We start from the raw sequence: 72,089 nt of genomic DNA on the forward strand, positions 1-72,089 counted from the left end.
CTTCCACAAGCTCATCCAATTTCATTTGTGCAAGTTCTATGCCAAAAAAAAAAAAAGTATTAGTAGTTCTAGGGTTTGTAAAGTTTCAATTTCCATTTATATCCATTGTAAATTTTTGTAATTACTCACTTTTCTTTTTAAATTTAAAATATATGTTGGATATAAAAGGTATTTGACAAATCTAAAATAAAATAAATATTTATTTGTTATACGAGTTAAACGGGTTGTGTTAAGTGAGTCATTTGGAGTTGACACAAATAAATTGACGTGTCAAACGTGTCTATTGCGGGTTACGTGGGTCGACCTGCTTATGACACGTTTCTTATCGTGTCACTTTCGGGTCAACCCATTTATGACCCAAACCCATTAAGGTCCAACCCTAATTTGAAAAAGCTCGTGTCGTGTTCGCGAGTTGGATTGAACATTGACACCCCTAGGCATTACCACCTTCTTCGACTAGTAGTTTAGACATTGCCATTGTTCCTAACCTGCAAGTCTGCTCTACATCCTGAGACTCATGTCAGTGCACCTAGTGTTCAAGCTCCTCACCCTGAGACTCATGTCATCATTACTCTTCAGCTTGTAGAGGAGTAATAAGGCATTAGTTGTTTCCTCTACGTCACAACTTTTATATTTTTCAATAAAAGTTGTGTTAAATTTTTTCTAAAATAGTTTATTAACAATTGTATTAATGGCACTTACGTCATATTAATAGAACCCAACAACTAAAATGAACAATGCATGAAAAATTAATGGAGTTCTTAATGGTCAACTACAAATTAAATTGTAAGTCAAGGAAGCTTCTTAAGCTATCATTTTCGTTCAAATCTCACCACACCACTATAGATTCAAATCAACGAAAAACAAGTAAGAGCCATATGCTCTCATTTTATACTACTCTAGTATTTATTAATCTTCATGATATGGACTCAAGCCAAGTCTTAGCTAGAAATTTTCAATGCACTAAAAAAAATATTTATCTACATCTAAAGTCATGTCCAATTGTGGGTTCTAGTTAGCTTAATTGATAAAAATTTCTGATGGTTAAATAAGAGATCTAGAGTTCAATGTGAACATCATAAGTTAAAACTCTCTTTAAAAAAATCCATGTCCAATTTAAAATCAAGCATGATTGAACAACAAACTCAAGTCAATTATATTGCAGTAGAGATATATTTCAGACTCCTGATACATACAAACTACTATCTCAAAATTGAGATAGTGACTTAAGATAAATCATAAATACATTAAAATATTCACTTTTTTTTTTAATGCAAAATAATCATGTTTAAATGGTGTGATAGGTTAAGTAATACTAAAAAAAAAAAATAACAAAGCTCTAATTATAGCTCCTAAAAGGATTAATATCTTGCTCAAAAAACTAAATACTACAACTATAATTAATACTACCCGTTACAGCTTTGATTATCTATTTATAGTTTATTTTGTGCAAAGGTAGTTGTGGGATTATATTTAATATTTGAAAAAAAAAACAGTAATTTTTTGTGCTGGCACATTTCACTCAGCTGATTTCTTTTGGTACACTTTAAAATTCAATTACCATGCATGTTGATGCAATTTTTTGGGGTTTATAACTCTCTTGCTTTTTAGGGACATTTTTTGTTGGGTTTGATTTTTGGTGGATACTAGTGGAAAGAAGAAAATGCTAATAGATAAAGAGAAAATTAGTTTTGTACTTAGAAATACAGGGTATGAGTGTGTAATTTCCAAGAGACTGAAAAAAAAAAAAAAAAATGGAAAAAGAAAGAAGAAGAAGAAGAAGAGAGAGAGGGTAGCATATTGAGATTTTTTTTAAATAATTTTTCTTCTTTTTCTTTGAAATTAAGGAATAAAGACTTATTTTGTTTCAAAATTTTATTTTATGATGTGATTTTCTTTTTCGTATCATGGTTCTATGATTTTTTTTTTTTAATTATTTTATTAGCCACATGTGTGCCAGGTGAGTATTCCATTAACTATGTCAACAACTTCTATCATTGAGATAATGACACTAACCGAGATAAATTGTTGTTGAAAAACTCCAGGATCAAAACAACATTTTTATAACAAATTTTAAGTAGTTAGTTGTTATTGGTTCAAATTTGAACCTAACACTAAAATTACTTGTAGGGACACAATTTCAGTGGCCCAATCCTTGTCGGTTAAGTCTTGACCCAAGAAGTCCCACACAATGAATTTTTTGTAGAGTATGGGCTAAAGAACTTGGCTTTAGTTAACTTAAATGGTTTATTGCATGGGCTAAGGGAATATAGAAACAAGAATGAAAAAGATAGACATGAAGAAAGATTCTTCTCAAATGATCAGGCTCGAAATTTGATTCATGGGCATATATTCATGTAGTAAGATTTCTCTCCTCCACCCCTCCTCCTTTCTTTTTCGTCCCCCCTCTTGGGGGAGTTTTTACATATTATATAGGCCCTTTCATATCATCTGGGTTTTATACTTGTTGATCATCCAAACCCCTACTTGAGCACCTATCCCATTAGACACCCCTATCAATTCTTTGTGAGTTGCGGTAGCCAAGATAGCACTATTCAAGGGTCTTCTCTTCATTAATGCGGTCAGGAGAGTAGTTGTAAGACATTTAATGTGGTGGTGGCAACCTTTGTTGAGAAATCTCGGGTTTCCTTCCCTTTTACGTATTTGGAAGATGGACTGTAGTGGCTTGGACGCGCATTTGATCTGGATTTTGCAGTGTCCGAGGAGAAATTACTCCTCGGACATATTCTCTTTGCCCCAATGGGCCTAAATAAGTATTGCTTGGGCCACGATGTCTCCTCGGACGAGCTTCGTTCTCGGACGGGCTTAGGGCCCAGTTAGCCTATTATTTTGAGCCAATCCCCACATTACTTTTTTGTCCCAACAATAACAACCAATAACAATTTGCCACTTAGAATTTGTTGTAAAAATATTGCAAAAATGTTGTGGACATATCATTTTTCCCATGCAAAAGTACTCCCAAAATATATGGCCAAAAAGGCTTTTTGCTATTAATTATAAATATCCTTTCCATCTAAAATTATGTTCATTTTGTTAATTTTATGGTTTATATATATATATATATATATATATATATATAATATATTTGTGTGTGAATTTAACAGCATTTAGATTGCCACATCATTCCTATCAATTTCACTTGAAATGAAAAGACTTCATTTTATGATTGATATTTTATTTCCAATATTTGACAATTCACAAACTATCACATTTAAAATTTTGTTAAGATGTGGCAAAAGATTCACCTTAATATTTGTAACTAGTTGGAAACCCATGTAGTACACAAGAAATTTAACATAATATGATTTTTCCTCCCTTTTTATTATTTTTTAAGTACTTAAATTTGATCATTGTGGTATTTAATAAGACATTTATTATGACTGTATTTGTATTTATAACTATATATTCTATTGTTTTAAGAAAGAGATTAAATTCTATAAGGATGTGGTGTAAAACCCATGTTTTACACCATTCAATAAGTGATTGCCATATCAGCATTTTACGTAAAATTCAATACATTCTATTACACCTAATAACATTTCAATAAATTCCTAATTAGTTGGATTTATATATGGGTATTAGAATTGATTGAGTGTGATTGTGTTTATTCTTAAATATATGATAAGATAATGTGGCGTGTTGGGATTTGAGGGATAAAATATAAGTTTTACATCACGTCCTTACAGAATTTAATCTCTTAAAGAAAATATCACATGTCACTATTTCTTTTTCTCTTTACAAGAATTAACTTCAATAATGTTTAAAATTGTAAAATCCCAAAATTTTATTTGACATAATATTATGATATGGACCAAAAAATCAAATTTCTTCCATTCTATATAATTATAGACTCGGGATTATAGATATTATTATAATCCAAGCCCCAATAAAATTAAAGTGGACAAATTTTACTTGACCCATGAGAATATGGGATGGAGAACCAAGTTTTACAGGCTTTTGATTAGTTAACAAGCTGGTCTAATAGATGTTCATGGGCAGAAAATCAGCCCACGACCCAATGTACCGGGTTAGTGGACTATTCGCAGACCTTAATAGTATTGAATTGGGCCCATGTGAACAAGTAGGCTAATATGTCAGGCCTTGACTTGGGGCTTTGTACTTACACTTGTGTAAGGTCACAAAAGATGCCTCCACAAACTAAGTATGCGTTTTAAGATTTCGCTTTCAGGATTCTTTGCAGTTCCAAATTTCAAATACTAACCTCCTCCTAAGTTTTGTTTAGCTGTGGGGATTGTGGTAGGTTATACCGTTAAAGCAATAGAAAATGATATTTTGACTTAATTTGTAAATATGAGTATTTCAGCCTATGCTGCTAAGCGTCTCTAAATTGCTTGGAACTCACCTCGGTTGATACTAAAATGGTTAAATACTAGTTAAAGGCTTGTGTGTTGCATGATTTTATCATAAAATTATAGAATATATTCAATATATATTTTTATCAAATAAACAATAACAAAATAAATAATTATTATAATAATAAAATGAATAAATTGTATTGGTATAATAACTATCAAATATAAAATAATAACACCTTTTATCGTATACTTATAAAATATATATTTTATCTAATAAAAAATAATGAAATAAATAATTATTATAATAATAAAAGGAATAAATTGTATTTTTGTAATAACTATCAAATATAAAATGATGACACCTACATAAAAATTTATTGTTTTGTAACATACCAATTGTGCTTTAATGAGAATTTTGTATCCTTGAGAGATTGTTGAATACCTCTTTGTACACAATATTTTTATTGTATCCTTGTTCTTATTTGTTATTGTTCTTCATTAGAAAATTTAATGATTGAGAAAAATCATGTCAAACCATATTTAATGATTGATAAAAGAAATTAAAAAAAAAAAAAAAAACACTAAATGAACTGGCTGCCTTCTTTTATAGGTCAAAGTTTACAACTCTTAATAGTTAGCCAAAACTATTTCAATCGAAAAAAAAAAAAAAAAAAAAAAAAAAAAAAAAAAAAAAACTAATTGTTATGAACAATTTATCATCAAATTTATAACAAGACATACTTAATAATAAGCAAGAAAGAAGATTGTTCTCTAACACTCTGTTTTTTTTTTATGTAAAATATTTTTAAGAAAATATTTTCTCATTTTACTGTGTTTGTTTTGCAGTAAAATATTTAGTTAAAAGTATAATATTTTCAGTCAACCAAATCAACTAGACAAATTTATGTAAAATATTTTACACTTAAAATTTTGGTAAAACATTTTACATTTGCTCTCTAGCTCTCACCCGGATGCTTTCACTCCTTCAATCCAAAGTCTCTACACTATCTCTCCCTCAGTACCTCTCACACTATTTCCCATGACTCTCTCCCTTCCCACTCTTAGCTCTCCCTTCCCACAAACCAGAGCCACCAAACCATTCTTAAGTTCATGGCAACACTCATCTCTGACGACTATTATCGTCAGCTCCACCTTTGCCATCGTCAGCTCGACCTCTGCCCACACAAACCAGAGACACTAAACCACTCAGGACACAAACCAGAGACACTAAACCACTCAGGTTCACGGCACCACCCATCTCTGATTTCTCTCATCGTTAGCTCCACTTTTGCCATCGTCGACTCTACACCTCTGCCTACTGATTCTTGGTTTGACCACTCAAATCCATCAGTTCTTTTTTCAGTCCGACCATACACTGTCTCTGACTCCACCGCCGATTCATTTATCCTCGATCACACCAATTCTACCTCCATCATCGTCAACTCATCCATTGGTTCTCAAATTTGGGTTTTTCTAACCACTGTGGGTTTTTTGGCTGGTTTATGAGTTATGGGGGGTGGTTGGGTTTTCGAGTTGCAGTGGGTGGCTGGGATGGTTTGTGGGTCACGGTGATGGCTAAGTTTTTTGGTGGCTAAAATGGTTTGTGGGTTATGGTGGGTGGTTGGTCATCTTTGGCTTGTTTTTTTCCTTCTCCAATTTGTGGATTTGAGTTGTTGGTCAGTCAATGGAGTGTTAGGGTAGTGGTAGGTGGGTTTGTGTAGATATGGTGGTGGTTTGGGTGGTTGGTGGTGTGGTGGTGGGTTAGTTTTTGCCGGATTAGGTAGTGGTTGTGAGATTGTTAAATTTTTTTCATTTTGTTGAAACATGCATTTTTTTTTTTTTTTTTTGCATTTTCAAGAATGCAAAACAAACATGGTAAAATGAAAATATTTTCCGTAAAATATTTTACTTTTACAAATATTTTATGTCAAAACAAACGGAGCGTAAATCAAATTGAGAGGATGAAAGCAACATGTCACCAATGGAACCCATGTAAATCATCTAAGCATATTTAATGTGATTCATTATCAAACCATAATCATATAAATTGGATAAAACTCAAGCATTAGATTAAACAAAAGACAAAAAATACACAAACCTATTCAATTTAATGGAAAAAAAAAATTAGAATAAACAAATACATATTTGCAAGGTTGTAGGTAGAAGAGAAAAAGAATAGAGAAAAAGAATTATAATGGTAGGTATTCATTATGAATTATTTAATATATATACACTCCAAATTAAAGAAGTTGATATAAACAAAAAATCTAATGTTAGTCTAATTTGTGGAAGTGTGAAGCTAAAGTCTAAATCTTAAAAAAAGTGGCGGGTAAATAGGATTAGTGTTTTATTTTAACACAAAAGTAGTTTGTTTGTTTGTTTTTTTTAATGTGTAGTAATATAATTAAAAAAAAAAAAAAGAGGATTAGTTGAAGATTTTAGATTGTAATCAAATTGATATTATTTATCAACTTATAAATTATAATAAGAAAAAGGATTAGATGAAGAATTTGGATTGTAATCAAGTTAAAATTTTTATCAACTTGAAGAAGATAAGAACTGTAAGGACTCAATTAGTATCGATCCCAAACTTGTATTGGGTTCGAACACTAAAGGCCCAAACAATAAATTTGTAAAGCGTGGATATAAAAGAACTAGATTAGTTTCAAAAGAAAAACGATTAAACCTAATGTTTCTAGATGGATTAATACAAATATTACTATCAATTTACCCTTGATACAAGCCAAGTTCTTTATTTCGTAAGATTTTCTTCTAACTATCAATTGTTTAAAAGTTCTGATCCCCTTTCTTAATGCATTCTTCCATGTTATATACTGCCCTCTTGATGTCATCTTCACCATACACGTGTAGGTTGGATTCGAGGGATCCCTTCCTGTCCCATCCGACACTTCCTGGAACCTTCAACCAGCAGCTGTAAGGCTGCTTCATCACTATTCAGACATCACCTCCACATTAATGTGGCCAGAGAGTTGGTTGTGAGGCAATCAATGCAGAGGCAACAGTTGTTAAAGATATTTGTTTATCTTTTTTTTCTTACCCTTGGCCCCATGTCCCACCTTTAGTGGTAATGCAACTTCGAAGTGTGTTTGTGACAATACGATGTTCAGGTCGTCCTCGTACACATATTGCCGAGAAGGATTTTGTTCTCGGATGAATATTGAACCCATCTCATGCGATATTTACTCCTTTTTTCATTTGGTTCCCCTTATAACCTTATGTGGGCCTCCTCGGATAGTTTAACGTCATCGGATGGGCCACAAGCCCAGTTAACACATTATTGATTAATTGGCCCCCACAAGAACAAAAAGATTTATATCTCTTAAAAAAAATCTAAAACAAATTATGCAATTTGGTGAAGTCACTTGGCGTAACCCCGACTTCAAAACCTAACTTTTATTGTATAATATATGATTTATTAATTTAAAAAAAAAAAAACAGCAATCTTTTTCAAAACTTAAAAGAATAATAATAATAAAATTCAGCAAAGAGAAAACTAAATACATGCAAAAAGGATGCCCTAAGGGCATTGATTTTTTTTCGAAGATGGCAGTAAAGACCCACGTTAGAGATGGCCCGTAAGCTACGGTTTAATTCTTGGTTTTTTATTTTTTATTTTTGGTATATTTTTTTTTAACATACAAAAGCTTGGCCAATTAAGCTTAAACAGAGAGAGGAGATCAGTGAATTCGAAAGAGATTTGTGCGAGCAATTAGCAAATCTACTCTACCTTGCACAACGTCAGTAGGAAGAAGGTAATGGAGGGCGAGGGCAGAGGTTGTAATTTTAGTAGATTTATTGAGTTGGAGTTTGAGTTGGCTGTGTAATTTTTTTAATAATAAAAACACTGCCGCATAATTAAATAAAAATATCATGTCATTATTCTGTTATACACATAAGTAAGAAAACTAACATAAGTTAACTGAATGACTAATAAAGCTTATTTTTTAAACTCCAGGGGCCAATGGCTTTCATTTAAAACTTCAGAGACTAAAAACGCTTAGTAGGTAAACTTTAAAGATCAACAATGTAGTTTTGCCTAAAAATTATGTCAATTTTGTTAATTTCAAGGTTTAGATTTTTTTTTTTTTATATAACAGCTTTTATATTGCCACATCATTCCTCTCAATTTCACTTGAAATGAAAAGAGTTCATCTTATGATTGAGATTTTATTTTCAAGATTTGACAATTTATAGACTATCACATTTAAAATTTTTTTTAAGATGTGAGGCAAGATTCACCTTTTTATTTGTAACTGGTTGGAAACCCATGTAATGCACAAGAAATTTAACATAATATGATTTTTCATTATTTTAATTATAATGTTTTGTTTGTTTCAGTAATGATATTTTTTTTTAAAATGAGTTATTTTCCAAAAAACATTTTTCATAAAATTATTTCATTTTCCTATATTTGGTAGCAACCTTAAATGAATTAAAAAAAAAAAAAAAAAAAAAATCTCATAACTTCCATTGTTTAACTTGCTGTGAGATAAAGTTCAATTACCATGTTGATGCAATTTTTTGGGGTTTATAACTCTCTTGCTTTTCAGAGACATTTTTTGTTGGGTTTGATTTTTGGTGGATACTAGTGGAAAGAAGAAAATGCTAATAGATAAAGAGAAAATTAGTTTTGTACTGAGAAATATAGAGTATGAGTGTGTAATTTCCAAGAGACTGAAAAAAAGAAAAAAAGAAAAAAAGAAAAGAGAGAGAGAGAGAGAGAGTAGCATATTGAGATTTTTTTAAAATAATTTTTTTTCTTTTTCTTTGAAATTGAGGAATAAAGATTTATTTTGTTTTAAAATTTTATTTTATGATGTGATTTTTTTCGTATCATGGTTATATGACTTATTTATTTATTATTTTATTAGCCACATGTGTGCTAGGTGAGTATTCCATTAACTATGTCAACAACTTCTATCATTGAGATAATGACACTAACCAAGATAAAATGTTGTTGAAAAACACTAGGACCAAAACATCATTTTTATAACAAATTATAGGTGGTTAGTTGTTATTGGTTCAAATTTGAACCTAATACGAAAATTACTTTTTCGTCCCAACAATAACAACCAATAACATGTAAAAATATTGTGGATATATAATTTTTCCCAAACAAAAGTACTCCCAAAATATAGGGCCAAAAAGACTTTTTGCCTATTAATTATAAATATCCTCTCCATCTAAAATTATGTTCATTTTGTTAATTTTATGGTTTATCTTCTTCTTCTTCTTCTTCTTCTTCTTCTTCTTCTTTTGTGTGAATCTAACAGCATTTAGATTGCCACATCATTCCTCTCAATTTTACTTGAAATGAAAAGACTTCATTTTATGATTGAGATTTTATTTCCAACATTTGACAATTCACAAACTATCACATTTAATTTTTTTTAAGATGTGGCAAAAGATTCACCTTAATATTTGTAACTAGTTGGAAACCCATGTAATACACAAGAAATTTAACATAATATGATTTTTCCTCCTTTTTTATTTTTATTTTTTAAAATACTTAAATTTGATCATTGTGGTATTTAATAAGACATTTATTATGATCGTATTTGTATTTATAACTATATATTCTATTGTTTAAAGAAAGAGATTAAATTCTACAAGGATGTGGTGTAAAACTCATGTTTTACACCATCCAATAAGTGATTGTCATATCAACATTTTACGTAAAATTCAATACATCTTACCACACCTAATAACATTTTAATAAATTCTCAATTTGGTTGGATTTATATATGGGTATTAGAATTAATTGAGTGAGATTGTGTTTATTCTTAAATATGTGATAAGATGATATAGCATGTTGGGATTTGAGGGATAAAACATGAGTTTTACATCACGTCCTTACAGAATTTAATCTCTTAAAGAAAATATCATATGTCAATATTTCTTTTTCTCTTTACAAGAATTAACTTCAATAATGTTTAAAATTGTAAAATCCCAAAATTTTATTTGACATAATATTATGATATGGACCAAAAAATCAAATTGCTTCCATTCTATATAATTATAGATTCGGGATTATAGATATTATTATAATCCAAGCCCCAATAAAATTAAAGTTGGACAAATTTTACTTGACCCATGAGAATATGGGATGGAGAACCAAGTTTTGCGGGCTGTTGATTAGTTAAGGAGCTGGTCTAATAGATGTTCATGGGCAGAAAATCAGCCCATGACCCAATGTACCGGGTTAGTGGACTATTCGCAGACCTTAATAGTATTGAATTGGGCCCATGTGAACAAGTAGGCTAATATGCTAGGCCTTGACTTTGGGCTTTGTACTTACACTTGTGTAAGGTCACAAAAGATGCCTCCACAAACTAAGTATGCGTTTTAAGATTTCACTTTCAGGATTCTTTGCAGTTCAAAATTTCAAATACTAACCTCCTCCCAAGTACCGGGTTAGCTATGGGGGTTGTGGTAGGTTATACCGTTAAAGCAATAGAAAATGATATTTTGACTTAATTTGTAAATATGAGTATTTCAGCCTATGCTGCTAAGCATCTCTAAATTGCATGGAACTCACCTCGGTTGATACTAAAATAGTTAAATACTAGTTAAAGGCTTGTGTGTTGCATGATTTTATCATAAAATTATAGAATATATTCAATATATATTTTATCTAATAAACAATAATAAAATAAATAATTATTGTAATAATAAAATGAATAAATTGTATTGGTATAATAACTATCAAATATAAAATAATAACACCTTTTATCATATACTTATAAAATATATATTTTATCTAATAAAAAATAATGAAATAAATAATTATTATAATAATAAAAGGAATAAATTGTATTTTTGTAATAACTATCAAATATAAGCAGCAGCAGGCAAACTCTTGGACAAATTTGAAAGGGAAGCACGCGCAAGGCCCAAGCACCACCAGTCTGTACCCAGCCAATATAGGACATGGTAGGGCCATGGGCCAGAGGTAAGAGGTAAAGGGGGTATGGTTTGGTGGTGGGGAGAGGGGAAAAGGTCTATTTTGCGATTCCTGCCTAAGCCCTTTTGGGAGGTACGTCCTGCTGGGATGATAGACTACCTAAAAGAGGCAAGTTTGAGGGGGAACCGTTGGATGCATGCCTTGAGGGTAGAGAGAGAAAGCATTTATACCGTGGCAGGAAGAAATGTTACGGTATATAGAGGAACAAAACAAACTTGCCTCTGTCTGGCAAGGTTGGACGTCGCACAGACCTGGTGGTCGGCAAGTACTCCCAGACCAGACAAAGGTGGTTAAGGGATAAAACGGTAAAACATTGGTCATGGTAGGCACTATAAAAAGGGCCCTTGTCGTGCCTTGAAGGAGGATCGAAAAACAGAGTACTTTGCGGAGTGAAAAGAAAAACAGAGGAAGAAGAAAAGAAAAAAGATAAGAAAGAAAACAGAGAAGAAAAGAAAGGAAACTAAGGAAAAAGGAGAGTTAATTCAATGGGCATGCACCAATAGATCGGTTTCCTTCTCTCCCCCTTCAAATCTTGCTTTCTTCCAAAACGTAAACAAGGACTCTTTCTCTTTGGGCAATAACCATTCAGGTCCGACTCCCTCAAAGTCATTGATCCCCACGACATGATCTTTTTCCTGGGAGACTATTTGCATTAAGAAGAGGCGTTCTCTTCTCTTTGGCTTTGTTTCGGCAGACTAAACTAAAAAAAACTTGATTTATGCCCATTTGATTAGTTCGTATTATTTTTTTTTACTTTTTCTGTGATTGACATTATTATGACTGTAATCATGCTTTATTAGTAAGGAGTGCATAGCCATTTATTTAAATAGTCAGAATACTCTGTTTTGGTTATTATTATATCTGCCTGCCGTAACTCGTCTGCAACAGTTCTACTTGCCGTAAGTTTACTCCTGGCAAACAAGGCATAAGTTTGTACACAAACCGGCCCAAGTTGAGTTACAATTGGACTGACCCCAGCTCCCTTACTTAGAAACATTCGAGCCCATCACCACAGAAGGCAGCCCAGCCCATTACCGCAGGAGGCAGCCCAATACACCATACACAAAAAATGCCCCTACAGACACCTACATAAAAATTTATTGTTTTGTGACATACGTACCAATTATGCTCTAATGAGAATTTTGTATCCTTGAGAGATTGTTGAATACCTCTTTGTACACAATATTTTTAGTGTATCCTTGTTCTTATTTGTTATTGTTCTTCATTAGAAAATTTAATGATTGAGAAAAATCATGTCAAACCATATTTAATGATTGATAAAAGAAATTAAAAAAAAAAAAAAACACTAAATGAACTGACTGCCTTCTTTTATAGGTCAAAATTTACAACTCTTAATAGTTAGCCAAAACTATTTCAATCGGGAAAAAAAAAAAATCTAATTGTTATGAACAATTTATCATCAAATTTATAACAAGACATACTTAATAATAAGCAAGAAAGAAGATTTTTCTCTAACGCTCTGTCTGTTTTGATGTAAAATATTTTCAGGAAAATATTTTCTCATTTTACTGTGTTTGTTTTGCAGTAAAATATTTAGTCAAAAGTAAAATATTTTCAGTCAACCAAATCAACTAGACAAATATATGTAAAATATTTTACACTTAAAATTTGGGTAAAACATTTTACATTTGCTCTCTAGCTCTCACCCCGATGCTTTCACTCCTTCAATCCAAAGTCTCTACACTATCTTTCCCTTAGTACCTCTCACACTATTTCCCATGGCTCTCTCCCTTCCCACTTTCAGCTCTCCCTTCCCACAAACCAGAGCCACCAAACCATTCTTAAGTTCGCGACAATACTCATCTCCAGCAACTCTTATCGTCAGCTCCACCTTTGCCATTGTCAGCTCCACCTCTACCCACACAAACCAGAGACACTAAACCACTCAAGTTCGCGGCGCCACCCATCTCCGATTTCTCTCATCATCAGCTCCGCTTTTGCCATCGTCGGCTCTACACCTCTGCCCACCGATTCTTGGTTTGACCACTCAAATCCATAAGTTCTTTTATTAGTCCGACCATACACCATCTCTGACTCCACTGCCAATTCATTTATCCTCCATCACACCGATTCTACCTCCATCATTGTCAACTCATCCATTGGTTCTCAAATCTGGGTTTTTTTTAACCACTGTGGGCTTTTTGGCTAGTTTATGAGTTGTGGTGGGTGGCTGGGTTTTTGAGTTGCAATGGGTGACTGGGAAGGTTTGTGGGTCACGGTGATGGCTGAGTTTTTTGGTGGCTAAAATGGTTTGTGGGTTATTGTGGGTGGTTGGCCGGCTTTGGCTTATTTTTTTCCTTCTCCAATTTGTGGATTTGAGTTGTCGGTCAGTCAGTGGAGTGTTAGGGTGGTGGTAGGTGGGTTTGTGTAGATATGGTGGCAGTTTGGGTGGTTGGTGGTGTGGTGGTGGGTTGGTTTTTGCCGAATTAGGTGGTGGTTGTGAGATTGTTAAATTTTTTTCATTTTGTTGAAACATACATTTTTTTTTTTTTTTTTTTTTTTTGCATTTTCAAGAATGCAAAACAAACATGGTAAAATGAAAATAATATGGTAAAATGAAAATATTTTTAGTAAAATATTTTACATGTAAAATATTTTACTTTTGCAAATATTTTACGTCAAAACAAACGGAGCGTAAATCAAATTGAGAGGATGAAAGCAACATGTCACCATTGGACCCCATGTAAATCAAGTCTAAGCATATTTAATGTGATTCATTATCAAACCATAATCATATAAATTGGATAAAACTTAAGCATTAGATTAAACAAAAGACAAAAAATACACAAACCTATTCAATTTAATGGAAAAAAAAATAGAATAAACAAATACATATCTGCAAGGTTGTAGGTAGAAGAGAAGAAGAACAGAGAAAAAGAATCATAATGGTAGGTATTCATTATGAATTATTTAATATATATACACTCCACATTAAAGAAGTTGATATAAACAAAAAATCTAATGTTAGTCTAATTTGTGGAAGTGTGAAGCTAAAGTCTAAATCTTAAAAAGAAGTGGCCGGTAAATAGGATTAGTGTTTTATTTAAATACAAAAGTAGTTTGTTTGTTTGTTTTTTTTTTTTTGTTTTTTTTATTTACGTGTAGTAATATAATTAAAAAAAAAGGATTAGTTGAAGATTTTAGATTGTAATCAAATTGATATTATTTATCAACTTATAAATTATAATAAGAAAAAGGATTAGATGAAGAATTTGGATTGTAATCAAGTTAAAATTTTTATCAACTTGAAGAAGATAAGAACAAAAAAATTTATATCTTTTAAAAAAAAATCTAAAACAATTTATGCAATTTGGTGAAGTCACTTGGCGTAACCCCAGCTTCTAAGCTTAACTTTTATTATATAATATATGATTTATTAAAAAAAAAAACAGCAATCTTTTTCAAAACTTAAAAGAATAATAATAATAAAATTCAGCAAAGAGAAAACTAAATACATGCAAAAAAGATGCCCTAAGGGCATTGATATAAAAGTATTTTTACGAAATTTTTATGAGGAAAAAAAAAAAAGAATTAAATGTTTTGACTTTTTATATTTTTAATAAAAGTGGTCTGAACTTTTTTAAAATAATTTATTAAAATTGCCCTAAGCACACTCAAGACCCAACAAAATGAACAGTGCATGAAAAGTTAGAGGAGTTCAATGGTCAACTTCAACTTAAATTATAAGCAATCATTTTCATTCAAATCTCACCACTGTTTATTCAAACCCATGAATAGCAAGTATAAGCCATATGTTCTCATTTTATGCTACTCTAGCATTTATTAATCTTCCTGATATGGACTCAAGCCAAATTTTAGCAAGAAATTTTTAACGTATTAAAAAAAATATTTAAAGAAATGATATGTCTACAATATTTTTACAATATTTTTACAACAAATTCTAAGTGATAGGTTGTTACTAGTTGTTATTGTTAGGACAAAAAAGAAATCTTAGTGTTAGTTTCAAATTTGAACCAATAACAACTAACCACCTGTGATTTGTTGTAAAAATGTTGTAGACGTAGCATCTTTCATATATTTATCTACAAATAAAGTCAAATCCAATTTAAAATCAAGCATGATTGAACAATAAATTCAAGTCGATCAATTATATTGCCGTATATATATATATATATATATATATATATATTTCAGACTCTTGATGCATACAAACTACTGAGATAGTGACTTAAAATAAATTAGAAAAACATTGAAATATTCTTGTTTAAGTGGTGCGATGCAGCCATAGGTTAGTAATACTTTTTTCCTTTTTATTTCTTTTTTTTTTTTTTCTTTTTTTGAGAAGCCAAACTCATCGGCAATTTTATTGAATGGTTGGAAAATCAAAAGAAACAAAACGATAAATGTCTGGTGGAACATCCTCCATCTAGACTAATATAGGAAAAGAAAACCTTGTTCTCTAAGTTAAGGCATGGGCCACTAAATTGTCCTATCTCCTTACATAAGAGAAGGACTTGGTTTGTAATAAACCTAACATAGACCAAATGTCTTTTACAATGTGTCCAACACTCACCAACGAAAAATCTTCATTATCAAGGGCCTTAATGATAACCTCCGAGTCACCTTTAAACATAGATTGTTTAAAGCCCAACTCAAGGATAAATTGGACTGCTTTCCGCGCTGTCAAGGCCTCTAGTATATCAACTGTGGCGGTTTTTTTTTTTTTTTTTTTTTTTTCGATAATGCTGCCATGACCTGCCCTGCATGATTCCTAACCACCACCCCTATACCGGCCTGATTAGATTCCGAAAACATAACCCCATCAAAATTTGTTTTCCACATCATAGCTGCTGTAGGTGGATGCCGTTTGACGTCTCGTTGCCTTGGCACACTAACTCTATGACTGGAATGTTTTTGAAATTCAATCAGGAGTGAGACAGCTGATTCCATAATCTTCCCAAGTGGCAAACACTGTTCATTGCACCTCATTTTATTCCTCCGGGACTAGATTGACCATGCAACAGTAGCAAAAAGTTCCAATTGCTTCGACTGCCTTCCAACTAATGAGACCAGATCTGAAAATGATGCCAACATTGGGTAATCCTTCCTCAACCACCCAACCCGACTCCCAGACCGTGTGAACATTTTGGCAAAGCTCTAATTAGAGCTCCCAAAAGGATAAATATCTTGCTCAAAAAACTAAATACTACAACTATAATTAATACCACCCTTTGCAGCTTTGATGATCAATTTATAGTTTATTTTTGCAAAGGTAGTTGTGGGATTATATTTCATATTTGAAGCTAAATAGTAATTTTTTGTGGATTATTAAAAAAATAGTAATTTTTGGTGGAACATTTCACTCCTCTGTTTTCTTTTGGGATCACTTTAAAATTCAATTACCATGTTGATGCAATTTTTGGGGGTTTATAACCCTCTTGCTTTTCAGGGACAATTTTGGTTGGGTTTGATTTTTGGTGGATGCTATTGGAAAGAAGAAAATGCTAATAGATACAAAGAAAATTAGTTTTGTACTGAGAAATATATAGTGTGAGTGTGTGGTTTCCAAGAGACGGGAAGAAAGGAAAAAAAAAAAGTTGCGGCAGATTTTTTTAAAAGAACTAAAAATTCTTTTTTGTTCTATTTTTTAAAATTGAGGAATACAGATTTTTTTTTTTTGTTTTCTATATTTATTTTATGGTGTGATATGATTTTTGTTTGGTGCTAATATAACTTTTTTATAACAATTAGATTTTTTATTTATTATTTTATTAGCTACATGTGTGCCAATGAACATTCTATCAATTATGTCAACAACTTTCATTATTGAGATGATGACACTATCCAAGAAGAAATGTTGTCGAAAAGCTCAAGGAGCAAAAAATACTCCCAAAATATAGGCCAAAGAGATGTTTTGCCTATTAATTATAAATGTCCTCTCCATTTTAAATTAGGCAAAATTACGAGAAATTATTATTTATATCGAGAGGGCCGTTGACGTGGTCCTTCTTAATCAATGAGATGATATCATCTATATAAATGTATGTGTGAGATTCCTAATTGGCACAAGGAATTTAAAAAAAAAAAAGTTGTGGTAGATTTTTTTAAAAGAACTAAAAATTCTTTTTTTGTTCTATTTTTTTAAATTGAGGAATACATAATTTTTTTTTGTTTTATGTATTTATTTTATGGTGTGATATGATTTTTGTTTGACACTGATATGACTTTTTTTTTATAGCAATTAGATTTTTTATTTATTAATTTATTAGCTACATGTGTGCCAATGAGCATTCCATCAATCATGTCAACAACTTTCGTTATTGCAATGATGACACTGTCCAAGATGAAATGTTGTCAAAAAGCTCAAGGAACAAAAAATACTCCCAAAATATAGGCCAAAAAGATGTTTTGCCTATTAATTATAAATATTCTCTCCATTTAAAATTAGGCGAAACTACGAGAAATTATTATTTATATCAGGAGGACTATTGATGTGGTCCTTCTTGATTAATGAGATGATGCTATCTATATAAATGTATGTATGAGATTCCTAATCAGCAAAAGGAATTAAAAAAAAAAAAATTGCGGCAGATTTTTTTAAAAGAACTAAAAATTCTTTTTTGTTCTATTTTTTAAAATTGAGGAATACATATTTTTTTATGTATTTATTTTATGGTGTGATATGATTTTTGTTTGACGCTGATATGACTTTTTTTTTATAGCAATTAGATTTTTTATTTATTATTTTATTAGCTACATGTGTGCCAGTGAGTATTTCATTAATCATGTCAACAACTTTCATTATTGAGATGATGACACTGTCCAAGATTAAATGTTGTCAAAAAGCTCAAGGAACAAAAAATACTCCCAAAATATAGGGCCAAAAAGATGTTTTGCCTATTAATTATAAATATCCTCTCCATTTAAAATTAGGCGAAACTACAAGAAATTATTATTTATATCAAGAGGATTGTTGATGTGTTCCTTATTAATCAATGAGATGATACCATCTATATAAATGTATGTGTGAGATTCCTAATCAGCACAAGAAATAATTAAAAAAAAAAGTGCGGCAGATTTTTTTAAAAGAACTAAAAATTCTTTTTTTGTTCTATTTTTTAAAATTGAGGAATACATTTATTTTTTTGTTTTATGTATTTATTTTATGGTGTGATATGATTTTTGTTTGATGCTGATATGACTTTTTTATAGCAATTAGATTTTTTATTTATTATTTTATTAGCTACATGCGTGCCAGTGAGCATTCCATCAATCATGTCAACAACTTCCATTATTGAGATGATGACACTATCCAAGATGAAATGTTGTCAAAAAGCTCAAGGAACAACAAATACTTCCAAAATATAGGGCCAAAAAGATGTTTTGCCTATTAATTATAAATATCCTCTCCATTTAAATTTAGGCGAAACTACGAGATATTATTATTTATATCAGGAGGACTGCTGATGTGGTCCTTCTTGATCAATGAGATGATGCCATCTATATAAATGTACGTGTAAGATTTCTAATTAGCATAAGAAATAAAAAATAAAAATTACTAAATAATGTCACATTTGCATAAATAATAGCATTTTATTGGTTAGGACTTAGGAGGTCCATGAAGATCACATCAGCAGTCAACCTGGTAGACCTAATAATTTCTCATTATTGGTCCCTAAAGTTTACCTGTCGAGCGCTTTGGGTTCTTGAAGTTTGAAATGAGCACTATTGGTCCCTTGAATTTAAAAAATAAGCTTTATTGGTCTCTCATTTTGACTTCTGTTAGTTTTCTTTCTTATGTATGATGTATCTAACAAAACAGTGACATGGCATTGAAAAATTACACATAAAGCCAACTCAACTTTTAAAACTCCAACTCAACAAATCTACCAATATTACAATTTTTGCCTCTGCCCTCCATTACTCCTTCCTAGTTCCTATACACTGTCCAAGGCCCGAACGACCAGGTCTGTGATCTTGGATTTCCCCAACGCCATTGACCTATTTTAAAGCAAAGCATTTTATTTTTACCCTTTTACGAAACACTTAGCCATAAGTGTGAAGTCTAAGCGTTAGATACCATGCTCAAAACTAAAAGTAGAATGCAAATCTTTAAAATAATTTACCAAAGTATGCAATCTGATGGTGATTGTTTATACTATTATATACTAACAATTATGAAATTAATGGTGAAAGGATGAAGTAAATAAGGGGGGTTTTGGAGGGTGAATTTGGAGATGGGAAACTGCTGGGGAAAGACCCACGTTAGAGATGGCTCGTAAGCTACGGTTTAATTCTAGGTTTTTTTTTTTTTTTGGTAGATTTTTTTTTAACATCCAAAAGCCTTGGCCAATTAAGCTTAAACAGAGAGAGGAGATCAATGAATTCGAAAGAGATTTGTGCGAGCAATTAGCAAATCTACTCTACCTTGCACAACGTCAGTAGGAAGAAGGTAATGGAGGGCGAGGGCAGAGGTTGAAATTTTGGTAGATTTATTGAGTTGGAGTTTGAGTTGGCTGTGTAATTTTTTTAATAATAAAAACACTGCCACATAATTAAATAAAAATATCATGTCATTATTCTATTAAACACATAAGCAAGAAAACTAACATAAGTTAACTGAATGACTAATAAAGCTTATTTTTTAAACTTCAGGGGCGGTTTCAAAAAAAAAAAAAAAAACTCCAAGGACTAATAGCTTTCATTTCAAACTTTAGAGACCAAAAACGCTTAGTAGGTAAACTTTAAAATCCAACAATATAGTTTTGCTTTAAAATTATGTCAATTTTGTTAATTTCATGGTTTAGATTTTTTTTTTTTTTAATTTTTATCTAATAGCTTTTATATTGCCACATCATTCCTCTCAATTTCACTTGAAATGAAAAGAGTTCATCTTATGGTTGAGATTTTATTTCAAAGATTTGATAATTTACAGACTATCACATTTAAATTTTTTTTAAGATGTGAAACAAAATTCACCTTTTTATTTGTAACTGGTTGGAAACCCATGTAATGCACAAGAAATTTAACATAATATGATTTTTCCTTTTTTTTAATTATAATGTTTTGTTTGTTTCAGTAATGATATTTTTTAGAAAATGATTTATTTTCCAAAAAAAAAAAATTTCATAAAAAAATTTCATTTTCCTATGTTTGGTAGCAACCTTAAATGAATTAAAAAAAAAAAAAAAAAAACTCATAACTTCCATTGTTTAACTTGCTATGAGATAAAGTTGTTTTTCAAAAACAATTAGTGGAAAACAATCTCTTAAAATAAGTCATACTTTTTATGTTGACTAAAAATAGTTTTCCTTTGACTCATTTATTCTAATGTTACCAAATACTGGAAAATACGGAAAACTATCTTTACACAATGTTTTCCATCGAAATAAACAGAGCGTAAACGTTTTGTTTAAATATGAAATTTGATCATTATGGTAATTAATAAGACATTTATTGTGATTGTATTTGTATATGAAGCTATATATTCTACTTTTTTTTTTTTTAATACAAAATAGAAATTCTACTATAGCCTAATCTAAGTGTAGATATGTGTAAAGCTCCCTCTTGGAGATTTGAATCCTGACCCTTGCCTCCCACACCCCATAAGCACTTATACTTTTAGAGTAACCATTGGACCAAAGATGTGCAGTGGTTATATTCTACTATTTAAAATAGATCTCATGTGTCAATACTTCTTTTTGTTCACGTGTTGAGATTTTGATGGAAGATTTAAGTATAGAATAAAATTTAAATTCAATTAAATATATATAAATATATATTGAAATAATAAAATTTAAAATATTGAGATTTCAACCAAAATTCAAATTGCTTTGGTTCTATATAATTATAGATTCCAGATAATAGTTACACTTATACACTCCAAATCCCAATAAAATTAAGGGTCAACCCATTTTTACTTGACCGATGGGTGTGTGGGGCTAAGTTTGGCGGGTTGTTAATAAGCTAGCCTAATTAGCGTCTATGGGTAGAAAATCAGCTTATCACCCGATCTACCAGTTAGAGTGGACTACTCACAGACCTTGAGTTTGGGTTTTGTACAAATTAGGATTAGATGCTATTTCTTGAGTTATGGCAATTACACTATGCAATTCCATTTTAATGGTTGTGATCAAAAGTTAGGAAAGTTATTTTTAATATCAGCCATTCGATCAAAGTAGTTTCAAAAGTTTTATTTTTTTTAAGTTAAAATTTAGAAGAGGTAAAAGATTAAAAAATAAAAAATAAAACTTTTTGTAAGGAATTTAGGAGAAATTGCATGATAAAGTAGCTCTAATATGGCATCGGATTCAAATCTGTATTTATTGTGCGTTTGGATTGAAATGAAAAATTAAAATTATTTCACTATTCAACTTATTTTTGTTATCATTTATAGATCCCACTGCACTTTTTAGTACTATTCATAGACTTCATTATACTATTTCAACTAACTTTTATCTTTATCTAAGTACTTTCAATAATAATTTTTAAGTTTCAGTAAAATAAACGGTATCTAAATACACCATTATATATAAGCAAGTAAAGTCACGGATGATGCCTCCACCAAGCACCAAGTACGGGGTTTTATTTTATTATTTTTTTCAATAATAATTTTTAAATTTTAATAAAATAAACGATATCTAAACACATCATTACACGTATACAAGTAAAGTCACGGATGATGGTGGATCCTCCACCAGGCACCAAGTACGTGGTTTTATTTTATTATTTTTATTTTTTATTAAAGAAAAGTACGAGTCTTAAGGTTTCCTTCTCAGGGATTCTCCGCTGTCTCTAATAAATACAGCCCTCCCAAGTTTTGACTTCATTTTTGAAGTACGAAGATTTCAGTCAATGCATCTCCAAATTGCATGGAACGCACCTCGATGGATACTAAAATAGTAAAATATTTATATTAAAAGGAAGACAGCAATCTTTTTCAAAGCTAAAAAATTGATTACATTCAACAAAGAGAAAACTAAATTGGAAATATAATCCTTGTCCCATTGACATTAACAAAAGCAATAAAATAAAATAGTTCAACGCTTTAAGGTATTCTCCTACCCCCAACAAGAAACTAAGTCATGACCAATGACCCTAATATTAAACTAAATTGTTCAAGGGTCATGTTAACGAGTGTCCTTAGAGTATTAATTAACAATTTATTTTAAGAAAGTTTTGACATCATTTTTATGAGGAATGAAAAAAGTTATCAAAATATTAGTTATTATTTTTTCCATAAAAATTTTCTTTAAATGAATTATTAACTAATGCCTAAGGGTATTTGTTAATATTTCTCATTGTTCAAAGCTCTTTAATGGTAGCCTTCCAACAATAATTTACGTCATGGTGGCCTTCTTGTACCTTACAATGGAGACCTATCTTTTGCATTTCATTTGACTTTGAAAAAAATACACCCACTCCTTTCGATGTTAAATGCTCTCTGTATTTCAGCAATAATATTTTCTAAAAAACAATTAAAAATAAGTTTTTTTTGAAAAGTATTTATCAATCTATCACATTTTTCTATGTTTGATAACAGCTTTAAATGAGTTGAAAAGTAGTCTCCCAATTTTCCTTATTTAGCTTGCTGTAAGATTGAATTATTTTCCAAAAAAAATTCAGTTAAAAACAATTTCTAAAAATAAGTCATACTTTTTCTGTTGATTAAAGATAGTTTTCATTTGACTAATTTTTTATGTGCTACTAAACAATGAAAAATATAGAAAACTATCTTTACACAAAGTTTTTCATAATAAATAGTGTAAAATAAAAACACCCTTTCGACTTCTCAAAGGATGGTTAAGTGGATTCTAAGGTTTCATGAGAGATCTTAAGTTCGAAATATCTTGCCTAGACATTTATAAGAGAATCATTTTAGGAATTTTTTTATGGGAAAAGAAAAAAAATTGATTTTTGACAATTTTTTCTATTTTCCATAAAAGTAGTATAAAATATTTCTTAAAATGGTTTATTAACACAATCAACATACATTCCTTTGAAATTGTGTTTTGAAAATACAATTTCAGCTAATTACATGATTTCACAATTTCGATAATAGAAATGTTTTGTTTACAATATTTTCACAATAAATTTTAAGTGTCAGGTTGTTATTAGTAGGGCAAAAAGTTATTACAGTGGTCGATTCAAATGAGTTTGGCACCTCCAGTACTTTTTAGAAATGAATCTCTTTTTATTTTAATGAGAGACTGCCACATCACCCATTAACTAAATAAATGAGGGGGATCAAAACCCACTACCACTTGTGATTGTATATTTATAAAAAAAAAAATAAAAAAAAATAAAAAAAAAACATGTTTAATTAAAAAAAGTACTGGAGGTAAGCCAAACCCAATTCAAATTATAATGAAATAGCAACTAACTACTTATGATTTGTTGTGAACATAACATTTCTCTTTAATTATTGGTTATCACACATTCACTATTGTTCATAATTTGCACATATGCACTTCTTAAAATTGTATTTTTAAAACATGATTTCAATGAGTGTACGTGAATTGTGTGGATTGACGACTATATAACAAGATTTAACCATTTTTATAGCATTTTTATTTTAAGTTGGGTTAGAGCTTTTGCTAGAAATATATATAGGGACCATCACTAGTTTTCTAACTGAGCTTTCGACCCTCAAGGATGGTTTACATATGTGCTTGAATATGCAAACTAACGCTCTTAAAGTTGAATTGGGCGCCAAAGTAATTTTTGATTTGATGAACAATGTTGGTAGCTTGAACGCTACTAACTCTTCTATTGTGGCTGATTGCATGCAGAGCACTAATATCCCAAATTCCTCAAGTTAAGGTGGCTCATTGCTATCGGGAAAGCAACTGCTATGCAAATGTCCTTGCTAGACTAGGATGCTCCTTATTTGCTAATATTATGTATTTCAATTATCCCCCTCCCTCTGTCTTAGATGTCTTTATTTCTGATTTGCATCAACTGTCTTAGATTAGGCTTTGTCCTATCCTTGATGTATTTTCGTCCTCTTAGTTGAGCGCATCTTCCAGCTTACCAAAAAAAAAGCTCTAATTATTGGATCGGATTTAAATCCATACTTATACATATACCCTTACACTATGTTTGGTTGGGGTGAAAAGGAGAGGGAAAACAAGGGAGAGAGGAAAATGGGGGGAAAATGTTATTTTCCTCCATTTGGTTCAGGAAATAAAACTGAAGGGAGGGAAAATAGGGGAGAAAACAAGTCACCTAGGCCCACAAAATTTCATCTCCCCAAATCAGGAAGAAAACAAAGGAGAGAAGAAGCTCTAATCCTAAAATGACGCATATACCCCCTTCCATCTGAGTCAAGATCAGCCAAGTCGTCGTCACCCTATACTGTCCATCAAAATTTCATGCCATTGACTTCAACCCCATAAAATCTCATGCCGTTGACTTTGCCACCCACAAAATTTCACATTGTTTGACTTTGCCTCCCACAAAATCTCACAGGTCACCTTCGCCACCCACAAAATCTTGTTTCTTATTCCTCTAATGCCCTCTCCGTGCTCTAGTTACTGGACCTAGATATGGGTAGACGAAAGGGTGAAAGAAGGGGTTTTGTTTTTGTTTGTTTCTATTTTTCTGTACGTGCAAGTGTGTGCAGCAGTTTCTTTTTATATATATAATCTTATTTATTTAATAGGTAAGATGAAAATTTTATTAAATTTGTATGTAGAGGTTTTTTTATAAGAAATAGTTTGTGTAATATTCCTAAAAAAAATATGTAATTAAAAAAATTAGATTGAGTTACTTATAAATATATTTATATATTTGTGGGTAATATAATTAAAAATAAAAATATAATATTTTAAATAATAGGGGTATAAAAGTAAATTTATATCAACTATATTTTTCATCATTTCATTTTTCTTCTTATCCAAACAAACGAGTTTTTCATCCCTCCACTTTTTCATCTTTTCAACTAAACACACATGAGGGAAAACTAAATTTTTTCTATCATCCCACTTTTCCATCTTTTTATTTTCTATCCTCTCATTTTTCCATCTCTCCAACCAAACAAACCCTTAAGGTCACGAATGATGCCTCCACCTGCACCAAGTACAAGGTTTTATTTATTTATTTATTTAGTTATTTATTTAATAAAAGTACGAGTTTTAAGGTTTCGGTTTCAGGGATTTTCTGCTGTCTCTAATGAATACTGACCTCCCAAGTTTTGTCTTCATTTTTCAAATACGAGGATTTCAGTCAATGCATCTCCAAATTGCATGGAACGCACCTCGATGGATACCAAAATAGTAAAATACTTATATTAAAAGAAACACAGCAATCTTTTTCAAAGCTAAAAAATTGATTACATTCAACGAAGAGAAAACTAAATTGGAAATATTATCCTTTGTCTCATTTACATTAGCAAAAGCAATAAAATAAAATTGTTCAACGGTTTAAGGTAGCCCCCCAACAAGAAACTAAGCCATGACTAATGACCCTAATATTAAACTAAATTGTCAACGCTCTTTAATGGTAGCCCTCCATCAATAATTTACGTCATGGTGGCCTTCTTGTACCTTACAATGGGGACCAATCTTTTGCATTCCATTTGACTTTGAAAAAAAAATACATCCACTCCTTTCGATGTTAATGCTCTCTCTATTTCAGCAATATTATTTTCTAAAAAAAAAAAAAAAATTTATTTTTAAAAAAGTATTTATCTATAAAACTGTCACATTTTTCTATGTTTAATAATAACCTTAAATGAGTTAAGAAAAAATCTCTTATCTTTTCTTATTTAACTTACGGTAAGATAGAATTATTTTCCAAAAAAATTTAGCTGTGAACAATCTTTAAAAATAAGTCATACTTATTCTATCGACTAGAAATAGTTTTCCTTTGACTAATTTTTTATGATGCTACTAAATAATGAAAAGCACAAAAAAATATCTTTACACAAAGTTTTCTATCGAAACAAAAATAGTGTAAAAAAAAAAAAAAAAAAAAAAAAAACACCCTTTCGACTTCCCAAAGGATGGTTAAGTGTACTCTAAGGTTTCATGAGAGATCCTAAGTTCAAAATATCTTGCCTAGACATTTATAAGAGAATCATTTTAAGAAATTTTTTATGAGGAAAAAAAAAAGCAATTGATTTTTTGACAATTTTTTCTATTTTCCATAAAAGTAGTATAAAATATTTCTTAAAATGGTTTATTAACACAATCAACATACATTCCTTTAAAATTGTGTTTTGAAAATACAATTTCAATTAATTACACGATTTCACAATTTCAGTAAGAGAAATGTTGTCTATAATATTTTCAAAACAAATCTTAAGTGTCTAGTTGTTACGAGTTGTAATTAATAGGGCAAAAGTTATTACAGTGGTTGATTCAAATTATAACTAAATAGCAACTAACCACTTATGATTTGTTGTGAAAATGTTATAAATGTAACATTTCTCTTTAATTAATGATTATCATACGTTCACTATTGTTCACAATTTGCACACATGCACTTATTGAAATTGTATTTTTAAAACATGATTTCAATGAGTGTACACGAATCGTGTGCATTGACGAGTATATAACAAGATTTAACCATTTTTATTTTAAGTTATGGTGAATTTTGGAAAAATGTTTTAAAATTCTGTTATCACCTAGAAGAACTCAATAAAACACCACAGCGCGCAACACCATACCAAAATAGTTTTAATATTCTATTATCACCTACAATAACATTGTGTCTTGCATCACAACTACCATTTTAAGATTTTTAGAGCTTTCTTTGAAGTCTGTAGTTCATCTTTGTATCCATCTTCAATGAATTATCTACTCCTCCTCCTGGCCTTATGTTTGTTTGTAAATCCTTGTCCTTCCGACCCAAGAGCCACAGACCCTGCTCTAATATGCTCTAACAAAACTTCCTTACCACAGCGCGATACCTTCAAAAGAAACTTTTTTGCGGCCATGGAAACAATGACCCCTTTGATTGCCACTAAAAGATACGCAGCTGTTGTGAACGGGACTGGTAATACCACAGTTTATGCTTTTGGTGAGTGCATGAAAGATCTAAATAATACAGACTGTGATCTTTGCTTTGCTCAGTGCCAGACTCAGATCTTCGGGTGTTTTCCAGTTCATAAAGCCACTAGTGGTGGCAGGCTTTTCCATGATGGCTGTTATCTAAGGTACGATGATTACCCTTTCTTCAATGAGACTTTGAGTGTGGAAGACAAGACCGTGTGTGGAGCCCAAGAGTTTGTTGGGAAGGGTTCTGTTTTTAGCGCTAATGTCGATCAGTTAGTGATGAATCTAAGAGTAGAATCACCTAAGTCTGATGGGTTTTCAGTGGGGTTTGTGACCAATGAAAATGTCACGGTTTATGGATTGGCTCAGTGTTGGGAATTTGTGAATGGTACTGCTTGTGAGGACTGCTTGGCCAATGCGGTTACTAAAATTAGTTCATGTACTCCAAAAGAAGAAGGAAAGGTCTTGAACGCTGGTTGTTATTTGAAATATTCAACAAAAAACTTCTATTCCAATTCGACTCAGTCTGTTATAAACAGTAATCAAGGTGAGTTTGGCTCCAATGAATTTTTTTTTTTTTTTTTGTTGTCTTTCCTCCATCGAATCAAATGGGATATTAGTGTTTTTCCATCGTGGAAGCCTTGAATTACTGTCCTTTTTAGTTGTTTATAAATTTCAATTAAGATTCTATTCCATTTCCACTGCAGCACAAAATGACTAAAAACTGGGATTTGAATTAGCCTACATTGTCTAATTTTATGCCATCAAAGGATAAATTCTAATGCTCTGTTTTTTGGGTAAAAATTTTTCATAGTACTAAAAATCTCACCAACATCAATGATTATTTAATTATATAATTTGGTGTACTAATTCTTGACTTCTATTTTGACTAACGATGGCCACGGTCTCACGGAATAACATGTTAATCTATGTTAGGAAGCAAGCTAGCTATAGCTTTGACTGCAACATCGACTGCTTTGGCTCTTTTGCTGGTTATTGCAACGGTTGTGTTCATTGTGAGGAAGAATGTACTAAAGAGAAGGAGAGGTACCTATTTTGATATCTTAGAATTTAAAACACTTTGTCTAGACTCTGGACTTAATAGATAGCTTGACTTGATATTTGTTTCAGAGAGAAAGCAACTGGGCGCTATGTTGGCCACAGTGAACAAGTCCAAACTCAATTATAAGTATGAAGTTCTAGAAAAGGCCACAAATTACTTTCACAATTCCAATAAGCTGGGACAAGGAGGATCTGGTTCTGTTTTCAAGGTAATTTCAAGTCTACTTTTTTAACATTTTTAATATTTGCAAATGAAATTAACTAGGTACATTTCTTTGTGTCAAACTAGGGAGTTTTGCCTGATGGGCAGGTTGTTGCCATTAAGAGGCTTTTCTTCAATACCACACAATGGGTGGATCATTTCTTCAATGAAGTCAATTTGATCAGCGACATCCATCACACAAATCTTGTAAAGTTGTTGGGATGCAGTATTGCAGGCCCTGAAAGCCTTCTTGTTTATGAATATGTGCCAAATCGAAGCCTCCATGATTACTTTTCTGGTTGTGATTTAATCTTGAATTACTATTTATGTTAGAAGATAACCCTTTCTCATTTAACTTATGAACTTACATATGTCACTTCATTTGGTTCAGCTAAAAGGAAGTTTCAGCTGCTAAGGTGGGAGGTGAGGTATAAGATCATATTGGGTACGGCTGAGGGCTTGGCCTATCTCCACGAGGAACTAGAAACGAGAATCATTCATAGAGACATTAAATTAAGCAATATACTGCTTGAAGAGGACTTCACAGCAAAGATTGCAGATTTTGGACTCGCTAGATTATTTCCAGAAGATAAGACACACCTCAGCACTGGCATTGCTGGCACATTGTAAGTGCAAGACCATCTTTGGTTATCTTCCTTGGTCCATAATATCCTTTATCATTCCTGTGATTAATGTCCTCTTCATGCGGGAAAAATTCTTGTGTCTTGGTATTTCAAGTTCAAGGTTTATCCTAGTTATTTCTTTTAAGTAACATTAACAGATATTTCATCATTACACAATGTCTCAGTGCATTTTAAAGAATATTTAGATGAACCCCTCCAAACTGTGTTAGTTAACTACTCTCTTGGTGCCATTGTTACGAAGTGTTTAATATAATGTATTGAATCAGGGGAAGGTTGATCCAAAGTTGATATTCTCATTATAAACATGTAATTGTTCATTGTGTTATATAATTTTATGTTAGGTACATACTAAGAAACATCAGTTTTTCTAGGATAAATTTTAGTATTATTTTCAAGTCCTTATTGTTAATTGGAAATTATCACCACAGGGAAAAAGACAATACTAGTAAAGTATCAATTCCTTTTCTTTTTGTTCTATTCACACATTGACATTCCACCCTTACAGCTTTGCAGTATACAGTGTAATATCTCTGCTTACATATACATCTCTTATTTGGCATTAACCATATTTGTATTTGTAGAGGTTACATGGCCCCAGAGTATGTTCTTCGTGGCAAATTGACTGAGAAGGCAGACGTTTACAGTTTTGGGGTTCTTGTAATTGAAGTTGTATCTGGAAAGAGGAACAATACCTTCTCTCAATATTCATATACCATCCTACAAATGGTAAATCTTTTTTCCTTTGGCATTTCTGCTAATTTAGGCTTCAATGACAAATAATTCTCCTCTAATTTCATGTGAGAAAACCTAACAAAACCTTCTTACTTTTCATCTTTTTTAAAGGTTTGGAACCTTTATGGAATAGGTAGGATATGTGAAGCTGTTGATCCAGCCTTAGAGGGTCAGTTCCAAGGAGAGGAGGCATCTCGATTACTTCAAATTGGGCTACTATGTGTACAAGCCTCTGCAGAACTGCGGCCATCAATGTCAACGGTAGTGAAAATGTTATCTGATCATCATGAAATTCCACAGCCAACACATCCACCATTTCTCAATTCCAGTAGGGCAGAACTCCGTCAATATGTACCATCTAGAACTTGCAATTCTCAGCCTTTGTCCGGCAATCACTCTAAAATGCATTTTATACATTCTATAACTATATCTATTTAAAATGTTTAATATTGTCATTTTTAGTATCGTCGATGCTCATTTTTGCTAGAGATACATATTGTAATTATGATGCCCCAAATTGACATTGAATTAGTTGACTGTATGTTTTGTGGGTGTGTACATATATTCAGTTGATAGGAAATTAAGGGAAAATTATATTTTGCCACCTTGAACTATACACCGATTACATTTTGCATTATAAACTTTTCAAATGCACGTTTTGTACCATAAACTGTGATCATTATTAAACTTTGCACCCAAACATCTACTTTCTTGTTAATCTGGATGGAAAAATATGGCATTATGTGAAAATACCTAATTTTCTATCTTCTTAATCTTTTAAAAACAAAAGATAAATTACATTTTTCCATCTTAAACTATAATCTTGATTACACTTTGCACCCAAAATTTTGAATTTCCGTCCAAGTTAACAGCAAACTTAGTGTCAAGATGCAAAGTGTAACAATAGTCATAGTTTAGAGTACAATACATGCTTCAAAAAGTTTATAGTGCAAAGTGTAATATAGGGTATAGTTTAAAGTTATAAAGTACAATTTTTGTAGAAATTTATAAATAATAAGCCCTAAAACTGCTCGTTGTGCGTGATAATTTTTTTAGGGTCGTCTCATTAAATCTATTTTTTGCAATTTGGATTAATTTAATAAAAATTAATGTGTTTCATTATCGTATTTTCATATATTATAGGAACAATAAAAAATGTAATATATATATATATATATATATTACTTATGTAGTACCAAAATGAAAACAATACAATTTTTCTCACGAATTCAAAAGGCAAGTTATCAAAAATGTTCATCTTTTAATAAAATTTATTTATTACATTTTGAGTATCATTAAAAAGTATGCAAAATTTGGAAAATATTCTTTTAATTTTAAACAAACTTTCTTAAACCTATTTTGTTCTACTCTAAAATCCAAAACACCAAAAAATGCAACTAAAAAATTAATAAAACTTAAAAATATAATTGGACCAATTAGGAAATAAATTTGTTATTGATAATTGTAAGGGACAGATTTTGAGGCCCAAGCCCAACGAGCGAGCGATTCTGGCCCAAAGGACCCTCAACAATGAATTTATAGAGAGTGGGACGTAGAACTAGGTCTTGACAGAGTAAACGTAATTGTTAGTAAGCCATGCAACCATTTGAACGTGGGAATACTTCATTAAGTTTCCTGGGATAACAGTTCTTAGGACTGTACCCAAAGTTTTGTTTATAGAGTTCCTTTCTTTCTCTCTCTTCCTTTCCTTACTTTTTTGCTCTCCAGCTTCCGATCCCCTGATCATGGGGTTTTCTTCTCTTATATAGCATCCTTTGAATGATAATGACCCTACACTTGTTGATCATCTGGGCCTCTACTTGAGTGCCTGTCCCATAGGACATCCTCCTCCCTTTTTTGTGAGTTGCACTGGCCAAGATAATACTGTTCTCCTGTCCTCTCCACATTAATGCGGTTGGAAAAGTAGCTCCCTTGCATTTAATGCGGCAGTTGTGGTTGCCCCCTGAACGTCTAGCATTTTCCTTTGATTTTGGATGACCTTTCACCATGTTAAGAGTGTGAATTGGACTCCCGTTTGGCGCGTCCGAGGAGACAATCCTCCTCGGACGCCTCTTAAACAAGCCCGGCCCGGCCCAATAAGGTTAGGCTGGCAGCCCTCTGGCCATGTCCTCACTTCCTGTTATGGCTGGGCTCCGCATGGGCACCAAGACCCACTGTTGACTGATGAACTTTACCCCTACGATAGCCCCTCAAAATTCCGACTATTTCTTCTTGATCCGAGGAGGAAAGGCAGGATTTTGATACCTACTGGATAGTTTGCTGTGGATCCCCACTTCACCTGTGTAGGGGTGTGCCCTCACGTGCCTCATTAATGCTGCAGGCATTTAATGACCCGAGGGGGATTAATTGCAGCTTTTGGAGCTTTACGCTCTGCCAATCCAACGGCTGGAGATCAGATCAACGGTGGACATTATACCATTTGCTCTGGGCGGGAGCATGTCTGTTCAACTGCCTCTGAGTATATAAGGTTTTAAAGGCGTCCGTTCCTTACTTTTGACGAACGCTCCAGTATTCAGAATGTCTCAGCGCCTTCTCCTTCAGCACGCTCTTACCTTCGCCGTCATTCTCTTGAAGACTCCGCCGAGTTCCTTTCCCATAAGTGCGCGCGATTTACCTTCTCCTTCTCTGTTACTCTTCTTTAGGCAAACTCCCTTCGTGTTGTCTAGGATTAGGGGGAATGGGTAGGCTTGAAAAAATGGTAGACTCTCCGTCCGGTATGGCGGGTTTCAGGGCGAAGTATCGTATTCCTCCTGAGGTAGGCCTAGAGTATTGCCACCAAGAGGAAATTTTATTCAAGAGGAGAACAGGGGAGGTCGCAATTCCAATGATAGCCTTCGTGGAAGGAGGAATGACGATTCCAATGGGGAGAATAACTAGGGACTACCTACGTAGTCATAGATTGGCCCTCCATCAGTGTACCGCTAACCTGTTCCGTATCCTGGGGTGCGCCGACGCCTTAAACAACCAGATGAACCTCGGCCTTTCATGGCACGACGTGGTTCATCTCTATGAATGCCATAAGCTCGGCAACTCATACTACCTAAAGTCCAGGACTGACGAAGTGAGATTGATATCTTGCCTTCCCAAGTCCAGTAAAGGCTTGAAGGAAGACCATCTGATCGTCTCCGGACCATGGCATGACGGCATTCACTGTCCAATTAGGGCGAGAACGCCAGGTGGGGTGTCACAGGACTAGATTCCGTGGGGAGGACCTTAGTTTTGAGCCCTCCTCCCTTTTTTCTTTCTTTCTTTCTTTTTCTTTCTATTTTAAACTTGTTGGTTTGGTTGCATGCCTCCTCGGACTAACACAAACCCTTTAACGGCCTTTGCAGACAAGGAGCGAACATCCCCTCCACTGAGCTTGGTCAACGTCCCGGCTCTAAATTACCTCCTGAGATCTGAGATTTTCGTGAGCGAGGACAGACAATTACGGTCGGCTCCTTTGATTTTGGACTACGTTCCCCTTAATTGATCCTTGGTAGACCCCGGCCAAGCTAAAAGGGCTGGCAGTCCAAGATTGGCACGCATTGACGTATCCATACCGGGGTTCCTTGCTTCAACAGACTTACCCCCTATTCAGCTGCCTCCCCAACGCGTCTTTCCCGCAGTGGTTATCCCGGAGGAAGAGGCTGGTTCTTCGCATTCATCCTTAGAGGAACAAATAGACCAGTTCCAATTTACCGAGGAAGGAGAGGCGTCGGCCAGGGTAGTAGAGCTCTCGGACTCCGACGCCGATTTAGACCGTGCCTCAGCGGCTCCTGATACTGGTTTAATCATCGCACAAGTTGATACCAGCGAAGAAATTGAAGAAGAAGGAATGGACTTGAAGCCGAGGACTAGCCTCAGGGGCCTTCTATCCAACAAGAGCAAGGGGCAGTCCTCTAAGGATGTCTCGAAGGAATAAGCTGCCACTAAGGCTCCTGCTCCTCCTCTCCCTCCCCCCTCGTCAGACGCAGCTCTGCAACCTATGCCTAACTTAAGGCGAAAAAGGCAGGTAGAAGAAACGGAGGAGGGAGAGATTGGCCGTGAGAAGGCCAGGCCTTAGAAGAAGGGCAAGGAGACGAAAGAGCCCCGAGAGAAGAGGACTAGGTCCACTGATACCCGAGACGAGGCAGCCACTCGTAGGGAACAACAAACATGGTCGCCACGGATCGAATTGGACGGCGCCCCGATCCCCTGGGATGCGACCCTATGGGAATCCCAACGAGAGCAGGCATCATACTTGGCTGAGGCCCTGCAGCAACCTCTTCTCTTGCCTCGTGATATGGAGGGGCTCAGAAAGACTCGTTAGCCAGAACTTTTCATGTCATTGAAGAGGGACATGGCCATGGTAGGTGGAATCTTCTATCTCGTCCCTATATTGTGCACCCTATTATCGTCAAGTTTTAATAGGGTTTTTATTTACTTCCGAGCGCAGGTCACTCAACAAATTTTTGTTGCGGAGGAATGGGCTAAGAAGGCTCGCGAGGACTTACATAGGGAGGCTCAGTCCCGCTATGCCGCCGAGAAGGCTGCTGGCGATCTCAAACAGGATTTTGATCGTCAGGATAAAGAAATAAAGGAGGTGAAGAAGGCTCATGCGAGCGCGGAGGCCAGCCTTAAGAATGCCGAAAAGCAAGCTGATGATCTGCGCATAAAGCTCCGCCAATCTGAGGAGAAACTTACGGCGGAGCAGCAGGCGGTCTCCACGCTCAAGGCTGAGCTTGCAAGGACCAAGGAGGAAGCCCACTTGGCCAGGGAAGCTGCTAAGAAGGCTGTGGCGGCCTCATATGAGCGTGGAGTTCATGATAATGAGGCTAGGCTGGCCGAGGAGGTAGCCATTGTCTGCAGGGAATACATCACCACGTCCTGGGGTGTAGCCCTGGATCGGGCAGCTGTCCCAGTGGATTCTGATCTCAGGAAGGCTAAGAACATCTTCTTCCCAGAGGATGTACGCGAAATTCCTAACGAGGATGCCTCCAAAGAGCCTCTTCCAACAGACTCCTTTATTCTCGAGGCTGGGGGCAATGAGCAGGCCGCGCAGGACAAGCCACCCGAGGACAGCCTATCCATCAACGAGATCGTCGCACAGGCCAAGGAGGTTGCCCCGGGGACCCAAGCAGCTAATGGTCAGCCCACTCCTGCTCAAGGCTCTTAGGAGACTAGTGTAAGATTTATTTGTCTCATCTTTTATATTTTGTTTTGTTTTGCCTTGCCAGTGTTTGTAAACAGAACTACTTTTGGATTTTAATGATAAAGGTTATTTTCTTTCAAATATTACTGTCTTCTTCTTTTTTTGTTTTCATCATGAATGGATGTCTATTCCATCACTAACTGTTGACAACCGAGTGTAAGTGAATGAATACGTGAATAGAACGATAGTTAATAGTTAGGCGCACTGGCTACGAACCTTATTTTCTCCAAGTCCCTGGTCCGAAGAGCCAGACAGGATTTGGGCCCTATTTAACACTTAGGGAGAACTGCACAGCGGTTAATTTCCCCCAAGTCTGTGGCCGAGGAGCCATGCAAGACTTGGGTTCTGTTTAACACTTGGCAAGAATAGCTTAATTGTTAATTTCCCCCAAGTCTGTGGTCCAGGGAGCCATGCAGGACTTGGGTTCTGTTTAACACTTAGCGAGAACTGCACCGCAATTAATTTCCCCCAAGTCTGTGGCCGAGGAGCCATGCAGGACTTGGGTTCTGTTTAACACTTGGCAAGAATAGCTTAATTGTTAATTTCCCCCAAGTCTGTGGTCCAGGGAGCCATGCAGGACTTGGGTTCTGTTTAACACTTAGCGAGAACTGCACCGCGGTTAATTTCCCCCAAGTCTGTGGCCGAGGAGCCATGCAGGACTTGGGTTCTGTTTAACACTTGGCAAGAATAGCTTAATTGTTAATTTCCCCAAGTCTGTGGTCTAGGGAGCCATGCAGGATTTGGGTTCTGTTTAACACTTGGTAAGAATAGCTCAATTGTTAATTTCCCCCAAGTTTGTGGCCGAGAAGCCATGCAGGACTTGAGTTCTGTTTAGAACTTCGTGAGAATCATTTTGCGGTTAATTTTCCCCAAGTTTGTGGCTGGGAAGCCATGCAGGACTTGGGTTCTGTTTAACTCTTGGTGAGAATAGTATCGCGGTTAATTTCCCCTAAGTCTGTAGCCGAGGAGCCATGCAGGACTTGGGTTCTGTTTAACACTTCGTGAGAACCATTTTGCGGTTAATTTCCCCCAAGTCTGTGGCCGAGAAGCCATGTAGAACTTGGGTTCTGTTTAACTCTTGGTGAGAATAGTATCGCGGTTAATTTCCCCCAAGTCTGTGGCCGAGGAGCCATGCAGGACTTGGGTTCTGTTTAACACTTCGTGAGAACCAATTTGCGGTTAATTTCCCCTAAGTCTGCGGCCGAGAAGCCATGCAGGACTTGGGTTCTGTTTAACACTTACGTAAGTAACTGGACAGTAACACGGCATTTAAAAATTATATCTTTCATTAATAACAGTACCTTTTCAGGTTGTTTACATTCCAAGGGCGTGGCACTACATGTTTGTCTAAGTCTTCCAAAAAGTAGGCTCCTATGCCGGCTACAGAAGTGATGCGGTACGGTCCCTCCCAATTTGGTTCGAGCTTTCCCCATGCGGGGTTCCTCGCAGTGCCTAAGACCTTCCTCAGTACTAGATCCCCAGGCGCTAATGGTCTGGACTTCACCTTGGCGTCGTAACCTTGCTTGAGCTTCTGCTGATAGTTAGCTAAGTGGACCATCGCGCCCTCCCTTCTTTCGTCGATGAGGTCCAAGCTCTTTTCCAGAAGCTTGTTATTGGTAGCGGGGCAGAAGGTGGTTGTCCTCTGGGTTGGGAAGTTCACCTCCAGTGGAATGACAGCCTCGGCCCCATAGGTCATTGAAAAAGGGGTTTCCCCTGTGGACCTACGAGGCGTGGTGCGGTATGTCCACAAGACATGGGCTAACTCCTCTACCCATCTTCCCTTTGCGTCATCTAGTCTCTTTTTCAGTCCGTTCATTATGGTCTTGTTGACGGCTTCTGCTTGTCCATTACTCTGGGAGTAAGTTGGCGTGGAGTACCGGTTAACAATTCCCAGCTCATTGCAGTACCTTCTGAAGGCTTTGCTGTCAAATTGGAGCCCGTTGTCCGACACCAGGGTGTGCGGGGTGCCAAACCTGGTGACTATATTTTTCCAGAGAAACTTCTTGACATCGACGTCCCTAATGTTTGCCAGCGCCTCAGCCTCCACCCATTTGGTGAAGTAGTCGGTGCCGACGAGAAGAAATTTTATGTTCCCTGTTGCTTTGGGGAACGGACCAAGTATATCTAGGCCCCATTGCGCAAATGGCCAGGGACTGGACAATGGGTTTAGCTTTCCACCAAGCTGGTGTATGCTCGGAGCGAATCTCTGGCATTGGTCGCACTTCTTTACATACTCCGGGGCTTCCTTATGCATGCTCGGTCACCAATAACCCAGCGTTAAGGCTCTGTGAGACAAAGACCTACCCCCTGTGTGACTTCCGCAAATTCCTTCGTGTAACTCTTCCAGGATGAGTTCTGCAGCCTCTGGGTGCACACATAGCAAATACGGCCCTAAGAACGAGCGTTTGTAAAGCTTGGAGTCCTCCGATAACCAGAATCGAGTAGCTTTTCTCCTGATTTTACCAGCCTCAACCTTATCGTCTGGCAAGGTGTCATGCTTTAAGTACAGAACGATAGGGTCCATCTAGCTCAGTCCTGCCCTGATGTTATGTATTCCAATCCCATTGGCCTTTTCTTTTGGTGGATGGAGGACCTCTTCTACCAGAATGACTCGAGGTAGGGGTTGAGCCGAGGAGGTAGCCAACGTCGCGAGAGAATCAGCATGAGTGTTCCCACTTCTAGGTACGTGCGTCAAGCGGAAATGATGAAATTGGTTCTGCAGGTGCTTAACCCAAACTAGATACTCTTGCATTCTTTCGTCCTTTGCCTCCATGTCTCCATTTACCTGCCCCACAATAAGTTTTGAATCCGAGAACACGTCTATGGATTTCCTCCCCATTTTCCGGATCATTCCCATTCCCTCCAATAGCGCCTCATATTCGGCTTTGTTATTTGTGGCTGAAAAACCGAGTCTCAATGACTTCTCTATGGTTATCCCTTCAGGTGAGAGCAGGACAAGTCCTAACCCTGAGCCTCTTTGGTTCGATGCGCCATCAATGTATGCTTTCCACCAAGTGAGTCCACGCGGGGAAACTGTGCTGCTCACACGCTCGCCAGCCCCCAGTAAGACTGACACTTCCTTTCCTTCTGCCACTAGGTCGGCGAGGACCTGGCCCTTTACAGCGGTGCGAGGCATGTATCTAATGTCAAAGGCGCCCAAAATAGTTCCCCATTTTGCAATTCTACTTGTGTAATCGGCGCTGCGCAGGATGGACTTTAAGGGGAGTTGAGTTAACACCACAACAGTGTGTGCTTGAAAGTAGTGGGGCAGCTTTCTTATGGCCTGTACGATGGCCAGGATAGCCTTTTCGAGGGGAAGGTAACGGGTTTCTGCCTCCTGCAGTGATTTGCTAACGTAATAGACTGGTCGCTGTGTGCCGTTGTCTTCTCGGATTAGCACCAAGCTTACTGCATGTGGGGCCACTGCTATGTAGGCAAACAAAACCTCGTCGGCCTCGGGACTGGACATAATCGGCAGATGGGCGAGGTATTCCTTTAGCTGTTGGAAAGCCATAGCGCATTCCTCATCCCACTCAAATCCTTTCCACTTGTGTAATAGGAGAAAAAATGGCTTGCATCTATCTGCTGAGCGCGAGATGAAACGGTTTAAAGCTGCTATCATACCAGTAAGCTTCTGGACTTCTTTAGGGTTCCGAGGAGGCTGCAAGTTATGGATGGCTCTTATTTGAACGGGGTTAGCCTCAATGCCTCTGTGAGTCACCATATAGCCCAAGAATTTTCCAGATCCCACTCCAAATGAACATTTGGTTGCGTTCAGTCGTAGCTTATACTTTCTTAATATCTGAAAAACGTTGCCAAGATCATCAATATGGTTGGGAGCCAACTTACTTTTAACCACCATGTCGTCTATGTACACTTCAATGTTTTTACCCATCTGCTGCTCAAACATCTTGGTCATCATCCTTTGATAGGTTGACCCGGCATTTTTTAGGCCGAAGGGCATCACTTTATAATGATAATTCCCAACTGGGGTGACAAAAGCAGTCTTCTCCTGGTCTTCGGCGGCCAAGGGTATCTGGTGGTAGCCCTGAAAAGCGTCTAGAAAACTCATTCTAGGATGTCCGACAGTCGAATCTACCAACCGGTCTATCCGGGGCATAGGGAAGGGATCCTTTGAGCACGCCTTGTTTAGGTCGGTGAAGTCTACGCAGACCCGCCATTTCCCGCTCTTCTTCCTCACCACTACCGTGTTGGCTAACCACTCGGAATAGAAAACCTCTTTGATAGCCCCTGCTTTCTTTAATCTTGTGACATCTTCTATCACGGCGTCGGTATGTTTTTTCGACGGTCGTCGAGGAGCTTGCCTCTTAGGTGTTATGGCCGGGTACAAATTAAGGCGGTGGCAGATGAAATCTGGGTCGACCCCGGGGGCCTCATAGGGGTCCCAAGCAAACACGTCTATATTCTGTCAGAAGAAAGCAGTCAGTGCTGACTTCTCTTGGGGTGGCAATTCCGAACCAATTTGAAAAAACCTCTCATGGTCAGATCCGATAAGTACTTTCTCCAACTCCTCACAGTTCACCTCCATGGCTGGTCCTTCACTGCCCGCAGTTGGGACCGCAGTCATTAATTGTTATAAGCCGTTCTCGGCCGAAGTGGAAGTTATGCAATTCTGCTGTCGCAAGATTGCTGACACCATGCATTGCCTAGCTACTCCCTGGTTCCCTATTATCTCTTTGATCTGACCTCCTGACGGATATTTCACCTTTTGGTGCAAGGTTGACAACACAGCCCCTAGTGCATGAAGCCATGGCCGGGCCACGATGGCTGTGTAAGGGGAGTATGCATCTACGACAATGAAGTTCACTTCTACCACATCTGAGTCTGTTTGCACAGGCAACCTAATCATGCCTCTCGGGATGACAACCTTTCCTTCAAAGCTAACCAGGGGAGAATCGTATGGCGACAGGTCTTCCTGCTTCAAGTTCAGTCCCTTATACAAATCAGGGTACATTATCTCCACTGCGCTGCCTTGATCAACTGACACCATTTTCACGTCATAACCTCCTATTCTGAGCGTAACGACTAAGGCATCATCGTGGGGTTGGATAGTTCCTTGTTTGTCTTCCTCCGTAAACCCGATTAATGGCGTGGCGCTCATTCTAGCCCTCTTGGATTCCCTGTCATCTGGCTTAGTCGGGAAACTGCTCACTGACATTACCCTGAAGGGGACAGAGCCTGTCCTTCCAGGTGCGGCGAGAATGACATTAATTGTGCCAATGGGTGGCCTCAACGTACTTTGTCTGGTTTCATTGTTTGATGGTTCTTGCCATCCTTCAGAGCGATGCAGCAGATGTCTCAGCTTCCCTTCTAGGACGAGCTGGTCTAAATAGTTCTCAGGTTCCTGCAATCATCAGTAGTGTGACCTTACTCCTGATGGTATGCGTAATACAGGTTCTGATTACGCTTCAAAGGGTCGTCAGCCATCTTGTTCGGCCACTGGAAGAAAGGCTCATACTTCACCTTCTCTAGGATCTTGTGAAGAGGTTCTTGGAACACAGTATGGACTGCCTGAGCCCCAGTAGATCCGGACTGCTCTATATAGTCCCTTCTCGGTCTGTTACTGCTGTTAAATCGTTTCGACCTGAAGTCCCTCCTCTCCTGAGGGACGACCTTCGCTTTACCTTTTCCCATCTGCTGATCCTCCTCGACCCTTTTGTACTTGTCGATTCTGTCCAAGAGTTAGCGCACGCTGGTGACTGGCTTTCCAGTGAGAGACTTTCTTAAGCCATGTTCTGTTGGCAACCCCCTTTTGAACGTACTGATGGTGACGTCATCATATTTCCCTTCGATCTTGTTATACACTTCCCAGTATCTATCCGAGTAGGCCTTCAGCGTCTCTCCTTCCCGCATGGACAAAGATAGGAGGGAATCGAGGGGCCGAGGGACTCTAGTGCTGGTGATGAAACGGGAACCAAAAGCCTGCGTCAGCTGTTTAAAGGAATCTATGGAATTCGGCTGGAGGGAATCGAACCATCTCATCGCCATGGGTCCCAAGTTAGATGGGAATATCCTACACATTAACGCCTCATCCCTGGTGTGGACGGCCATCCTTTGATTGAATTGGCTCACATGCTCCACTGAGTCGGTCTGACCATTGTATATGGCAAACGTTGGTTGATAGAACCGCCGAGGAAGCACTGTCCTCTCTATTCTACGTGTACACGGCGACTGGGAGATGCGATCCAGGGCCTTACTCATGGCATCGTTGGCCAGGCCTTGGTAAGATGGGCTTTTGCTGCTGCGTTTACGAGGCCTCTCTTCCTCATAGGAAAAGGTCTCGCTCGAAGGAGTTCTTGATCTTCGCCGATATTCATTATCCTCGTCACTGTTAGAGCTCGAGCCGGGTGAAGGACGTTTCTGCTGTGCTCGGCGTAACTTTTTCTTCAAATCGCCAATCTCTTTTCGTAAAGCCTTTCGATCATTTTGCTCATGGGATGCATGATCCTTCCCCTTTGAACGGCTTTTACTCGTGTAAGAGGTGTTCACGCTTCCCTCTCGTTGGTTGTCTTGATTGTTCCCTCGTTCGACATTTAAAAAATTGTCCTGCCGTTGAGAATCTGCATGTCCGGTTTGGCGCGAGCCTAATCCTTCCATTTCTTACTGTTCACTTGTCGAGACACAAATTCTCCCCACAGACGGCGCCAATTGTAAGGGACAGATTTTGGGGCCCAAGCCCAGCGAGCGAGCGATTCTGGCCCAAAGGACCCTCAACAATGAATTTATAGAGAATGGGACGTAGAACTAGGTCTTGACAGAGTAAACGTAATTGTTAGTAAGCCATGCAACCATTTGAATGTGGGAATACTTCATTAAGTTTCCTAGGATAACAGTTCTTAGGGCTGTACCCAAAGTTTTGTTTACAGAGTTCCTTTCTTTCTCTCTCTTCCTTTCCTTACTTTTTTGCTCTCCAGCTTCCGATCCCCTGATCATGGGGGTTTTCTTCTCTTATATAGCATCCTTCGAATGATAATGACCCTACACTTGTTGATCATCTGGACCTCTACTTGAGTGCCTGTCCCATAGGACATCCTCCTCCCTTTTCTGTGAGTTGCACTGGCCAAGATAATATTGTTCTCCTGTCCTCTCCACATTAATGCGGCTAGAAAAGTAGCTCCCTTGCATTTAATGCGGCAGTTGTGGTTGCCCCCTGAACGTCTAGCATTTTCCTTTGATTTTGGATGACCTTTCACCATGTTAAGAGTGTGAATTGGACTCCCGTTTGGCGTGTCCGAGGAGACAATCCTCCTCGGACGCCTCTTAAACAAGCCCGGCCCGGCTCAACAGGGTTGGGCTAGAAGCCCTCTGGCCATGTCCTCACTTCCTGTTATGGCTGGGCTCCACATGGGCACCTAGGCCCACTGTTGACTGATGAACTTTACCCCCACAATAATCTATTGAGGATATTTTATTTACAAAAATTGCAATTTCGTCACCAAAAAGACTATCAAATAAAAATTATTAGCAAAATCTTAGGATTAAGTTTCTATATATGCATTGTTATAAAATAATAAGAATAATAATGAAAAAACAATTGCAAAAGTTAAAATATGTTACTTGTAAGGGTAAAATTCCTAAGTCAAACAACGGGCCTTGGGCCCTATATAGAGTCCAACTACGACCAAAGGGAAAATGGGCCGCCAAAACAACTGCTAGCCCAACCCTAATAAGTCCAAACTTATTTAAAGGAGACGTCCGAGGAGAAGTGTCTCCTTGGACGCGCCAAATACGAGCCCAACATGCACCCTATCCATAATAAGGAGTCATTCCAAACAAATATGGGTAATACGGATAAGCCTCACAAAGCAGGAAGAATGAGGAAAAGATAAGACGTCCAGGAGGCAACCACAACTGCTGCATTAAATGCAAGGAAGCTACTTTTCCAGCCGCATTAATGTGAAGAAGTCAGGCGAACAGTGTTACATTGGCTAATGCAACTCACAGAAAGATAAGGTGGATGTCCGATGGGACAGACACTTAAGTGAGGGTCCAGATGGTTAACAAGTGTAAGGTTCTTATCAATTTAAGGAGGCTATATAAGAGAAGGAAATCCCCATGAAGAAGGGATCGGAAAAGTTTAGAAGAGAAAGAAAGAGAGAGAGAGGAAAGAATTCTGTAGTCTTTAATCATAACAAGAGGTGCACTCATACGTCTCCTCGGACCGAGTATCCTGTGGACAAAGGAGATATTCTTATGTTCAGACTGTTGCATGGCATATAATTGACTAACGTTCACTTCGTCCAGTCCTAGTTTTGTAACCCGCTCTCTACAAATTCATTGTCTAGGGTCTTTTGGGCCAGAACTACTTACTTGCTGGGCTTGGACCCCAAAAACCGCCCCTACATTACTCATCCAATTATTTTTGTTTGACTAACTTTTGTTTTTTTCCACCTAAAAGGATTAAAAAAATAAACAAAATTTAGTAAAATCTCATAGTTTAACATCTAAATGGATCACTAAAAAAATTAAATTTTAACTTGCAAAAAAACTAATTATTAACCCAAATAAAATCAAACCAATGGGATATAGAAAAAGAATTTGTGATTGGGAATTGGAATACCAAAATTCCTAAATATTTATAAAAGTCGATATAAATATACCAAAAACATAAACAAATAGAATGTGACAATTAAATGAACAATTACAAAAAGAATCATTAGTAGAAAAAAAAATGGTTGAAAAAATATTAAAAAATCGATCAAAAGAGAAGCAAAATTGGAGAGAGAGAGAGAGAGAGAGTAATGAGGTTTTGTTGTCATGGACAACTTGGAAGGAATAAGGGAGAGGTGGAAATGAAGTAAAATGAAATTTATATGAAAATAAAAATGGAAGTGGAATGTTTGAGGTAGATGAAAAGTTGAACAAAGTGAATATGTAGAATTTAAAAAAGTATAAAGGAAAATGTTTAAAAATATATTAAGGGAATCAAATGAAATTTTTAAAAAGACAATGATTGGAGGAGATGAAAGATCAAACTAAAAAGACAATGATTGAAGAAGATGAAAAGTTGAACAAATAAAAAATTACAAAAAACAATAAAATAAGAAAGGATGCTAAAGAAAAGGTTTAAAAATATATTAAGGGAATCAAATGAAATTTTTAAAAAGACAATGATTGGAGGAGATGAAAAATTGAACTAAAAAGACAATGATTGAAGAAAATGAAAAGTTGAACAAATGAAAAATTATAAAAAACAATAAAATAAAATAAGAAAGGATTCTAAAGATGTGGTGCAAAAAGAGTTTTGTAAAATTTATACAAAACTTCCATTATTATATATAGTATAGATATTATTTTTGGGTTTTTGATTCTGCATAATTTTCTATTATTAGTATAATTTTCTATTCCCAACAAATTCTTCATTAATCTTTTTATATTTTTGGTTTTAAATTGCAAAATTTTGGACCATCATTATAAAATAGGTTTTTTTTTCCTTGCGATTATGGAACTTATTTGACTAAAGTAGTAAAATCAAAGTGGAACTGATAGCTCTTTATAGAAAAAAATTATTTTAAAGCCTGGTATAAAATGGTCATAGACTCATATGCAATTTTACAATCTATATGGTTCAACCTTTTTTTTTTTTTTAATTAACTCGGTTTAATTTTTTTCTTGATTTTGTTTTCCAAGTTTGTCATAAAAGATTCCAAGCATCCTAAGAAAGGTGTGTAATCTATATGTAGAGCTCTGCATTTTTTTTTTTATTATTTACACGTAGTGTCTCTCTTACAATTCAAACTATTCATTTTCTTTTTGTTTCTCAAATAAATTTTGTATTATATGAATTTATGTATAAAATCGTGCAAACGTATAGGAAGAAAAAATTATGATAGGTTCTATAATTAGAACAAATTAAAGGTTATTATTCTTCAAATAGTTCTATCTCTTAAAAGTTGCCAATTTTTATAATACTATGTCTAAAGATTTTAATAAAGAATAATGACGAAGAAGAACAAGGATATTCTAAAAATATAGTGTACAAATAAATATTTAAAGATTTTCCAAAGGAAAAAAAATACTTCTAACATTTTTTAATCATTGATATTATTTTTAACAATACTTCAAGTCACTAACAAATTAGTACTTATTTTGTTATAATAATTATTAAAATATATAATTATTTATACATATATTTTATAAGTTTTTTCATAAAACTGTGCAATGCACATGGCTATAACTAGTATATATATAAAATTTGAAAAAGAGTTTGGCTTAGTTCCAGTACTATTTAACTTGAATCTCCTTTTATTTTAATGAGAGACTGTCATGTCACTACTAGCTAAATAAAAGGTGGAGATTAAAACTCACTACTACTTGCCATTGTATATTTAAAACAAAATGACATATCCAATTAAAAAAGTACTAGAGGTAAGCTAAACCCTTCGAAGGATAACCTACACGCATAAAATATGTTTGTATCATTATTTTACAAATGTTGTTTTACTTATATATTTCTATGATATGCCATTATGGTATAAGATTAATTAGAGGAAAGAAGCAGTGCATTAATAATTGTGGGGGCCCGAGGACCGAAGAAGGGATCGTTGGGTTGTAGTGTTGATATTGGGGCATCACACGCCCGAGGAGGGAGTTCACCAAGGAGGGGAGGGGAAGAGACAAAAGATTCTTAGGAGCTCAAGGAAGGGAGGACTGGATGAGGAGAGAGAATCATAAAAATGAGGGGAAGTTTCCAGTAGGAAGTAGGTTGTTGCCTCCGCATTAAATGATGGGCAACATCTTTATCAGCTACATTGATAAGAAAGTGACCTGAACAGTATAATTCACAGCTGAGCAAACTCCTTCTACCACCTTCCTTAGATGTTTAAAGGGACAATTGTCATTAGGAGAAATTTGTTAGGTAAAGATGGGGGGTTAAGATGTGAAGTAGGGGGGAGTATATAAGAAAAAGAGAGTTCTCAGAGAAAGGGATCCAGACAGAAATATCAGAAAAAAGAGAATTAGAACAAGAACATTGAGAGAAGAAAGTGAATAGTGCAATTTTCTATGTGATATTGACCTCCTTGGGCAAGCTTGTATTTAGACATTTGCTCACATATTCTATAATATTAAGCCCTTTTCTTCCCTATTTTCATTTTCGGGCAAGGCCCTCTCTTATTGTTTGATTCCACCTCTTACAAATTTATTGATTTGGATCAAAGTTGAACAGTACAAACTCACTATTCTAAGTGGGCTTGGACTATAAGATTTTGAGGCTCTTACAATAATATATAAACATTTCTATTTGTATGAAATACATTAAATACACTTTGAATTAATGAGTAATTTATAGTATAAGAGTAATTAGAGGAAACAAAAAATGATGCATTAGTCATCTAAATAAATGTGTTACATATTTTTAGTAAAAATCTAGTGGTCATTATTTAAATTAATATCTAAAGTTCAATTTTAAAAATAAAAAAAAATAAAAAAAATTAAAAAAAAAACCTAAAATATAAGAGGGAGGAGAGATTTTTGAAAAATCAATGGCCCCCTTAGCCCCACCCACCCTCTTTCGCCCTTAACTGTCATTATGCTAAAGCAGTCATCCCATTTTTTGTGTTATACCAATCACAACTTGTCATGTATTCATTTGACTTTCTTTTTAAATTGACCAAAGTTTAAAATGAAAGAAATCAAAAATCAAACACATCGCAAACCTTTTTCTTTTTTAGAGTTTCATCCTATGATGTCCGTTTCCGTGATTTTTGCTCTTTTATTATCAGACCATCAGACCAAGATACCAATCGGTTTTTGGTGTAGGTAGTGATTGAACCTCATATCTCTTATTCAACCTCAGTTTTTGTAATTTGTGTTCTTTTATCATCAGACTAAGACACCAATCAGATTTTGGTGTAAATAGTGATTGAACCTCATATCTTTTATTCAACCATGACATTGATAGACCATAAAGTAAAATTCAAAAAATGAGATAGAGGGTTTGTATTTACTATTAAACTCAATTGACAACTGCAATGCTATTTAAGACCATCAGAATTCAGAACCGTTGAAGTTAATATCGTTTGGTTGAAGCTACTTTTAAGATTGTTTATTATTGGTACAAGGTTGAAGGTTTAGAATAATACAAAGATGCAAGGTGAGTCGCAGCAATCTCCAAAAAAAAAATAAATAAATAAAGATTGAAGCATCAACTTGCTGTAATTATGAGTAAATAATGACATTAAGTGTGGCATGATTATAGCCACAATTGTCGTAATTAGCTATTAAAAATTGGCAAGACAATCGTAAGCTATCATGTGAAAATTGGAATTCAAAGTCATCTTAATCTATTTAAAGAAAAAAATATATGGAAGGGGAGATGCTGCCCCCGCCACCTGGACAAGGGGATTTAAATGTGACGATCCTGCCTCCATGTGATGTAACCATAACAAATTAACAATCCTTCTATTTTCTAAGGAACTAATAATATTTTTTTTATATAATATTTGAAATGAGACCTAGTCTTTTTTATGAGTAAATAAATGACCTAGTCTGTGTTATATTGTTATTTATTTATTGAAGGTGAAACATAATTTTTTCTAATGCACATTGACTGATTTTAATTCACAAACTTTTTAATTGTTATCCTTGACACCCTACGTTTATACTAAAACAAATTAGGGTTTTGGAGAAGATTGTAATTTATTTATACAAAACATGTAGAGTAAATTGCATTTATTGTCCTCAAATATGGTGTTTGTTCGATTTTAGTACCTCAAAAATTTTTAAATGTAACAATTTAATCCCTCAGTCTATGTTTTTGTTTTATGTGATTAATGAAATCTTTTTTTTTTTTTGGTTGATACACCCTATAATCAAGGACCAAATCAAACCAAACCCGTATTTAATGTGAGAGGGAGAGAGAGAGAGAGAGAGAGAGGGAAGGGGGGGTGTTGAATCAAACCACCCAATACAGAAGTCATTTAAACATGTCACTCTTTAATGTTTTAGTGTTTAATATCTCTGTAGTATTTTTTTTTATTTTGGACATGTATTTTATTATTCTTATAGAATAAAATACATGATATTTATTTTTATGGACAAAGTATATATAAAATTAGTTTTATCCTTTTTGATATATTTAGCAAGATCCGAATGATTATTGGGTACTCTATTAAGAAATAAATGGCTCATAAAGTACTCACATGAAGAGCATACTATTTACTAGCCTCTGAGCACGCGCTCACGCGCGTGCTCAGAGGCTCTTCTATTTTTTGGGTAAGGATTAATTTAGAGCATTTATTATAATTTGGAATTATTACATTTTTCAATCACAAAAAAAAAAAAAAAAAAAAACTAGGGGTATGATGAGTGTCATGTGTGGAGAAATAATTTTCCAATCACAATAATTTTTCATCACAAAAAAAATGTAGGAGTGTGATTGGAAAATTATTTCTCCACACATGACACTCATTACACCCCTAGGTTTTTTTTTATGTGATTGAAAAATGTAATAATTCCAAATTATAATAAATGTTCTAAATTAATCCTTACCCAAAAAATAGAAGAGCCTCTGAGCATGCGCGTGAGCGCGTGCTCAGAGGCTAGTATGTTGTTAAAGATAATAGTTTAAGTTTGTTAGAGTTTGTGTTTGAAATTTTTGAATTCAAATAGAAATAGAAAATTCTTCTCCAAAAAAAAAAAAAAAAATAGAATAAAGCAAACATTTGAATAAAATAGTAGTTATCCGAAAATGTTAGTAGTGATAGCATATAAGGATAAAAGAGATTGTGATAGAGAATATGGTGAGATTTTACTGGAAATTTGAATTTCGAAAATTTGCAGTTATTTAGGAAACGTTTAGTGGTTGTAGCCTTGCATTGTGTAGATAAAAAAATAATAGTCATAAATTATGTGGATAAAAAAATTATGGAATAAAAAAATAAAGATATGAAAAATGGGAAAATACATCAAGCCGCCCCTGAGAGCCTTTGCCCATTTCAGATTCAGAGGCCTACCATTTTGACATCAAAACATGTATCAATATATGAATAGGATTTGAAAAAACTGTGAAGACTTAACAAAGTGAGAGTGAAAGATGGTGGAAGATGATTGGGTGGATGACGGAAAAAGAAACTGAAGGAGAAGGATAATATTGCGGTGGATGTGAGAACGTGGGTTTTTTTTTTTTTTTTAGAACAAACGTGGTTTTAATAGGTGTAGCAATCCAACTTTTACAATTACCTTCAGTTATATATATTTTTTTGAAACGTAAGATATATTGGAGAGTTGGAACTAAAAATTTAGGATCAAATAGTTTGTAACGGAAGATGTGGGTTTTTTTTTTTTTTTTTACTAAAAAAGTGTGTTTGTTTTAATTTTAATTTTTTTAAATGGATAAAGTAATTTGAAAACTATTAGGAGAGTGATCCTATTTTGTAGGCAACATTTTAATGGGAGTTAAAGATGTATCTACTTATCAAAAAAAAAAAAAAAGGTGTATATATCTATTTAGTAAATCTTTTTTTGTTTTTTTTTTTTATAACTTATTTAAGTTTTATTTTTTTTAAAAACCTAAGAGTGTGTTAAGTGCCTTTTTTTAAGGGAAAGATTTTTTTTTTTTTTTTAATAATAATAAAATAGTATTAGAAACGTAGGTTTCTTTTTAGGAAAAAAACAACAAAAACGTAGGTAATTTAACTAATTTTTCTATTAAAAAAAATAAATGTATAGTTAATTTGAAGAAGTGGGTTAGTGGGAGAGTGTTTCTATTTTGTAGGCAATATTTTAGTATAAGTTAAACATGTTTTAGTCATTTACCTCACGTTCTCTCTCTCTCTCTCTCTCTTTTTTCTTTTTTTCTTTTTTCTTTTATTAAGATTTATTTTTTATTTTTTTAAACTTCACTTTCCTTACTCACGTTTAAAATTATTTAGTCACCACCAACATTTCAAAATTAATTTTTTTTAAAAAGAAAAGAAAAAAAAAAAAAGAGAGCTAACATGATAACATAAAAAAAAAAAAAAAAAAAAAAAAAAAAAAAAAGTAGAACTCAAGGTTGCTACATACCTAAATAAAAAAATTTAACGCCAAAAACATATACATTTAGTCACCACCAACAGTTCAAAATTACATTTTTTTTAAAAAAGGATAGTTAACCTGATACATTAAAAAAAAAAAAAAAAGTAGAACTCAAGATTGCTACATACCTAAATAAAAAAATTGAATGCCAAAAACATATACAATGATGGTAAAAAAAATATATATATATATATATGAAGAAGGAAAAAAGAAAAAGAAAAAAAAGAACTGAAGTGAGGAAGGAGAAGGAAATAGACGTGTAGATGATTGTGGTTAACCTTTTGATAAAGTTGGATGTATTTAGTGCAAATGCAGTTAGAAATATATAATTGTGGTTAACCTTTTGATAAAATTAAAAACCTTTTCTAAGAAAGAATAAAATAAAAAACCTAATAAGAGAGTGATGGACGTTGTTGACCTTATTTTTAAAAAACAAAAACTCACTATCTATTCATGAGGTGATCATGGTTATTGTAGGGTGTAAATGATTTATGGGCCAAGCCGAGGAGGATTATGGCACAAGTTCAACGAAATAGACTTTGGGTACCGCCGAGGGTAGTTCAGTCCTCGGCAGACCCAAAGTTCCCCCTCGTAAAGAAGGGTAAAAATGGTATAAAACTGAAACTCGGAAAAAAGATCTAAAATATCCAGGGAAAGCTGCCCTTACTGCCATTCAATGCTCTGAACCTGACAAAGCCGCATTCTTTGGCTTTTACAACCACCCCCAACGACTTTGAATATGGGCTGATGGGACAAGTATCAATCTAGGAAAGGTTGATCCAATACGTGGACGAAGGACAATGAACGCAGGCAAATATAAAAGGAAAAATAAGTAACCTAAAAAGGGGGGTTGGGAAAAATGGCCAGAAACCTGAGCCTCCCAGCCCACCTCCAGGAGAAAGACTCCAGGGGTGTAGGAAAACTTAAACTGGTACGAACACCGTGAAAAACCCACCGCCTATCAACCAAGGCCTAGCCTTCCAAACCCACGCTCTACAAATGATATTGTTAGGGGCCTTTTCACGTGCGAACCCGACACTGTTACGGTCCGCCACGAAACGCGTCCTTACAATTGGCGCCGTCTGTGGGGAGGGCTTGTGTGTTGGTATAGGAAGTGGGTCGATAGAGTTTCTCCGATATGTCTAGCCGTTGGTTACAGAGTTCTAAGTATAAAGTTCTGTTAGGAACTACGTTTCTTGATTAGGGGCTTGGTTGAGGAGCCAACTCCCTTAAAGCCAAGGTCCCCTGTAAAGAGTAAACTAGGTACCTTGCAACGTTAACCGTATGGATAAACTCTAGGGGCTAGGCTGAGGAGCTAACTCCCCTAAAGCCAAGATCCCGCACAAGGAGAAAACTAGGTTTTGGACAGAACCAAGGCATTGCATGGTCCTCGGACCCAAGCCTCAGGGGAAACCAACTACCTGGATGTAATGAAAACTAGGTTTTGGACAGAACCAAGGCATTGCATGGTCCTCGGACCCAAGCCTCAGGGGAAACCAACTACCTGGATGTAATGAAAACTAGGTTTTGGACAGAACCAAGGCATTGCATGGTCCTCGGACGCAAGCCTCAGGGGAAACCAACTCTGGGTAATGAAACTAGGTTTTGAAGACCAACTACCTGGATTGTGGAATAGGTTTTGGACAGAACCAAGGCATTGCATGGTCCTCGGACTCAAGCTCAGGGGAAACCAACTACCTGGATGTAATGAAAACTAGGTTTTGGACAGAACCAAGGCATTGCATGGTCCTCGGACGCAAGCCTCAGGGGAAACCAACTACCTGGATGTAATGAAAACTAGGTTTTGGACAGAACCAAGGCATTGCATGGTCCTCAGACTCAAGCCTCAGGGGAAACCAACTACCTAGATGTAATGAAAACTAGGTTTTGGACAGAACCAAGGCATTGCATGGTCCTCGGACCCAAGCCTCAGGGGAAACCAACTACCTGGATGTAATGAAACTAAGGTTTTTGACCAGAACAAGGGCATTGCATGTCCTCGACAGTCCAGGGGAACCACTACCGGATGTGGAAAACTAGGTTTGGACAGAACCAAGGCATTGCATGGTCCTCGGACCCAAGCTTCAGGGGAAACCAACTACCTGGATGTAATGGGACAGAACCAAGGCATTGCATGGTCCTCGGACCCAAGCTTCAGGGGAAACCAACTACCTGGATGTAATGAACTAGGTTTTGGACAGAACCAAGGCATTGCATGGTCCTCGGACCCAAGCCTCAGGGGAAACCAACTACCTGGATGTAATGAAAACCCGGATGTAATGAAAACTAGGTTTTGGACAGAACCAAGGCATTGCATGGTCCTCGAACCCAAGCCTCAGGGGAAACCAACTACCTGGATGTAATGAAAACTAGGTTTTGGACAGAACCAAGGCATTGCATGGTCCTCGGACCCAAGCCTCAGGGGAAACCAACTACCCGGATGTAATGAAAACTAGGTTTTGGACAGAACCAAGGCATTGCATGGTCCTCGGACCCAAGCCTCAGGGGAAACCAACTACCTGGATGTAATGAAAACTAGGTTTTGGACAGAACCAAGGCATTGGCATGGTCCTCGAACCAAGCCTCAGGGGAAACCAACTACCCTGGATGTGGAAAACTAGGTTTTGGACAGAACCAAGGCATTGCATGGTCCTCGGACCCAAGCCTCAGGGGAAACCAACTACCTGGATGTGGAAAACTAGTTTTTGGACAGAAACCAGGGCATTGCATAGTCCTCGGACTTAAGCCTATGGGGAAACCAACTACTTGGATGAGGAACTAACCATTTAAAGAAAAAAAAAAAAAAAACTACGGCCCGTAAACCTCGAAATCCCTCCGAAGGGAATTCCGCGTTAGCAGATGGGTTAATACCTTGATTGCGCGGATTCCTCGGTCTACCCTCGGATCCCCAGTATCAAAGGGGTTGATGCGATACGGCGCAACATATTACCCCAAAAGCACAACCAAGGTCCCTCGCTACTTAGCTACCCTTTCAGACGAATTATTTAGAGATTATCGTTCTCGAACATCGGTCTAGCATGCATCGCGTAATACTCAGTGCTTATCCCGGTTAGTTCCAGGAATTTAATTTATTGAAAGTTGTCATTGTTATACTTGATAATATTTGTGAGTTTAAATTAGAAGGAACCTGTGTTAAAGCATTTTTTCTGCCTGGAATATCCTTAAGGGCAAGCTTGCATTTAATATTCATGCATAAAGTAGTGGTTACGGAGAAGGAAGATATGTATGGAGAAACAGACACATATTTTATTAAGACAAAAGAACAGTACAGTGTACAATGAAAAGCTGAAACAAGCTTACATTAAAGCTGACTACATAAGTAAAGGAAAATACAAGCGAGTGGAGATAAGGCCGTGGGGACAGCTCAGAGGAGAGGTTGGCTACTGCGCCAAGTTATTGTTTAAGGAAACTATTCCTCGACACTTCTGCATGCCCATAACTCAGGCAGCAAAAGAACCTGACCTCAGGCTAACACCGTCTACAGAAAAAGCGCAGGGAGCCGGAAGTTGGGAAGCCCCCGCAAGAATTTGCCGGTTGCAAGGTAGACAGTGCTGATGGTGGAAATTCCTTCTTCGGACATACCAAAAATCTGGCATGACCAGAACCTGCTTCGGATTTTGACTGAAAGGAGGGGAGACACCCTCCCCCCTCCGTAGAAGTGTAAATTTCTCTTTAAATTTATGCTTTCTTGGCCCGTGCATCACTCCTTCGAGTCTCGGGAGGACACGGCGCCTCCGCGGTGGAGAAAGTTCTTTTTCCCTAACCCTCGCCTCAAACATGATTTCCTAAAGGAGGAAGCTGAAGGATTTGTGCGTAGGAAAAGTAACTTTCTCTCCTGTTTTATATCAAAAGATAAAATAGTAGCATTTAATTCACGCAGCGTCCCAAGGAACGCTACAGACAAAATGTCTCTGGCTCGATTTCCAACGTCGTCTGCAACCCTGAAGTTAGAGGAGTCTCGAGAAGGCGCACCTCGAATACTGGGACGCCCAAAAAGTATCGCGTGGCCTGAGAATACGGAAATACCCCCTAATTTTGGGCCCAGTCAACTCACGGCCCAGGCCCGATTTAGCACAAGGGCCCAGGGACAGAACCAAGGCCTTGTATGGTCCTCGGACTCAAGCCTATGGGGAAACCAAGCACGAAAAATTATAAAAATTACAAGTTTTTGGACAGAACCAAGGCCTTGTATGGTCCTCGGACTCAAGCCTATGGGGAAACCAAGCACGAAAAATTATAAAAATTACAAGTTTTTGGACAGAACCAAGGCCTTGTATGGTCCTCGGACTCAAGCCTATGGGGAAACCAAGCACGAAGAATTATAAAAATTACAAGTTTTTGGACAGAACCAAGGCATTGTATGGTCCTCGGACCCAAGCCAATGGAAAAACCAAACACTTGGATAAGAAAAGGTTTGAATCTCATAAGAAGAGTTACTTGATAAAAATGCCAGGTCACTTCATCCACGGCTTAAACACCATAAAGGGTTAAGGCCAATAAAGGTGTAAGGAAAGGGGTGGAATGCCCCAGCGCTTAGTCATATAAGAAGGCCGCTCATTTGGTGGGTGCCATATCTTCAAATGGCTATTCCTTACCTGACATCAAGCCTTCGTTTTTCACCTCGGCTAGCATGGGGTAAGTATTACTCTTCATTGATCGGCCTCATTAGGCCAAGAATTTCTATTAAAGTTATGGCGATATCTATTTATTATCGAGTATTTTGGTTTTAGTCGTCATTGATTTAGATATTATATCATTGTGCCGAGCAGTGCTTGCAAATTTATGAAAACATAAAGACATAATATGCGAAACAAGGTAGACAACAATCTTTATTGATATGAAAAATTGCTACAACATACAAAAAGGGGCTCAAACGAGCCTATACAAAATGTAAACTGCCTAAGCAACCATTACATCTGTAGTACAGAAAAGTAAACTGTCAAGCGTCTTTTAAACTCGTCTTCAAAGTTTCTCCAATCTCTGCCTCATTGCTGCTCATACTAAGAGAGGGACTCACTTTAAAAAAGAAAATGAATGAAGAAGAAGGAAATAGTAAGGAAGAAATCAATGATGAAGACGAAGGGGATGAATAAAGAAAATGGAGGACATGAGTAAAGAAGGAGGAGAAGAAGAGAGAGGGATGAAGAGACAAAGAGAGGAGCAAAAGATAGAAAAGAAACAACATCAGGGCGGAACTGGTGCTGGGAAGACAATAAGAAGAGGGAGGGGGAGGGCACCAAGGAGCAAAAGAGGGAGAAGCAGAAACGCTTAGCCCCTGCCTCAGCCCTGACTCCTAACACGCCGGTGCCATATTAGGTACGCTCGTGAGGAGCCGGGTGGTAACGGTCTTGGGTGTTCTCGACTCCGTCACGTCGAAAGTTTGACGTGACGAGTCCCTGCTTCGAATTTTGACTGAAAGAAAGATGAGGTTGATTTTGAGTCTTCGCCATCCTTGTCCCGATCGAGCCATGATAAGCTTTATCGGAACGTGGCGTTTTTGGGAGGGGTGGGGCTTTTGCATCCCTTGTTGTTATGGTAAAGTATTTTACGATTAAGCGTATAAACCAGCGAGTAAACCGAATCCTAAGGGAGGCTAAGTATTCCAGAGTCGCAGGGGGATGAAAAAGGGATTTTTGGTAAAAACAATAACCTCCTCCTGTCCTACTTATACAGAGGGCGGAGCGGGAGGCATTTAATAGGTTCAGATCTCCAAAGGAATCAGCAAACCCAAACACGCCGGTTCCACTTCTCCACCCCATCAGAATAAACCGTCGAATTAAAGTAGTCTCGTAAATAGTGATTATTCAAAGCTCGTTTTGGATACCCCAAGCGATAAGAACGCCTCAAGCGCGAAATTAAAAACTATCTCGTAGACCGGTGAATCTCTTAGGCATATGAGGAACCGCCAGCGTGTTTAATAGGCCGAATGGATTGGGCCACAGGAAGAAGTTTGGCGTCACCAAAACCCCCCTGTCCAGCCCAGAGGTTGGACAGCCGGGTTTTGAGGGGCTAATGTAGGGTGTAAATGATTTATGGGCCAAGCCAAGGAGGATTATGGCACAAGTTCAACGAAATAGACTTTGGGTACCGCCGAGGGTAGTTCAGTCCTCGGCAGACCCAAAGTTCCCCCTCGTAAAGAAGGGTAAAAATGGTATAAAACTGAAACTCGGAAAAAAGATCTAAAATATCCAGGGAAAACTGCCCTTACTGCCATTCAATGCTCTGAACCTGACAAAGCCGCATTCTTTGGCTTTTACAACCACCCCCAACGATTTTGAATATGGGCTGATGGGACAAGTATCAATCTAGGAAAGGTTGATCCAATACGTGGACGAAGGACAATGAACGCAGGCAAATATAAAAGGAAAAATAAGTAACCTAAAAAGGGGGGTTGGGAAAAATGGCCAGAAACCTGAGCCTCCCAGCCCACCTCCAGGAGAAAGACTCCAGGGGTGTAGGAAAACTTAAACTGGTACGAACACCGTGAAAAACCCACCGCCTATCAACCAAGGCCTAGCCTTCCAAACCCACGCTCTACAAATGATATTGTTAGGGGCCTTTTCACGTGCGAACCCGACACTGTTACGGTCCGCCACGAAACGCGTCCTTACAGTTATAATTTTTAAAATGTAAACAAAGACTATTAAAAGAGGTAAAGGAAGCCATACTGTTTAACTGTTGGAGAATGATTTTGAATACTTCTTTTGTAGCATAAGACAGCCCTATCTTTGGATTACAATACCTACAACATGAAATGACAATTCATTAAGAAGTATAATGATGGAGTATATGAAGGAACCATTTATTTCAAAATTACATTTTAAAATAAAGAAGAAGGGGAAAAAAAAAAAGAATTAACGTGATACATATAAGAAAAAAAAAGTAGAACTTAAAGAAAGTCAATCATAAACAAAAGAAAAGAAAACAAAGAGGAACTTGCAAAAGATAGAACCTGAAAATTTGTTGAAGCCTCTGACAGTAAATATCTTTAATATGAAGAAAAAGAGAAGAGGATGTAGAGCTAAACTAAATGTCTTTAATTTGAAGAAAAATGAGAGAGAGAAAGTGAGATAGAAACTGCAAAGCGTACGTGAGTTTGTGGTTTTAAAGTGTAGGAGTTTTAATTTACATATCTATCCTCGGTAGTTGAAAACTTGTAAGTGGGTATGATGAGGGTATCTTAGGCATGAAAAATGTGGAATTCAAACAGGGGAAGCCCCTTAAATAGTAGTATAGATAATACATTATGATTAAGGGTATTACTGCTATGAGGCATGTTTTGAATTCTTTATTTGATTTAGGCCATTGCACAATTAGATGAAGTATTACCTTTTAATTATTTTGAGTATTGTGTAGGCCAAGTTAAAAAAATGTAAAATATGTTTTCATTAGGAGACATAGGATTTATTTAATTTAATGATTAATAAAGAAAAAAAAATGTGAGGGTATTCAAATCATCATTTTTCTTTTTCCATTAGAACAAAATATTACCATATCTCTTTCTATTCCACTAAATCATTACGTGGTATTATGGGTTCCAATTAACTCAACTAGTAAAGTCACTGATTGTTGAATAAGAGATCTGGGGTTCAATCCCACATATACTAAAATCCGATTGGTGTCTTAGTCTGATAAATAACTATCATTAAGAGTGGACGTCATAAGTTAAAATTAAGGTGGTCGATACCGTACTGGTATCGACCAGTATGTATACCGATATCAAAACACCAATTTTTTGTACCGGTTTAAATATCAACTGTACAGGCCATACCGGTCGATTTCGGGCATTACTGGCCAATACAGAAAAAAGCTTCATTTTTTTTTTTTTTTTAGTTTTGTAATTTTTGAATTTTGGTAAGGGTAGAATAGTAACTTATTTGCATTAATTTATTAGTATTTTTTTTTTTTAGTATGTAATGAACAATTAAGCTTTTTATTTTTTATTGTGTCTTTTTTTTCTTTCTTTTAATTGGTGTTAAAGTCTAAAACTATGAATAATTTGTTCTGAATTGAGGTAATATTTTATGGTAAACTTTTATATTTATTATAATATATATATATATATATATATAAATAATGGTAAACCCAAAATGGTATACCGGTATTGACTGATACCGAAATATATCGTTCCACTGGTCAAATCGGTACAGTATCCAGTACAAGATTGACTCCCTTGGTTGAAACTCTCTAAAAAAAAAATTCATTATGTGGCACTCTTTACTATATTATATACATAAAATATGAAATAGAAATACTTTGAGTAATTCTTAAGTACTCCTAGAGCATGGAAAATGGTACTACATTCTCTCACATTCATAGTGGAGTCTACTTATTAAATTCATGATAGGGTCCATCATGAATGTGAGTAAAGAGAGCACAATTTCTTTGTACTACAGGGTATCTAAGAATTTTCCAAAATACTTTTATACCTATCAAAAATATAATAATAGATGTGGTTTTATTCCATATCAATTAAAGACAAATAACCTTCTCCCAAAAAAAAAAAAGTAAAGACAAGTTAATAACAAACATTCTTAACACGAGTCCAAATCTTCTGTCTTCCTTTTCCTACTCCACTCTATGCTCCACCAATAAAAACTTGTCACATATTCACCTAACTAATTAAATACTACCATTATTGACTTATTAATACTACCATTATTATAATGGTAGTATTAATAAGTCAATAATGGTAGTATTTAATTAGTTAGGTGAATATGTGACAAGTTTTTATTGGTGGAGCATAGAGTGGAGCAGGAAAAGTGGAACAAAAGATTTGAACTCTCTTAACACCATTATTATTTAATAACAATCAGACTTGAAAAGCCAATTACATAATAAGGATGTCTATAAAAGTTAAGAATTATAATAATGGTGCATGGAGAATGATGTTCTATCCTCTCATATTTGTAGTAAAGTTTACTGATTAAATTCATGATAGGGTCTACTATGAATGTAAGTGGGGGAAGCACAATTTCTTCGTACTCCAAAGTACCTTCGTTATTTTCCAAAATGCTTTTTATACCTATCAAAAATATAACAACAGATGTGGTTTTATTACATATCAATTAAAGACAAATAATAAACATTCTTAACGCCATTATTATCTAACAATGAGACTTGAAAAACCAATTACATAATAAGGGTGTCTATAAAAATTAAGAATTGTAATAATATTAAGAGGTAAGCATCACTTATCATCAGTATAAAAATAAGGATCCAAGTTTAAAACCGGTAACGTTGGAATTTGAATATATGCCCAAACAAATTAGAATTTCAGTAACACTTTGGCATCGCAATAAGCAGTAGAGTTGTAACGGTAGAATTTTAGTAGTAAAATTTTGAAAACCTATTTAATATTTGGCCAATTACAACGAATAGCATTCTAAATTAATGGATTTAACAAGATGAACAATGAATTAAAGAGTTTTCTTTTTCCCTACTGTTGGAATGTTCAGCAATTAATCAGCCTAATGATTTGTTGTCATGTGGCCTTATGGGGTCTCCTGACATCGATGCTTGAGAGCCTAGTCAGCCCGTGCAAGTCTACCAATGCACTGCGAAGCCCCTCATGCTCACCCATGGCATGTATAGGCGCGATCATTAGATAAAGACTTTGATGTGCTTCTTCCTAACACCTTAAGATTTTGGGAGTAGTGGTTAGTATCACGGTCGTCACACCTACAAATTCTAAAAACTCCAAATATCTTTTCTCTTTTTTTCCCCACTAAAAGACTACAAAAAGAGTTTTGTATCATTCAGTGAGACTTACCAAACACTATTTTTTTAATGTTTATTAAAGAGTGATCTTATGCACTTGTTAAGGATTCTTTAAAAGAGTCTTACCTTGCATGGGGAAGTAGCAAATTCTTTTTGTTATTATATTTGGCTTCTCTCTAATTTAAAATGGACACTCACCTTTCCTAACAAGTAAACTATTTATTTTCACCTCCCCTGAATAGTTGAAAAAAGATGTTGAAAATCCCGGGGAAAAAAAAAAACTTAAAAGATACCAAAATTCCAATTAGAGGGTATGAGGATGACAATTTAAGTAAAGGGTAAAAATAGGACACTAAAGATTTCTAAAAACTTTTTTTAGTCCTCTAAGAAAGGCTAATGTAAATAATTTGCATTTTAATGGAGGTGAGTGTCTTTATTTCAAACTAGATGGGAGGTGAGAGGTGATTGTAATAATGAAAAATCTCAAGGGAGATAATTACAATTTTCCCCAAAAAAGTATATTAACAATCTCATGAGATTGAGATATTTTTCTCAAAGTATGTGTGAATCTCACATGTGTGGATCTTATCTACTATGAGATTATAGTTTCAGGAAGTAGAAATACTAGGGGGTGTGCATAGATGGGGTTGAGGTTATTTCAATCCAACTCACCGCGATCGAACTGAAAAATAAAAAATAAAAAATAAAAAAAACTCAACCCAACTCAACCCATCACATGAGTCCAACCAAACTCATGTGGGTTGGGATGGATAGTTTTTTTACTTTTTTATATTTTTATTTAAAATAAAAAAATAAAATAAATAGAAAAAAATAAAAATAAAAAATAAAAACCTAAGCACTAGAACAATAACAAGTTATATTACAAGTTCCGCTGCCATCTTCCTAAAATTATAAGCATATATAGTACCACACACAAATTATTAAACCTACACAAATAATCAAACTAAGGGATTGTTTGAAGTCTACTTATTTTGCTGAAAATGAAAACTTTTTACTGAAAGTACTGTAAATAAAGTTAAAAGTTAGCTGAAATAGTACAGTAGGATCTATAAATAGTACCAAAAAGTGCAGTGGAGCTCATAAATAGTAGCAAAAATAAGTGAATAGTAAAATAAGCTGACTTTTTAATTTAGAGTCAAACACACACTAAATGACATTTAATTAGTAAGATATCAAATTATTTCTCAATTGTAAAATATCAAATAGTTCTATTTTATATCAATGAGAGGGACAAAAGAGTAATTAACAAAAAAATATAATATATATTTTAAATATAAATGAGTTGAGTTGGGTTAAAAAATTTTGTGAATCTCCTAACCTGAACTTGACTCAACTCATAGCCAAAAAAATGGCAAGTCAACTTAACTCAACCCATCAACTCATTACACAACAACTTTGTGAAATACCATTGGCAAAAGAGGAAGAAAATTAGAACATTCACATCATTTTGAGTATAATAGAAAAATGTGTAAAATTTACACAGTTTTACCTAAAAATAACTTACATCAGTAAGTAACCGTGTAAATTTACAGGCTCTATTCATTTTGTATTTAGTTGTTTATTTTTTTCTTTATGTATCTCGAAAATGAAGAAAGATAGTAGATGGTGATTGTTAAATGTGAAAAAAGAGAACAATTAAAAAAAATCAAGAAAAATTTATATGTTAATGAAATATAGTGTAAAATAGATAATTTGATGTGGGGTGTTTTAAAAAGTGAGTATGTAAAATAAAATAAAATAAAAAGTAAATTCTTATGCCAATATAGATAGGAATTCTTGCATGAATTGATGTGATTGCTCTTAAGTAAGGGCAAAATGGTAAATCTAAAGGTGAAGAAGAGGACTTATCTTCCGCACTTGTCAAATACATAACCCTGCTGACTCTAGTCTAGTCAGAGAACGTGTTTTGTTTCACGTCACACTCCCAACTGCATTGTCCTGTGCTATGAACGACTTGCGTTCCAATCTAATTAAGTGTGTGTTAATTTGGCTTCAAACTAAAAAACCAGTTTATTTTACTATTCAGCTTATTTTTACTACTATTTATGGGCCTCATTACATTTTTTGGTACTATTCATGTGTTCCACTATATTATTTCAGCTAATTTTTACTTTTATCTACAGTACTTTCAACAACAAGTTTTTAATTCCAACAAAATAAGCTGATCCCAACAAGACTTTAAGCTATGCTTTTTTTTTTGTTCAAATCTTTCCTTTCAATCCTTCATTTGACTTTTTGCATTACACTTAAAATATTTCTTTGACACGACACTTTTCCTTTACACAGCCTTTTTTTCTTTCTCTTTCTTGGTATCATTTTTTTTTTTTTTATGAAAAAAAATACATTATTAATTTCAACTAACTTTTATCTTTATCTACAGTACTTTCAATAAAAAAATTTTTAATTTCAACAAATAAGCTAATCCCAACAAGACTCTAAGCTATGCTTTTTTTTCGTTGAAATCTTTCCTTTAAATCCTTCATTTGACTTTTTGCATTACACTTAAAATATTTCTTTGACACGACGACACCTTTCCTTTACACACAACCTTTTATTTTTCTTGGTGTCATTTATAAGTTACAAATACATTAGCTTTTTTTTTTTTTTTTTTTTTTTTTTTTTTTGGGTATATTTTTTTGTTCCAACTATATCAAATTCAACCACAGAAGCCCAAGCTCAGCATTTCAGCAACCCATTGTCCAAAAAAGTAAGTCACTCTAATCTAACCTCTCCTACCATGGATTTTTCTTTTCAAACTTGTTGTAAATTTTGTTTCTTATCGGTGGAATTGAATATGTGAATTTTGAGTTAATTTGATCTTTTGTCTTGATGGATTTAATTATTTGTGATAAAGTTGATTGTTTTCTTCTGCTTTTAATTAAGTTTAGTATAATATTGTTCCTGCAATAAAATCATCATCTCCTTTTCATTTGCAACTACTGGATTTCAATGAAAAAAGGAAAAAAGAAAACCAGAGTTTACAAGTTAAAAGTTAAAACCAGCTAAGCTTGAAGCACGTATACAGTTGTACTTAAAATATATTTATCTGTCCCAAAAAAAATTGATACCTATATGATTTGTTGTTAAGGACAAGTAATAGAAGATGGAGTTGAACTCCGAATTTTTTTCACTAGGTAATAAATAAAGTTATTACCGGGATTCTGGAAAGGATTTTTGGAAAAACAGACAAAGTGTAATCTTGAATAGAGTAGTCAGTGTCCAGTAGCGGGCAGTGCCGAATTGGCGGGGGGTGGAGTTGTGATCTGGTCGAGGCATTTATCATTTTGGGCCAGACTTAAACGTTTTGTGGGCCCATATTATATTCTTTTTTTTTTTTGGGCTGTAGGGTCTCTGATTACTACATTTCTGATTTTTTTTTTATTAGTAAACTGGGTCGTAAATGTGATTACTGTCCTTTCACTACTTAGTGATGCAAGTACCATCACACAGACAATTCTACAACAAGACGTGCCCTTTTGAATTGAGTTGATCGAAATGAAAAGCTCAACCGTTCACACTTCAAGGACTGTGTCAAAAAAATCAATGCTATTACTGTCTAATTAGTACATTTTTGGTTTTAGGTTTCACGCCTCTAAACTATGCTAATGGGGATCGAGGATATTTTTTAACAAGTTGTGTAACTACTAAGGGTCCGTTTGGATACAGCTGAAAACTGAAACTGAAAACTGAAAAACACTGTAGCGAAATAATTTTTAAATGTGTGAATAGTATTGTGGGACCCATTTTTAATGAAAAAGTTGCTGAAAAGTGAAATTTGTGGGTCCATGAACAGTACACGATGTGCTGTGATTGGTCCAAAAAAATTTGAAAAGTCAAAGTTTGCGGCTACTGTTCATTGAACAGTGCATGAACAGTAGCCGCAACACCCAAAACGTCCCAAAATGCGTGAAAAAAAAAAAAAAAAAAAAAAAAAACGCAAATGCAGGATTGGCCAGAAAACGCCCAATCCAAACGCACTCTAAGCACTTTTTTTTTTTTTCCACGGTATGTCGAAGTGACAAGTTATGATCGGTCTAACATCATTTTTGTAGGGGTTTAGTATCGAACATACTTTTTTCACGTACTAATCATGACTTAATTAACTCAAAAAGTTGTGAAAAATGAGAGCAAAAGTGTATGGATTTAGACTTTCTCAGTTTCTCTTCTCCAACAAAGAATCAAGTTTATCTTGAAATTTGCTCCATGTTTTACTTTAAAAAGATGCCGATATGTCAAGAATGAATGCCGTTGGATCCCACAATTACGGTGAGATGGCTGCAAGCATGAGTTGACATCAGTAAGTCCTAGTGTTAAAGAAAAGACGGGGAAAAAAAAATTTGAAGGAACAAGCATTTAAATACTTTATAATGAGGATTATAAACGCTTCCTTGTTTGCATTGTCATCTGTAATTGTCATTCTTTATTTTCAACAAATTTTCTTACCTATTCTCTTCTTCTTTATGGGTACCCAACAACTTTGTATTTCTTCTTGCCATAGATAGTACTGAAACTCAATGTTCAACAGCCTTACAATTAATATCAGATACAGTAATACAAATACTAATTCATACCAAAAATGAAGAAAGAATTCCCGTTTGTCCCTTCCCTATATCTTATCTTCCTTCTTATCAAGACTTTATTAATCCTAGAAACAGCAATGGGAGATCCAAGATCTCAAACAGTAAACTTGACATGTGGCAACCAAATGGAGCACAATCCCTCTGTTTTTGTTCCAAATTTTGTTGCTACAATGGAAAACATCAGTGACCAAATGCGAGCTTCAGGTTTTGGATTAGCAGTTTCAGGTTCAGGCCCTGATACTAACTATGGCCTTGCCCAGTGCTATGGGGATCTCTCTTTAACTGATTGTGTATTATGCTATGCTCAGGCTCGCCTGGTTCTTTCCCAGTGCATTGGTTTCACTTCAGGTCGTATTTACCTTGATGGTTGCTTCATGAGGTCAGACAATTATAGCTTCTTTCAGGAGTATACTGGACCTGGTGACAGGGCCATATGTGGGAATACAATTAGGAAGAACTCAACGTATGAAGAATCAGTTACACAGGCTGTGAGCAGTGCAGTTCTGGCAGCACCAAACCAAAATGGCTCTGCAACATCTCCGAAGACTGTACCTGGGGCAGTGAATGAGGCAGTTTATGTGCTGGCTGATTGTTGGAGGACTTTAAATGCAAACTCCTGCAAAGCATGTTTAGAGAATGCATCTGCTTCAATATTGGAATGCTTGCCTTGGTCGGAGGGGCGAGCATTGAACACTGGCTGCTTCATGAGGTACTCAGACAAAGATTTCCTCAACAAGAAACCGGGAAATGGAAATTCAAAAGGTAAATGAACTAGGAGTTGGTCAAACGTGAATCATTATGTTTGGTGACCCAACTTGTAGGTTTAGGGACCTTTTTATCATAGTAAATTTGACCTGATTATGAGTTTCGATTCATGATTTTTTCAGGGACAACCATAGTGATAGCAGTTTCAGTTGCCAGTTCGGTGGTTCTGCTGGTAGTTGGAGTAGCAATTGGATTTTATATCTGGAAGCACAGATATATACAAAAGAAACGAAGAGGTAAAAAGATTTTTCTGGAAAGATGTGGCAGTCATTGTGCAATAATCTCAATATTATATCAAACCAAAGTTGTAGGAATCTAGATGCTTGTACTTCACAAAGCCTCCAAATGTGTTAAATATGCTTCTAAAAAGAAGGAAAAATTTTAGGCAGATCAATCTGCTATATAATGCATGATTGATTGCCTCCTTTGATTACAAATTGCTACCCTAGTTCCTCATTACTATTCAATTCTGGTTCCCTAGGTTCAAATGATACAGAAAAGCTGGTGAAAACACTTAATGACAGTAGCCTGAACTTCAAGTATTCCACACTTGAGAAGGCTACAGGATCTTTTGACAATGCCAACAAACTTGGGCAAGGAGGATTTGGAACAGTTTATAAGGTAGTTTTTCTTCTTTCTCATGCCCTCATGAATTTCCCTAACCAAATCCACTTTATCAAATTTTGTCAGAGATTTATCAGTTTTCTCTGTCACAGGGAGTTTTGCCTGATGGAAGGGAGATTGCTGTCAAGAGGCTTTTCTTTAACAATAGACATAGAGCAGGGGATTTCTACAATGAAGTTAACATTATAAGCAGCGTGAAACACAAAAATCTGGTCAGGTTATTAGGATGCAGTTGTTCTGGACCTGAAAGCCTACTTGTCTATGAATTCCTGCCTAACAAAAGCCTTGATCGATTCATCTTTGGTAATTATTGAAGTTTTACATTCATTTGTGAAAAATGAGTAGCTAAGATTCTAGAAAAATTGGTTGGGAATGCGTGGTCTGATGGTTTGGAGTCAACGTTAGCATGCACACTTGTCCATGGATTAATGGCGAATACTTATGAAAAAGAAGAAGAAGATGGGTTTTAGCAATTAGGCATCATAAATAGTAAAAGATCCATAGCTATTGGCTACTACTTACAGTCATGTCTCATTAAGTTAATAGTCAGATAAAAGATGATAACACATACTAACAATTTAAGTACTCTATATTGTTTTGAAAAAAAAATGACAGATGCAAACAGAGGTAAAGCACTGAACTGGGAGAAAAGATATGAGATTATTGTGGGGACAGCGGAAGGTTTAGTGTACCTTCATGAGAACTCCAAGAACAGAATCATTCATAGAGATATAAAAGCTAGTAACATCTTGTTGGACTCGAGACTTCGTGCTAAAATTGCTGATTTTGGGTTAGCTAGATCTTTTGAAGAAGATCAGAGTCACATCAGCACTGCCATTGCAGGAACACTGTAAGTATCACATTTCTTTATTGATTGTTTGAATCATTGAAGGGTTTTAAATATCAAATTTCTGCAAATTCACATCTGAAATTTTGTAACTAACATTAAAGCCCAATATAAGAACATGTGCTTGAACATGACCACTCTATGGAGGATCCATAGCTAACACTAAAAAATTTGTGACTAAGATTTGGTTGTTGTTGTATAAGAACAAATATTAGTGATAAGAGATAATAATTTTAGAAGTTTATTTTCCCATGTGTTCAGAACAATACTAATTTATTTATGTCTATATAGAGGATATATAGCTCCAGAATACCTAGCCCATGGTCAGTTAACAGAGAAGGCCGATGTCTACAGCTTTGGAGTGCTTTTGTTAGAGATTTTTACAGGAAGACTGAACAACAGGAGCAAAACCTCAGAATACACTGACAGCCTAATCACAATTGTAAGCTTTATAACTTCATCTTCCAAAAATAGTTCTCTTATACTCCAATTTTTCTGACAAGAAAGATTAATTAACTGAGCTCTTCTATCCTTTTCTCACCTGTAATATGTTTCTTTTTTGGATACAACAGACATGGAAGCATTTTCGATCAGGGACAGTTGGACAATTATATGATCCAAATATAATGTTGCATAATCATTACAACATATATGTTAAGAATGAGATTTTAAGAGTGCTGCATATCGGACTTCTGTGCACCCAAGAGATTCAGTCATTACGACCAACAATGTCAAAGGCACTACAAATGTTAACAAATAAGGATTGTGAACTCCCTGCACCTACAAATCCTCCTTTTATAGATGAAAGAACGATGGAACTGACTGACATGTGTGAATACCCATGTTACCCTCTTAGAGCAGGATATTCTACTTCGATTGCTACTATTTCTGAAATTTCTTTCTGTCCTAGGTGACCACGTTGGTATTGTCTCTGGCAGTTTCTTTGTGTCCCAGTCACCATAATAGGAAGGAAAAAGGATGGTTTCTCACAAAACCAGTGCTTGCATGTTGTCTTTTTAGATGAAAGAAACCACAGATCTCAAGTTGCAAACTCGCCTCGGCTTCTTCTTGGCATTTGGCAGCCAACTGATGCCTGATGGTGGTGCACACGAAGTAACTCCTAATAAATCAATCACCTCTACCTTATGAAGGTAGAGTTGATTGATTTATTGTAAATTTTTGTTCTTTCTGTACATCATTGCTTGTGTAACGTAGGATGTGCCTTCTAAATCGTACAAGTGTAATTTTTTTCTTAATTTTAAATTATTTGAGATATTAGCTTTATTTTTTTTTTTGACCGAGAGATATTAGCTTCATAAATGTGGTATCTTCATTTAAATGAAAAGCCTGATGAATCAGCCAAACTTCCAAAGAATATGAATGAGCAGAACAGGATTGGTTTTGTTTAAGAAAACACAAAATACGAAAAGTTGAGAACTTCATGTCCACAATTTGAGAACAAATCTTATTGTTGTTACGCTCTAGTTGAGCCACGTCAGCAGCCATATCACTTATTTTCAATAATTTTTCTCTTATATTTTTACTCTTTTTATTTTTTTATTAATTTTGTAGTTTACTTTTCCATTTTTTCCAACTTTTCCCTTTCCTTTTTATCTTTTTATCTCCCCACTACTATCAACATTAATATCACTCTTCTTTTATCCTTTCATCTTCCTTTTATTTTGACTATTCTTATTCTCATTCTTTTACTATAAATTTGTTATTCTCTCTCTCACTCTATACATATTTTATTACATAAAAAGGTTATTACTCTCTCTCTTTCTCATGTTTTTCTTTTTTTTTTTTGGGTTTTTTATTTTTATTTTTTTATGGTATCTTTACTTTATGTTGATGAATTTCCATGTTCTTTAGAACTCTACTATTATTCTCTCTCTCCATCTCTTTCCTTTTTTGTGTGGATTTTTTTTTTTAATGTTTTATATCTTTACTTTAGGTTGATGAATTTGTGTGTTCTTTTGAACTCTACTTTAGGTTGATACATATCACTACAAAAAATAAATAGGATTAAATTGTATTTCACACTCCAAACTTTTTGGTTTTGTGTTTTTAAGTTGTGATATTTCTTTTTTTTTTTCTTTGATTGTTAAATGCTATCATATTGCATTATAAAGATAGTATATAAGAATATAATATTATTCAATTACATAACATGACTTGGATAATTTGGTGTGACTATATCTTTTATTTTGACTATTTTTCTTCTCATCTTATTTTCTATAAATTTATCTAATTCAGGTCTCTCCCGAAAAAAGGTAATTATTCTCTTTCTCGATTATTTATTCTTTCTTGCAACTTAACTTTAGGTTGATGAATCATTGTATTTTTTTATAACACTCTTTCTTGATTATTTATTCTTTCTTCCTTTTTACCTTTTCATCTTCTTTTTTTTTTTTTTTATTTATCTTATCCCACCCTTTTACTATAAATTTACTATTCTCTCTCTCACTCCTATACATATTTTATCACATAAAAATGTTATGCTCTCTCTCTTCTCTTTTTTTTTTTTTTTTTTTTTTTTTTTTGGTATCTTTACTTTATGTTGATGAATTTCCATGTTCTTAACTCGACTATTATTCTCTCTCTCTCTCTCCCTTTTTTTGTGTGGATTTTTTTTTTTTAATGTTTTATATCTTTACTTTAGGTTGATGAATTTGTGTGTTCTTTAGAACCCTACTTTAGGTTGATGCATACCACTACAAAAAATAAATAGGATTAAGTTGTATTTCATGCTCCAAACTTTTTGGTTTTGTGTTTTTAAGCTGTTATATTTCTTTTTCTTTTCTTTGATTGTTAAATGCTATCATATTGCATTATAAAGATAGTACTTAAGAATATAATATTATTCAATTACATAACATAACATGACTTTGATAATTTGGTGTGACTATATCTTTTATTTTGACTATTTTTCTTCTCATCTTATTTTCTATAAATTTATCTAATTCAGGTCTCTTCCAAAAAAGGTGATTATTCTCTTTCTCGATTATTTACTCTTTCTTGCAACTTAACTTTAGGTTGATGAATTATCGTTTTTTTTTTATAACACTATTTTGGGTTAATATACAATTTTGTGTGTGTTTTTGAGTTCTCCATCACAAGCCTTTTCTCTCCATCTTATAGCTTTTGTTTGATTTTTGTTTGACATAATACTTAGCTATTTTGAAAGTGAATATTAGAATTTATATCAAAATACAATCTTGCCATGTATTTGAATGTGTTTCTCAACTATTTAAGTAATATCAAGTGTAATTTTGTGGTGAACTTTGATTATTACAATATCTCATTTAAGAAATGAGAAATTTGAATAATATATTTTAAACTTAAAGATTTTAGTTGTAAGAAAAAAAAAGGAAAACACAACATACCAAAATATAATTTAGAAAAAAAATATGGACTACCTCGAAAAGAAATAATTTCAATCAAACACAACAAATACTAAAATGATATATATAAAGATGGATAGATGAAAAATAATTTTAGAAATTTTTTGATTTTTTTTTTTTAATGAATAGTAATACTTATTAGAACACATACAAAAATAATAATATTAGAGATGAAAAATTATTTTAGAAATTTTTTGATTTTTTTTAGTAAAAAGTAATACTTATTAGAACACACACGAAAATAGTAATATTAGAGAAAACTAATTATACATCATACCACAATTTTAAAGTAATCATATATTCTCATGCATTGCATGAGTTTGCAACTAGTGTAAATAAAAGTAGAGACCTCATGTTAGTGAGTATGAGGTTGTACCATGTGGCGCATTCGTTGAAGTTCTCGGTTCTAAATCAACAAAGTTTACATTTATATCAAAGTATTAGTTAATTAAATTAGCCAATAGAGTAAATGCATATATTAATTATCTATAGTTGTGCATTAATAATTTATGTCAAATGAATTTATATCTATATGATATTCTTACTCATGTTTAGTTACTTTGACAAATGACAATAATTGACACAAAAGCCATAAAAAATTTAATATTTGTGAATTCACTAAAATAAATCTTAGCCCGTTAAATTTCCTAATTCCTTTTAGTCACATGTAATATATATATATATATATGTGTGTGTGTGTGTGTGTGTGTGTGTGTGTGTGTAATAGAATAAATTATTTATTTTGTTATAGCATGATAAAATTTTAATATAATTTTTCTAAGATTTATATAACATTTTTTTTTTAATGTGAGAAACAATTGAAACACTATATCATGCAACAATTAAACCAATGTCCAACAGAAAGGGGAAAAAATTAGTAACACACAACCAAGAATGTAAAAAAATAAATAAATAATTGAAGGATATATGCATAATTTTAGTAGGCATGAAACATGCTTATCTATATTAACTACTATATCATGCAATTTTCAATTTATGAACACACACACACACACATATATATAGTGTGATTTATATTTTGTCTATAAAATAACTAAAGATTACAATTTCTTACAAAGAAATTTAATCAAAAATACTTTTTATACATCGATAGTTGGGGGATCTAAATCATGAATGTCTCTATTGGAAACTAATGTGTCAACCAATTAAGCTACAAGATTCTTGATAAACTTATTGAACTATTGGAGAAAACTAATAACAGATTGCACCGCACATCGTGCGAAAATTTAACTAGTTATATACAAAGGTGGAATCTTTCTTGTAAATCAACATTGTTTTTCCTAACTTGGGTATTCAAACTATTTAAGAAACTCATTATTGACATTCAATTTTTAGGATAATATGTTCCACAATACCATGACTTAATCAAGAATGATGCAGATGAGAAGGGTGGTTTATTTTGGTGTCTCCAAAACTAGGAAGCATGGAAAATAATGCATTTTTCTCAAGTAACGATGTTCAATACATATATGTACTAGATACCTTTGGGACACACCAACATGCCTGTCCCAACTTTTGTTTTTCCCTAAAAAGAAAGTTGAAATATACACCCATGATATAGTCCGAATACGATCATAACCAAACTTGTGATAGTAAAAGATAACTCAAATTTATGAGAATTTTTATTTATATTTTATGTATTGGTTTCAATGTTGAATACTTATCTAGTTATTTTTTATTAATTTTTGTAATCCTGGTTTGATTTCTAAACATCATTTAATGGTCATAGATTCAAATAAAAGAAAAACTTAGCAATATATAAAAAATATATTTAATAATTAATTCATTCATGTATCTCTGTAGTATCGTATCCTAATTTTTCAAGAATTATCATATCGCCAAATCCTTGTCCTTCCTAGTTTTTATAAAGACATTGAGAAAACATATTTTGGGGCTTTAAATATTTTTTTT

At 34.9% G+C, this 72,089-nt stretch overlaps 4 protein-coding genes across 4 annotated transcripts; 2 read left to right on the top strand and 2 right to left on the bottom strand.

The window, feature by feature from the left end:
* The first annotated feature begins 27,095 nt into the window (after nt 1-27,095).
* Nucleotides 27,096-30,380, top strand: LOC115981161 (cysteine-rich receptor-like protein kinase 3). The gene is made up of 7 exons (XM_031103334.1): nt 27,096-27,849; nt 28,239-28,349; nt 28,434-28,573; nt 28,654-28,864; nt 28,958-29,192; nt 29,792-29,936; nt 30,054-30,380. The coding sequence occupies exons 1-7, from the start codon at nt 27,096-27,098 to the stop codon at nt 30,378-30,380; spliced, it is 1,923 nt and encodes a 640-aa protein (XP_030959194.1).
* Nucleotides 30,381-37,660: 7,280 nt separating this feature from the next.
* LOC115981162 lies at nt 37,661-38,860 on the bottom strand. Its single transcript, XM_031103335.1, has one exon. The coding sequence runs from the start codon at nt 38,858-38,860 to the stop codon at nt 37,661-37,663; it is 1,200 nt and encodes a 399-aa protein (XP_030959195.1).
* An 870-nt stretch (nt 38,861-39,730) lies between these two features.
* On the bottom strand, nt 39,731-41,754 carry LOC115981163. The gene is made up of 2 exons (XM_031103336.1): nt 41,230-41,754; nt 39,731-40,501 (listed from the first exon to the last, which is right to left on the bottom strand). Exons 1-2 carry the CDS (start codon nt 41,752-41,754, stop codon nt 39,731-39,733), a joined length of 1,296 nt encoding a protein of 431 aa, XP_030959196.1.
* A 22,759-nt stretch (nt 41,755-64,513) lies between these two features.
* Nucleotides 64,514-67,667, top strand: LOC115982722 (cysteine-rich receptor-like protein kinase 2). The gene is made up of 7 exons (XM_031105415.1): nt 64,514-65,279; nt 65,405-65,518; nt 65,764-65,903; nt 65,999-66,209; nt 66,522-66,756; nt 67,045-67,195; nt 67,326-67,667. Exons 1-7 carry the CDS (start codon nt 64,514-64,516, stop codon nt 67,665-67,667), a joined length of 1,959 nt encoding a protein of 652 aa, XP_030961275.1.
* Nucleotides 67,668-72,089: the final 4,422 nt, after the last annotated feature.

Source organism: Quercus lobata, chromosome 3, assembly GCF_001633185.2.
Source record: "Quercus lobata isolate SW786 chromosome 3, ValleyOak3.0 Primary Assembly, whole genome shotgun sequence".
Taxonomy (NCBI): Eukaryota; Viridiplantae; Streptophyta; class Magnoliopsida; order Fagales; family Fagaceae; genus Quercus; species Quercus lobata.

Excerpts from the sequence above, each read along its gene's own strand:
- LOC115981161 (XM_031103334.1), top strand. The coding sequence starts at position 27,096 with ATGAATTATCTACTCCTCCTCCTGGCCTTATGTTTGTTTGTAAATCCT. Across the intron at positions 29,193-29,791 it reads ACTGGCATTGCTGGCACATT|AGGTTACATGGCCCCAGAGT; the intron begins GTAAGTGCAAGA and ends TTGTATTTGTAG. Across the intron at positions 29,937-30,053 it reads CATATACCATCCTACAAATG|GTTTGGAACCTTTATGGAAT; the intron begins GTAAATCTTTTT and ends TCTTTTTTAAAG.
- LOC115981162 (XM_031103335.1), bottom strand. The coding sequence starts at position 38,860 with ATGGTGACTCACAGAGGCATTGAGGCTAACCCCGTTCAAATAAGAGCC.
- LOC115981163 (XM_031103336.1), bottom strand. The coding sequence starts at position 41,754 with ATGGAAGGATTAGGCTCGCGCCAAACCGGACATGCAGATTCTCAACGG. Across the intron at positions 40,502-41,229 it reads AGACCGACTCAGTGGAGCAT|GAACCTGAGAACTATTTAGA; the intron begins GTGAGCCAATTC and ends TGATGATTGCAG.
- LOC115982722 (XM_031105415.1), top strand. The coding sequence starts at position 64,514 with ATGAAGAAAGAATTCCCGTTTGTCCCTTCCCTATATCTTATCTTCCTT. Across the intron at positions 65,280-65,404 it reads GGGAAATGGAAATTCAAAAG|GGACAACCATAGTGATAGCA; the intron begins GTAAATGAACTA and ends TGATTTTTTCAG. Across the intron at positions 66,757-67,044 it reads ACTGCCATTGCAGGAACACT|AGGATATATAGCTCCAGAAT; the intron begins GTAAGTATCACA and ends ATGTCTATATAG.